The 60,948-nt window shown below is 36.9% G+C and overlaps 2 protein-coding genes across 8 annotated transcripts in view; both read left to right on the forward strand.

The window, feature by feature from the left end:
* MAP4K3 (mitogen-activated protein kinase kinase kinase kinase 3) overlaps positions 1-9,569 on the forward strand; it is a 149,056-nt gene extending 139,487 nt beyond the window's left edge. For all 4 annotated transcript variants that reach the window (XM_081068041.1, XM_081068042.1, XM_081068043.1 and 1 more), the window contains 5 exons: positions 1,789-1,857; positions 1,939-2,031; positions 4,932-5,002; positions 7,310-7,365; positions 8,035-9,569. In XM_081068041.1, coding sequence (XP_080924167.1) covers positions 1,789-1,857; positions 1,939-2,031; positions 4,932-5,002; positions 7,310-7,365; positions 8,035-8,122 — 377 coding nt within the window. In that variant the 3' untranslated portion in view covers positions 8,123-9,569. The remainder of the gene's footprint in view (positions 1-1,788; positions 1,858-1,938; positions 2,032-4,931; positions 5,003-7,309; positions 7,366-8,034) is intronic.
* Positions 9,570-12,713: 3,144 nt separating this feature from the next.
* Positions 12,714-45,684, forward strand: CDKL4 (cyclin dependent kinase like 4). Of its 4 annotated transcripts, none has more exons than XM_081068675.1 (11): positions 12,714-13,079; positions 20,639-20,737; positions 21,084-21,304; positions 24,232-24,353; positions 31,616-31,688; positions 34,806-34,896; positions 35,809-36,006; positions 36,637-36,719; positions 38,118-38,174; positions 41,644-41,778; positions 43,138-43,481. In XM_081068675.1, exons 1-11 carry the CDS (start codon positions 12,773-12,775, stop codon positions 43,324-43,326), a joined length of 1,575 nt encoding a protein of 524 aa, XP_080924801.1. In that variant the 5' UTR covers positions 12,714-12,772; the 3' UTR covers positions 43,327-43,481. The 4 variants fall into 4 exon arrangements, with proteins under 4 accessions (XP_080924801.1, XP_080924802.1, XP_080924804.1 ...); XM_081068677.1 differs by lacking the exon at positions 43,138-43,481 and adding an exon at positions 44,002-45,684 and having other exon boundaries at positions 12,851-13,079; XM_081068676.1 differs by lacking the exon at positions 20,639-20,737 and having other exon boundaries at positions 43,138-43,622.
* Positions 45,685-60,948: the final 15,264 nt, after the last annotated feature.

The following is a 60,948-nucleotide window of genomic DNA, read 5'->3' on the forward strand; positions in this document are numbered from 1 at the left end:
AATTTTTAAAGATATTCCAGTGACCCTTTGTCAGAATCTTTGGCTACTTAGGGAACAGTTAAGGAACCAATTTGACAATAATTATTGATTAGTCAGGAGTTTGTTGGAAGCCTGGTAGAGTGTTCACAAAAAGAAAAAGAAAATAAATTGAGAGACTGAGGTTCTTTGGCATTGAAAAAAAAATGATCACAATCACATTCCCAAAAGCCTAGAGACAATTACGGGTCTTGCTGTAGCCCAGGAAATTTGAAAGAGTTTTCCTTTAAGGACGTATTGTTGAAGGATAAATCCTACATCGCAGGCCCTTGGTAACCTTACCTGGCTTCTCTTTGCCCCCCCCCCCTACACCCCCCCCCCCCGCCCCTCAAATTCTCTGTACTATCTTTTCCCTTAAACATCCATCCTCCCTTTCAGACTTCTGCTTTCTAATCTCTTTCTCCCTATTTCACAGGAAGGGATTGTTGGTTGATTAATATTTTATTGTCAGTGAATTTTAGTTAATGTCTTAATTCTCCTAAGCATTATCATTGTAAATCCTTTTCTAATCGTTGGATGAAGGGCCTCATTTCCTGACAAGAATTTTGTAAGGCTGTGGGTATATCCTTCCAATAACTTTTGATTACATTCTCTGACTGTAATGAAATCCCTTTAAAGAGTGAGAGAGAAAGTATGGTTAGGGTTTTGCATCAGACGAAATGTAAGCCAGTGGTTTTCTAAACTCTGCTGTGCATTAGAATCCACCTGGACAGCTTTTAAAAATCCTGATACCTCAAGTCACACACACACTCAGTTAAATAACATCTGGGGGTGGCAGCTGGGCATTAAAGATCTCTAGATTATTCCAGTACTTGGAAATTAATTGTTAAAAGCAATTGATAAAACCTCGTTTTCCTGGCTTTCTACTTAGTAACCCTAGGCTGCCTTCTTGAACTGCCGTATCTTTGTTCAGATTCTTAATTTTCACCAAGTGTGTAAGAGCTACAAAGATATGATTGGTCTGATTTGCAGGATGCCTGTTCCATATTCTTCCAACCTTGGTTAGCTACAGAAGCACCAGGTCTAGATACATTTGAAAGTCTGAATTACAGCAGTCCTTGGATGTCCTAATATTCTAGATACTATCAGAAGTAGAAGAAAGGCAGGGTAGACAATAGATAAGACCCACTCTTCAGAAAAATACAAGTATAGAAGCAAAGGCCCATAGCTCAGCAATTTCAGTTTTGATGTTCAGACAAAGCTTGGAGTATCCTATCAAGTCATTTGAACATTTTCAGTTTGTAAGAACGTTTATATAGCATTATAATAAAAATAATGCCTCTTTGCATTTTCGTAGGACTTCATACTTCTTACAGTACTTTAATATTTTTAAACTCATTTGTACTCAAAATAATGTTTGACTCACTGATTCATTCATTTGATAAATATTTATTGCATGTGCTAGGCAGCGTCATATAATGATACACAGGGCACAGTCCCTGGCCTCCTCAGCTTAGAGTCAGAAATTAGTCATAACAATACAGAAGATTGGACTTCTAATTGCACATATGAATAAAAATAATGACATCACCAATAGTAATGACTATAGCTAATACTCTGTTAAGCACTCACATAGTTTAGCTTTTACATCAGAGTTTGAACTCAAGCAGCCTGGCTCAACCACTGTATACATATAGCTAAAAACTTGTATCCATTTCAAATTCAGTGATGTTCAGAATTATTGTTTTTTTAATGTCTTGTGCTCTGATACTACCTTTTTCTGTAAGTTTATTGAGTTTGTTTGTGTTACAGATACCCCACAGACAAGTGTTACTCATGTAACCCAGTTGGAGAGAGATACCATTCTTGTGTGCTTGGACTGTAAGTTTTTATTTATGTACATCTTATTTTAATAAGATTTCTTTTATCATAATTTTTAAGTGACTTTTTTTCTCTTTGTAGGTTGTATAAAAATCGTAAATCTCCAAGGAAGATTAAAATCTAGCAGAAAATTATCATCAGAACTCACCTTTGATTTCCAGATTGAATCAATAGGTAAGTCAAAGTTTTGTATGATTTACTTACGAGCTGCTTAAAATAATTTACCTGATAATTATCCAAAATTATAAAAATATAAGGACTCATTTTTAAAAAATATAGTATATAATGAATATAAGATCAATATCAGTCTTCGCTTTTACACAGTATCTAAAATAGCTTAGTAACTGTGATATAATCTAAATAATGTTATCTTCTTTACAGATTTGGCATTTTGAAAAGAAATAATTAAATACTATTTTTTGTAACATATTAAGTTATGAATTTCCATTTCCTCTAGATTCCTGTAGTTTTCCTATAAGTACTTTAAAATTTAGTACTTAGTATACTGTATTGTATTTGTGCTCTTATATTTGCTGATCAGAGGGTTTTAATTAGTATATGGAATTTCCTTCTTGCCATTCTTACATTTGTTTGACGAGTTTTTTCTGAAAAGGGATTTCTTAACAAAAATCATTCTAAAATGATTGTGTTCAGGAAAAATTAAGTAAAATGATCATATATGGGACAGTGCTAGGGAAAATGAATGACAAATTAATTCAGTATTTAACTATACACAATTCTTCTGGGGTCCTTTATAAATAATATAAAGATATTTGCATGTATATGTATATTTATATGTTGGCAGAGGGAAGGGCTAAGGATGGATAGTTCATTTGTCTTAATCCCAGTTTTGTTTTTACTCTTTCCTTCAACTAAAGCATCTCTCTCCCAGCAAACAAATATTGGTGTAATAAGAAGTCAGTTTTGAGGGACATCTGCTCAAGATGTTAAAATGGAATCCATGCTTTAAAACACAGGTCAAAATAGCGAGGGTCAATAAACAACATAAACAGAACAGAACCTCACGTAGTATGTAGGCCTGAAGCCAATAGACCTGTTGGGCTCCTTAGTGATAAAGAAGACTAAAGGCATCCTACAGGAGTTGGGGAACCAGAGCCAGGCCCATTGTGTGAGGTGCCTACTAATCAAGACTCTCCCTACCTAAGGCCTGGTGGTTTTGGAGGCAATTTTTGTCCACCCAAACAAGATTAGTACAGAAAACAAAATTATTCAATTTCATGAAAATAGATTTTTGTAATATCTAAATAAAATACTAGCAAATGAAAATTCATATAATCAAGTATTGGACTTTATCCCAGGAAAACAAGGATGGTTCAGCATCAGAAAGTTTATTTCTGTAATAATACAGCACATTAACGTTAAAAGCAAGAAGTCGTGTGAATCTTTAGTAGATGCACAGAAAACATTCAGTAAAATCCACATAATTCATGAATTAAAAAATAAAAAACTTAGCAAATTGGGAATACAAGTTTGCCTAGCAAAGCCAGGTAGAATATCATGTTTAATGGTCAAACTAATTCCCATTAAAGTAGAAAATGAGGTGCGGATTATTGCTGTCACATTTCAACATTGTCTTACTAGATAAGAAAAGGGAACTATGAGGATTAGAAAGAAAAAAGTAAAAGATCCTTTTTTGCGGATGGTATGGTTATCTACATAGAACATACAACTCTACACAACTCCTAGAACCAAGAAGAGAATTCAGAGTTGCTAGATAGGAGTAATACAATGAATAGCTTTCTGATATGTTAGTGAAATTCTGAATAGGAAAAAAAATCTAATTGACAATGGCAATAAAATATGTAGGAATAAATATAATAAAAACATTTAAGATGATTATCTAGGAAATTCCAAATTATTGTTTAAAAGCATAAAAGAAGATTTAAACTAAAGAACTACACCATGTCCATGGATAGAAAGACTGATTATGAGAAATGTCAATTCCTCACAAATAATCCACAAATTCAGTGCATTTACAATAAAAATCCCCAAAAGGTATTTTGTGCCACTTGATAATCTGACTTAAAATTCATGTGAAAGAGCCAAGGGCCAAGAATAGTAAAATAAATTTGGATAAGTACTTATCCTACTCAATATTGAAACTTACTATAAAGCTAAATAAAGTGATTAAGACAGTGTGGGATTAACACAAGGATAAATAAATAGAAGAGTGGAACAGAAAGGAAGGCTCAGAAATAGAACTACATGTAAATGGAAATTTATGTCATTACATGTCAGTGGGGAAATGATGCATACTATTTAACAAATGATGCTGGTATAATTGGTCATCTAGAGGAAACAAAATTTGATTTCTTGGTCATTGAATACACTCGCAAATATCTATTAAATATGTACATATAAAAAACAAAATTAAAAATTTTTAGAAGATACATCTATTTCTATGTATCTACCCTAGAGAATATTTTGCACATGTATTCAAAAAGAGGTACAAGAGTGTTTGTTACAGCATTCTAATTAGAACCATCATTTGATTCATCATACCAAATATATGGAAGTTGGAAACATTCAATATAAAGTTTACACTGATAATGCAAACTTACGTGGTAATAGTAAGAACATGCATGGGAATGATAAATACTAAATGTGTAGGAATAGTTTTCTTAGGGAGGAAAGAAAGGCTGGAATGGGACCAGAGGATGGGGTATGTAAGGATGCCTGCTGTATTTGTTTTTATTTAAAACAAAAAGCAAATAGGGAAGAATGTTAGGATTTGACAATTGAATGGTGGATACATGTTTTTTTTAATGCTATTCTCATGTTTTCCTATATGTTTGAAATATTTAAAAATATTGTCATTTTATCAGAACATTTCCATAACAAAGAGTTTCAGTGAATTTTATTTTTTCTTGCCAAAAGGATGAATAAGTTCTATATAGTGTTTTTTAAATTTCAAAGGTAAAGATGCCACATAAATAAGGAGTGAGTGACATTAATTGAAATGTTGCTATGCAAGATAGAGAGAGGGATGAAATGATGCTTATCAGTTGAACTTTTGTACTATTAACAGTAACTGAGCTGTTCTTGCCTGCTAGTTTGCTTACAAGACAGTGTGCTAGCTTTCTGGAAACATGGAATGCAAGGTAGAAGTTTTAGATCGAATGAGGTAAGTCATCTAAAAATTATGTCCATTAAATAGTCATAAAACATTATCAAATTTTATATCAAACAATTTTTGACTTTGGAAAATTCCTATTTGATACAAGGACTACTTGATTTGCTAACTTTATTAATATTTACTGTATCAAGTCTAGTGACAAAATTAATAGCACATACTTTATAGCCACCTTTCTCTTTCCATTCACTCAGACAATTTTAGTGCATATTTTATGTGCTTCCAGGTAATCACCCTTATATTCAGAACAGGAACTTGCTAATACTGCTAAAAGTGAACTATGATTTTCTTTCAACTTTCCCAGACCATCTCTGTGTCTTGAGGCACCTTTTCTGCTTTGTATTTCAGAAATAATGACCAATGCAGGCTATAAGTAAAGGGTTCTTCATTTCTCTTGAAGCCACCTTGCTTCCTATTTCTGTTACCTTTATTCACTTGACAATTATAAGATTCTTTTCCCCGTTCCCTTACCTTTTATTAACCTTTAGCATATATTTTCTGAGTCCTTCCTACCTTAATTTAACTCCAGGTCATGTGACATATTCAATTCAGTTCAACATTTACACCAGGAAGTGCTAGGATTATAAACATGAACAAGTCGTGCTACTTGTCCCCTGGAATGTTGTGGGAAAGTAAAATCATCAAAAATTCTTCTAGTTTCCCCAAGCTAGTCTCTATATAGGATAATTTTTACTTGAGCATTGGAGGGAAAGAAGAACTTTAGGTGCCTCTAGCATGAAAATGGCCCATTTATGTCCTAAAGTGTCATTCATTAAGCTGAGAGCGTTTCTTCTCATAAAGTAAACAATATAGTAGGGTGATGGTGAGTGTGACTTCCAGAGTCAAGACACCTGGGTTTAAGTCTCAGCTCTGCTCTTTAGTAACTGTGTGACCTTGGCCTATCACTTCTCTTTGCTTGTATTTTTTCATCTGTGAATTGAAGATAACAAAATAGTACTTACTTCATAGGGTCGTTAAGATTACATGAAAAGAAGCATGTAATGTGCTTGTCATAATGCCTGGCCTATAGTAAATATTCAAGAAAGGTCGCTGCTAATATGTTTCTAGTTGTAATTCCCACAAGAGGATGTCACTTCTCAGGAAGATATTTTAAAATCACCTGAGGGAATCGAGCAGGGAAGTAAGAACAGTCAATAGTTAATAAACACTAGGCTGAGAAAGAAAAGCACCATAGGCAGGATATAAGAGAATGGTTTTAAAAAAGAGAAAAACTTGCCCCCCAAAGTCATTTGAGGAGCTTTTCCAGACTACGAAGGTAGCCCCCTAACTGAATACAATCCCTCCAAAAGTGTTATGTCCTCCTAGTAAGCAAACCGCAAACTACCTTGAAGATCAGGTCTGAGGAGAGCATGTTGTAGCCTTCAGGTGCAAAGTTACCAAAGAAGTTAAGAATTACTGGTGTTTCCAGGAAAACTCATCATAGCAGTACTGACAGAATAAGTTTAGATTCAAAATAAAAAATGTTTCTTCAGCCTACCAAATTTTGGTGAGAAGTTACTGCCATTGTAATTTGAAATGGTTTGCAATCAGTAACCAATAAACAGTGGGTTGCTCTTTCTCCTGTAGACTTACTCTTAACTCCCCGACTGGTAATTGGTCACACTGAGGACTTCTTGGAGGACATGTGCCTTGGGAAAACATCATTTTGGGAGACTGGGGAAGAAATGGGAAAAAGAATGATCTATTTCGCACTTCCTTAGTTAGGCATTATACCCACTAATACTTGTAAGAACACTGCTAGATCCTACTCCAAGGTCAATATTTTTATCCCCTTTTGCAGAAGACAAAACCGTTTCCAACAAATTAACATACCTTGCATGGTGTCATAGCTAGTAAGTGGGAAAACGGGTTCAAACTCAAGTCATAAGTTTGTCTCAAACCACATTGCAGCCTTTTAAGTAAAAGGACCAGATCTAGGTGTCTTACTGAGATGAGGTACTAACCTTGCTATTATTCACATAACTGACAAAAAGTTTCTGATGAGTAAAATGAACTGGGTGCTTTGCTTTTAAATTTTTCCCTTGCTTTCTGTAATTTAACAAGTAAATGGTTTTCCTACATATTTTATGATTTATTTAAAACTAGACACATTTTTCCTAGACTAATAAATTGATGCACCAATATGCTAATTTAACAAAGGGATCTATTTCCCTTAACTCAGGGATCTATTTCAATCTTAGGAATGATCTTCCTTTTCCATAGAGTTATAAAATAAATCCCCATATAAAATGTTATGCCTTTAATTTCAGAAATTAAATGTATATTTTAATTGAACAGGTAACACAGGAAATTTCAGATAGCACAAGAATTTTCAGACTCCTTGGATCTGACAGGTATGGAGGGTGTTGTATTAAGTAAATAGTACTAAACATGGCATTCTATAAATTCAGCATGAAGTTGGTTTCTTTTTCAAGAGAATTGAAATTTATTCAGAAATATATTCAACATTATATTTTTCACACATTAAGAGTTCACGAGTCAGAAAGTTTTAAAGCCTGAGAATGTGCCTAACCTCTCAAGTAATAGGAATATGTAATTCTGTCAGTAATTGTTTTGTATTAAACATATTATCTAAAGTATTTATACCACAAGAAAGAAGAAGTACCATATGCTAATAAACAGGAACTTTTTGATTTTAGTGCCTAATAGGATTTGGGATTATACTCTGTTTTACTTTCTGATTCTTAAAATACAAATTGTTTTTAGAATTTACAGTAAGAATTAAGTTCCCCCAAATTATTCCTAATACAGGTTCTCCTCCCACCCGCATTCCAACTCCCACTCTTAGGACAACCCTGGCTTAGAGGTGGGAGGTGGTGGGCCGCAAAATTACTTCCCAGAGCTGGAACTGGCTCTTTAATCATAGTGATTTGCAAATGATTTCTGTCCACAAATCAAATAAGCAGAAATTGTAGAGGCATATAATGAAGAAGCAGTGGAAAATTTTTCTAACATTAGTTTTCAATAATAACTTTGTGTGTTTTTTTGTTTATTACTTTTAGGGTCGTGGTTTTGGAAAGTAGGCCAACTGATAATCCCACAGCAAATAGCAATTTATACATCCTCGCGGGTCATGAAAACAGTTACTGAGAAATGTGCTTTGACAATTAACTATAGAAAGAAAGAACACTACCGCTGCAACATTAATGGATGCTTGAAGCTGTACAAAAGCTGCAGTAACCTGGCTTCAGTTACTTGTAATTTATTGTGGCATGAGACAAGATGGGGAAAACTTTTGTTTTAAGTGGTATGGGTATATTTAGCATATTGAACCACACAAGTGCTTAATTCATTGTTAATGTAATCTTTGTACATATAGGCAGTATTTTTCTGTGAAACTTCATATTGCTGAAGACATACACTAAGAATTTATGTAGATAATGTACTTTTATGAGATGTAAAAGTGTCTTATCTGTACAGATGTAAATGTTGATGAAAAATGCAACTGGGGTTAATATTTTAAGAATTCTTTAGTATATTCTTGGGTGTGGCTATATTACAAAATGGGATGCTGGCAATGAAACAGTACATTTAACACTATTGTATTTTTATTATATGTAATTTAGTAATATGAATATAAATCTTGTAACTTTTAAAATTGTAATGGAGGCTGTAATCATTTTATAATCTTGTTTTTAATTTTAATGCAAGTACACTGGTGTTTATATTTGCACAAAGTATTGATATGTGATGTATTAAGTCACAAAAGGAAGCTGTGACATTGTCAATATGCATTTGGCTCCACAACATCTTTTTTAAATGTATTTGGATTGTTTTCTATGTGAAACAAGCCAATTAACCACCTGTTGTAGTAACTGGTCTTTTTATATTTAAGCAGAATTCTGTAAGATTGCTTGTCTGTGCTTAAAAACAATACCTTTGAAAAATTTTTAATCACAGAATAGTGGTACCATGATGTAATACTGCAGTTGTCTGAATTACAGTATGCACAAAGAATAAGTAAGCATTCTTAAAGAGTCCACACTAAACATTTCATATAATCACGTTGAAGAGCTATAACATTCCATGAAGTGAAGTGGTTCAAATTTCTGGTGGAATTGTTACTTTTGTTGGCCTTATTTTATGATCATTTTCATATTTCTTTTGATTTAGAGTATTAACACATGGCCAAAATAATTTAGTTACTACCTCATATAAACAATGTAATGGTTACTACACATCACAGGAACTTAGTTTTGGTTAAATTCATTTTTGATTGCTGTTTTTCCAATGGAATATGTGTATATATATACCAAGTTTTGGCAAAATGCACACTTTGGCTCTTTTTTGGTATATGTTCTTTATATTTTAATGTGAGTATATACACTAAGAACAAACTAAGTTGTGATTTATGGTCTTCATTTATGTTAATTGATAATGCTTTAAATATGTTCCTGATTGTACATAGTGTAAAATAAACATGTTTTTTAACATGCTGTTGTATAGTAGCTTCTCATCTGACTTAATTTATATATAGTAAAACTAAAATATATTGAAAAAATATTTTCAGTTCTGCATTAAATCCTTAAGTACCCATTCTGGTCCCTCAGATCATGATTGTTTTTGTTTTGTATTTTTATCTGTCATCTCAGTGTCATAAGACAATAATATCCCCACATTTGAGAAAAGGACATCTTTTATAGTGTTCAACTTCCTGATCAGGAAAATCACTTAAATATTCATAGTGTTTTGGTTCGAGCAGGTGTGAGCAAACTATATTCCTCAGCCTGTTCCTGCTCACCACCTGTTTTTGTAAATAAAGTCTTACTGGAACATACCACATATTCATTTACATGTTGTCTGTGGCTGCTTTGGCACAAAATGGCAGAGTGGAGAGGTTGCAAAAATACTGTATGGCCCATAAAGCCTAAAATATTTACAGTCTGACCCTTTATAGGAAAAGTTTGCCGACTCCTGGGTGAGGGAAAGGAAGGGAGACTTGAGGAATGCGGTTCTGGAGGTTAAAGAAGGGGAAGATTAGGATGGAAGAACTGGTCTGGGGGTAAAGAGGAACCATTTCTACTTGCCTGTTGTGATCTTGGACAATTTACTTAGAACAGTTTCCTTATCTAGAAATGTGACTTCTAAATCATACATATGTTAATAACTATACCAGTTGTATACATTTATCACTTTTGCCAAACAAATACGTTGTGACCAATCTTAGCATTCATGACTGAATAATGAGTGTTTCAGAAACACATCTTTACCAGTATAACATTATCATCAATTTGTTGAACAACAGACTCATGGTAAAGATTTTCAAGAAATTAAGATTCTGTTCTTGGCTTTTATTGACAAGGTTGTTGATCCTTTTTCTGAGCTACTGTTTTTCCTAGTTTCTAAGTCCTATGAGTTATGGAAAGGGTCACATCTCAAAAACAAATTAATCATCACATTTAATTGTCAAGGACTTAGAAATATTTCCAGAAAACAAGGCATACTACTAGTTGCGTGTTAACCATGGGCTTTTTAAAAAATACAGACCCCTGGAATCAATCTTTGGAGGTGAGTTGAGGACCAGTAACCTATATTTTTATAAAGTTGTACGAATACTGATTCCTGTGTGAGAACCACCGGTTGACATTGAATTTAAATCAGTCACACACCTCAGAAAAAATAATCTTTAATGACACTTAAAACTGCAGATTTTGGGGCTGTACTCAGTAAATTTTGATTAATGATTTTTATTAACTCAAAAGGAAGAGAGCTGCTCACATCAATGTTTGAAAATCTATTTTATCTTCATTGAAGTTCAAGCTATCTATCTTGTTAGCTACTTAGACATTGGTGTTGAGAATGATGAGATGAGTTGTTTCTGGGCCTGTTGGTATTATTCAACTTGCAAGTGTGTCACTGATTTCAGTAGAGACCATAAAATAAAGGACAGATAGATACCAGTTTTCGCTATTACTAGAAGAAAGAGTAAAGTGTGTGCTATGTAAAATGATGGGTAAACACTAAGCGTATTGCTTAAGGGAATATAAGTGCCCAAGGCATATATCTGTGTGCCAGGTGCTATTCTACGTGCTTTACTCGATTCTCCCACTGAAGCTCCAGAATAGCCCAATGGGGTAGACATTGTTAATACAGTTTTACAGATGAAGAAACTAAGGCACAGAAAGGTTAAGTAACTTGCCCAAAAATACAGCCATTAGTGGTAGAGCTAGGATTTGGACCTAGGGACTTAACTACTGTGCAAAACTTACACAGTATATATCCACTGCCCTCTAAAATACACTCTAGCATTTTTTCCCCCTGAAGTTACATTTATTTTCTCCAGGAGGGAGTTGGATTTCAAATTCTGCTTTTCACTGTCTTTTTGCAACAGGAGAAATTAACAGCATTTCTTTCTCAATGTTTTTGCTTTACTAGAAATCATTTTCCTTATTCAGAGCATTTTGTATGAGAGTAAAAGGATTTGCATCAAATTAACTTTACAGTTAAATCTTATTAAATAAGTCTGTTAAAATTCATTACAAAGACTTTTTTACGTTTGTGAGATAACTGTTTAACCAGCATATATCGATTATTTATAGTGTATCCAGAAACTTTATTGGCACTGGAGAAAAGATGGAAACGGCATCATTCCCAATATGCAAGGAGCACACTTGGATAAAAAAGTTTAAAAAGAGGTGCAAAAGGCTGTGCCTAATTAATTCTATTTGGGGGAAGGAAAGCCTTTATGTAGAGAGTTATATATAAACCAGGTTATTGATGGGTAAAAGGAGTTTAGCAAGTGCAGCGGGAAATCAGGGTAGGGAGCTGTAGGCTAGGCCAAGGCATAAAACTGCTGCATGTTCAAGGAATAGTGACATTAAATGCAGCTGAGTTTAGGGTGCCTGGAACATAGTAATGGGGCATGAAGCTAGAGAAGAAGGATACGCCCAATTGTGAAGAGCTAGTTCAGGAGAAAAGTAGCTCGAGTAGTCAACATTTTCGGAAACGGCAGAGATCAAATACTACATGAAGATGAAAATAGGCTGTTGGGTTTGTACATAAGGTGATCACTTGTATCCTTACTGAAAATTTTCTATGGCACTATAAGGGCAGAAATGATACAGAAATGTGTAGATGTGAGTTTATGTAGATTTGAGTGTATTGGGAGGATGTTTGGTCTTAGAGGAGGAAGGACATAAAGGTTTCTCATTTTGTTTTCCAAAGATGGGCGGAGATTAGAGCATATTTCTAAGCAAATGAAGGAAATGGAGACTTGAAGATAGATGAGAAAAAGAGTCACCTCTGAGATCAGAAGACAAATACGGACATCCTATATCGGCATGATGAGCATTTCATTGATGCTCATTCTCAACGTACAGGTAGTATTTTTAAGTCATCTTGGGAACAAGAAGGGTAAGCTTTGCCAAAAATTATCTTTTCCAATTTACCCCAACATTATTTGTTTGCTTTGACTCGCCTCCCCGCTGGGTGGCAAACATGTCTCCCATCTAAATCAGCCCAGTCACTAGTACAATGCTTGCTGAATTATGAAAAGGGCAGCAAAATACCACAGCTAGTAGCTGCTTGTCACGAAAAAGCCTACGAAGTTTGCTGAAAAGCTACTTGAGGTGTAGGGCAGGACTGAAGAGGAATGACTAAAAAGAGGATCTGATAAACAGGGTGTGTGCCCAGGCAGGAAACGGACTAATACTCAGGTTGGCAGGGGCTTAATTTTAGTGCTCGAGGCCTTGGAAAAGACCAGGCCAGTATAACCACAGTGTTACTGGGAAAGTAGTTTACATGCCCGAGCGCCGCCTTCAGGGCATTTTAAAGGGTTCTCTGGGGAGAAACTGTTGCTGCGTCCCCAAGGTTACCCACCTAAGGATGAACCCGGGACGCGAGCTTCTCCTGCCCCGGGTGCCGGGGAGACCCGCTCCGGAAGCCGCTCTGCCCTTCCGGGCCGCCGCGTCCGGTTGCCTGGGAGACGCCGCGGCTGGGCGGCTCCGGAGCTGCTGCGCGGGCGGCTGTGTGCGCAGAGCGACCCGCGCCGGGCTTGGAGCTGCTCGCGGCTGCTGGAGGCTGCGTCACGATTGCCCCGGTCCGCGCCGTAAGTGCGGGTGTCCGCGGCGGGCGGCAGGGGTGGGGGTCCGCGCGGGGTGACGGAGAGGGATGTGGAGTCTGGATGAGGGGTCCCCGCTGCCTTCCCCTCGGTGGCCCTCGGAGGGACAGGAAGGGGTGAGGGGGCGAGGGGCTAGAGGTGACCAGTGGCTCCTACCGGCCACACGACCTAGCCGGTGCGGCTCCCTGGCGGCTGGACGCAGGTGCGGCCCTGAAGAGAGGGCGGCGGCGGGGGTGCGGCCGCGGGGACGAGGCTGCGGCGGCGGCAGAGGAGGGAGCGAGGGCGCCTCTGCGCTTTGGGAGACCCCTGTGTGGCGCAGCTGAGCTGCCATTGAAGGAAGGGTCGGGACTAGTTTAGACGCCTGGAAGTAAAACGATATGTGCAAAACTTTCACGCCTGTTGTGTGTCCACAGGAAATGTGATGGTTTTTTTTAACAAAATTCGTGTCTTGAATTACGTAAATTTGTGGTCTTCTGGTTTTCTGGGGATGCTTTTAATGAATCTAGCTGTACTATCACCATGATAAACTTATAAACAGGTGTGTGTCCTTTTGACGTTCTGGACTTCCGTATTTTAAGACAGACGCCCATTACCCGGGTCAATTTTATTAAATATAAATAACGTTTGGTTGTGGTGGAAACAGTAACAACAACGTGGCAAATTGTGACTTTTAGCCTGTAGAACCGACCTGTAACTGGCCTGGCGGGGTCTTGAAAAAGTCTCCTTCCCGCCTCTCCCCGCCCCATTCCTAACGCCGCTGTTTACACGAGTTTCCAAGGAACTTTTAGATTAGGAAGTGAATAGTAATACGTGTGTTTTCATCCTGTTTCCTCTCTCTTAATTTTGTTTTCCTTCTCTCGATGTATTTATTCATTAGCTTGCTTGTGGGGTTTTGTGGTACAGTGCTGGAAAATATCTGACTCCAAGTGTTTTCTCTGTTTCTACGTGCATTCTTTTGCAAATCCTTAAGACTAAGGAAATTAAACAGAAAATTTCCAAAGCATTTAATGATCCACTCAACTATTTATCTCTGTTTATCTTTCTCTATTCACCCACGCGCCTAGGGCTATACCTGTTTCTGCCATTGTACACAGAACTTTATTAACAGTCAAATATTTGGTAAATTCTGAAGTCAGGAGGCCTGATAGCTAAGAGGTATATAGCTTCAGGGTGGAGGTCAATAATGACTATGAAAATATTTTCACCAATTGCGTCTATTCCCTGCCAGTACCTTTATCACTGTTTGATCTTGATTTCCTGCCCAAGTACTGTGTTAACCAAAATCTAATTATTGCCTCTGCTTAAAAAAGAAAATTATACATATTTAGTGGAAATGTTAGAGGATAAAATTATGGCAGGTTGAGCACCTACTGTGTGCCAGGCACTGGGCTAACCCGTGCAAGTCAGATATGATTAAAAAAAAAAAAAAAGGTGAAAAAGTAGTGGGGGAAGTTGTTAATGCAACATGTGTGCAGAGAAGGAGCCTGCCTTTGGGGTTTGGGGAAGGCTACGCAGAAAAGACATTTAAGTTGAACTGCAAAAGTCTGTAGAGGGTTTTGGTGTCAAACCTTCCAAGCAGTAATATAAGCAGAGACTTTGAGACCTGAAAGTGTTTGGGGAAGAATCCGAGAAGCAATGTGGAAAAGGTACATTGGGACCAGGGTGCAAAGGACAGTAAATATCATGTACAATATGAACTTTATTCTGTGGCGTTAGAGGCCCTACGACATTTTTGAGGAAAGACAATATCTGATTATATTGATGTTTGAGAAAAAAAGTTTTTCGTGTAATAGAAGTAGATATGCAGGAAAAAAGGAGTTTAGATACTTTAGTTCCACTATGTATAGTTTCTAAGACTAAGTTGCGGACATTGATCATGTCTCTTTACTCTTAAATAGATCAGTGTATATTTCCTAAGAACTAAGACATTTTCTCACATAACCACAATACAGATTACCAAATTAGGAAACTTTATGTCGATATTCAAGTTTTACCAATCACCCCTGTATTATTCTGTCTAGTTTTCCTCCCCCACTTAAAGGTTCATACACTGCATTGCGTTTTCGCATCTCTTTATGGACGTCCCCTTCAATCTGGAGTGGTACTTGATCTTTGTCTTTCATGGCCTTGACGTGTTTTTTTTTTTTTTCTAAGAACATAGGCTAGTTATTTGTAGAATGCCCCTCAATTTGATTTTGTCAACTTTCCTCATGATTAGATTCAGGTTTTGCATTTTTGGCAAAAACGTCACTGATTCTGTGTTTTTCACAGTGGCTCATTTGCCTTTTTCAGAATTCTCATGTAAATAGAATCATACAATATGTGGGGATTTTGTGTCTGGCTTCTTTCTACACAGCATTATCTTGGGGGGGAGGGGTTGGGTTATTTATTATGTTCATCACAGTGTGGCATGTATCAGTAGTTCCTTTTTGTTGCCGAATAGTATTTCGTTGCATGGATAGTCACTCAGCAATTGATGGGCATTTGGATTGCTTTCTGTTAGAGGCTTTTACGAATAATGGTACTATGAACATTTGTATACATGTCTTTGTGTAGACATTTTTTCCCCCTGAGTAGATACCTAAAGGTGGAATTACTGTTTGTGTTCATGTTTAACTCTTATGTTAAATTTATGTTTAACTTTTAAAACATTGCCAAATTGTTTTCCATCTGGGCCTAGGCCATTTTACATCCCCACCATTGATGTGTGAGAGAGTTCCAGTTTTCACATAACCTTATCAGCTCTTGATATTGTCGGTCTTTTGGATTTTAGCCATTCTAGTGGGTGTGTATTCGTATCTTACGTGGTTTTACATTTCTATAATGACTAAGAGCATTCTTTCATATGCTCATTAGACATTTGTATATTTTCTTTGGTGAAATGTCTGTTCAAATCTTTTGTTCATTAAGTTGGGTTTGACTTTACTCTATATTGTAAGAGTGCTTTATGTACTCTTGATACAAATCCTTTATGAGATATATAATTTGCTAATATTTTTTCTTGGGTCTGTGGCTCATCTTTTTCTTTTTTTTTTTTTAAGATTTTTTATTGGGGAAGGGGAACAGGACTTTATTGGGGAACATTATGTACTTCCAGGCCTGTTTTCCAAGTCAAGTTATTGTCCTTTCAATCTTAGTTGTGGAGGGCTCAGCTCAGCTCCAGGTCCAGTTGCCATTGCTAGTTGCAGGGGGCGCAGCCCACCATCCCTTGTGGGAGTCGAACTGGCAACCCTGTGGTTGAGAGCCCACTGGCCCATGTGGGAATCGAACCGGCAGCCTTCGGAGTTAGGAGCATGGAGCTCCAACCACCTGAGCCACCGGGCTGGTGCCTGTGGCTCATCTTTTAATTTTTCTAATGGAACAATTAGTTTTGAGAAGGAAATCATTTTAATTTTGATGAATTCCATTTTACTAATTTTTTTTCTTTTATGGATTTTGCTTTTGATTCATATCTTAGAAATCTTTGCCTAATTGAAGTTTCAGAGATTTGTTTTCTATGTTTATTTCTAGAAGCTTTATAGTTTTGCTCTTACATTTTGGTTGGTGATCCATTTTTAGTTGATTTTGATATATTGTGTGAGGTAAGCTATCTGAGTTTTTGGGGGGTTTTTGTTTGTTTATTTTTGCTTATGGATACCGAATTGTCCTAGCATTAATTGAAAAGAATATTCTTTCCTCATTGAATTGTCTTGGCTTCTTTGTCAAAATCAATTGACGATAAATAAAAGGGACTCTATTCAGATCCATTGGGGATGTGTGTGTGTGTATGTGTGTGAGTGTGTGTGTGTGTGTGTATGCCAGCACCATACTTTCCTGATTTACTATAACTTTATAGTAAAATTTGAAGTCAGGTAATATAAGTCTTCCAAGTTTCTTCTTACTCCAAATTATGTTGGCTATTCTGGATCCTGTGCATTTCAATGGTGAATCTTAGGGTACTCTTGTCAATTTCTACCCCCAAAAAAGCCTATTTGGATATTTATAGGGATTGAATTTAATCTATAGGTGAATTTAGGAGAATTGACATCCTACTGAGTTTTCCAATTCATGACTATTGCATTTCTCTTTGTATTTAGATCTTCTTTAATTTCTCTCAGCAATGTTTTTAATTTTCTGTACACTTCACTTGTTAAATTCACTCTTAAATATTTCACTCTTTTGATGTTATTGGGAGTGTTATTGGGAGTGGAATTGTGTTCTTAATTTCATTTTCAAATTGGTTGTTACAAGTATATAGAAATACAATTTATTATTGTATATTGATCTTGTGCCCTATTACACTACAAATTTGTTCATTATGTTTAATTGGGTTTTGTTTTTGTTTCTGTTTGGGTTTTTTTTTTTTTTTTGCACATTCATTGGGATTTTCTACATACAGTAAGTCGCATGCCACTTCCAAATAATGAGAGTTTTTCTTTCCATTTCCAATCTCTATGCTTTTAATATTTTTACTTGACTTATTGCACTGGCAAGAACTTCCAGTACAATGTTAAATAGAAGAATTTCCCAATCTCGGGGAAAGTGTTCAGCCTTTAACCATTCAGCATTATGTTAGCTAGGTTTTTCACAGATTCCCTCTAGGAAGTTCCCTTCCATATCTAGTTTGTTGAGATTTTAATCATATATGGGTGCTAGGTTTGTCAAGTGCCTTTTTTCATATAATTTACTGAGATGATCATGTAGTTTTATTTTCTAGTCTATTAATATGTTATTCTGCATTATTGATTTTCAGATATTAAACCAACCTTGCATTCCTCAGATAAATTCCACATAATCATGATGTATAATTCATTTTATATATTTCTGTTAATTATTTTGTTGAGGATTTTTGTGTCCATGTTCATGAGAATAATGATCTGTAGTTTTCTGGGGATTTCTTGTCTGACTTTGTAGCAGGGTGATATTGGCCTTGTAGAATGAGTTGGGAAATGCTTCCTCCTCTTCTGTTTTTTAGAACACTTTATGAAGGATTGGTTTAATTCTTCTTTGAATATTTGGTAGATTTCACCTTTGAAGCTCTCTGAGCCTGGGCTTTTTTTGTGGATAGGCTTTTTTTGTGGATAGAGTTTTTTCAATTTTTTTCATTTGTTTATGGGTGTAACCAGGTTTTCTATTTTTCTATTTATTCTAGAGTTATTTTGTTATTTTGTGTCTGTTTAAGCCAGTTTGTTGTTTTGTGTCTTTTTAAGCATTTGTTCAAATTGTCTGATTTGGTTGCATAAAGTTGTTCATAATATTCTCTTATAATCTTTTTAATTTCTATAGGGCTGTCCTGATTTTGGTAACTTTTATTTCTTTTTTTCATAGTCTAGCTAAAGTTTCGTCCATTTTATTGATCTTTTTAAACAACCAATTTTTTTGTTTTACTGATTATTTTGCTATTGTTTTTCTGATGAGGAGTCATTCATTAAGCATGTTGTTCCCTTTTATGTGAATGGTTCTCTTTCACTGTTTTCAAGATACTCTCTTTGTCTTTGGTTTTTAGCAGTTTGCTTATGATGCATCTAGGTATAGATGCCTTTGTGTTTTCCAACTTGGAATTTATTGAGCTTCTTGAATCTGTGGATTAGTGTTTTCCATTAAATTTGGAAAGTTTTTGGCCAATATTTCTTCACATAGATTTTTTTGCCTTTTTCTCTCAGTCCTCTTTCTGGGAATCCTATTAAATATATGTTGGTATTATTTATTATTTATTTGCTATTATTTATTTTGTCCCACAAGTCTCTAAAGCTCTGTTAATTTTCAGTCTTTTTTCCTCTCTTTTATATTGGTCATTTTCTATGTATCTTCAGATTCATTGATTCTTTCTTCTGCCATCTTAAATCTGCTGTTGAATATATCTAGTGAATTTTTTGTTTCAGTTGTGTGTTTGACTCTAAAATTTCCATTTGGTTCATTTTATTCTTTTCATTTTTCGGTGAAGATTCCCTGTTTTTTGAGTCATTGTCATTATATTTCCCTTTAATTATTTAAATTGTAATTTGCCTTAATTATTTGAACATATTTATAATTGCTGCTTTGAAGTCTTTGTCACTAAGTCCAACATCTGAATCCACTCATAATCCATTTAAATTGAACTTTTTTTCCTGAATATCAGTCACAGTTTCCTTTTTCTTAGCATGTGTTATAATTGTTTTTATTGAAAACTAGGCATTTTAGGTAACATATTGTAGCAATTCTGGATTCCAATTCTCTTTTGTGGATTTTGTTTTTTTAATGGGTTGGTTTTTGTTTTAGCAGCCTGCCTGTATTGCAGAATCTATTTCCTTCTCAGTGTGTGGTTGCTGATGTCTCTGTTCAGTTTTTCATGTTTTTAGTCTGGCTTTCTGGAAGTCACCACTGTCTCCATAGCTTAGTGGTTGATAATTTAGGCACTGGTGGCACACAAACACGCCCAGCCATGTTTCACCCTCTCCCGGGAGATTAGTGTGTGGGTTGGGGAGTGCATTCAAAATTCAGTTAGTCTTCAAATCTACTTCAGCTTTAACTTTCCTTTAGGCCTCCTCAGGTCTTCCTTATGCGTGCCCATGATTAACAGAGTTTTCCAAACATAATCTGTGATGGATTTCCATGTGTTACTTGATTGTGTATTCTTGAGCTTTAATAAGAGAGAGAACAGAATCTATTTTGTAAAATAATATGTTAATAGTCATTTATCCAGGTAAATACTTTTTCCAATTGTATATTTTTATAGCGGCAAATGAGAGTACATGATTTCTTTCTTCATTGAGATAATTGTGGATGGAAAAGGCTAAACATTAGTGAAGTTAAAAAAAAGGGTGTTCATTTGAAACATCAGAAATTTTTAAAGTGGTCAGCTCTTTACATGACATTTTATTAATACCAAGACCTGGAGTCAGTGTTTCTTCAAATTGTGCATTCTTTTGAATTAACTGAGAAGCAGTATAATGTAGTGATTAACATTATGATATGACTTATATGATAATCATATAATGATTATCTAATATGATATTTAGAATGTGACTGCCTATGTTTTAATTCTGTACTAACTTCATTGTGCCTCAGTTTTTTCATTTGTATAGTTGGATGAAAATAACACCTACTTCATGGAATATTGTGTTGATTATATATAATTTGCATAGAACAGTGTTATTTAAGTGCTAGCTATTTTTATTATTAGAGTATATTAACAAGATTCTGCTGAATAAAGTGAGGTGGGATTTTTAAGACCAATTAGAATTTTTATATTTTTAATTCCTATACTGATTTATTTAATCATGCTGACCTTATTTTATTCAATATGTAATCTAGTCATCACAAAATTCACAAATGGGTGATACAAGATAAAAATTAAACACAGTGTTTTCATAGAAATCACTATGGATATGAAAGCATTCGTGAAGATTTAGAGAAATCTGCCTTTTTTATGCTTTATTATTATTTTATTTGGGAGCTAAGAATTAAAGGGTCTGTTCCTTCATACATAGAAAAGCTAGGCACAATAAATAATGCTCTAAAAAGATGTTATTCTTTTTAGTGGCTGCTTTGTTCAACAGCCCACGTTTTCTCTTTCTTCTCTCCACCAGGTGGAAGTATAGCACTTTGTACCCTGTCTTGTTCTCAACTCTTCTCGTCTGCAGTATTCGAATGGGTTAAGAGGGAAAAGATAACCTCCATGTTCAAGAGTACGAAATACTCCTTCAGCTGGATTTTATAGCATCATATTTTAATCATTTACTTGAGGATAATGAAAACAATAGATTCAATAAAGTCCCTTTCCACAAATACTTTTAACTCAACTGAAACCAACCAGACCCATTATGAGAAATGGCATATGAAATTTTTGCAGTAGCTGGAAGAACTGCATCGGACTGAACTAAACTAATGAAATAATATCCAAATATTTTTAAGTGTATTTGAAAATAATTGATGGAAATAAACCTTTGGCATCCTGGGCTAATTGGTTTTATATAATAATCTGTGGGAACACTGTCCTTGATAACTTGATTAAGCAGTCATCTCATTTTCCAGGTGCAACATTGTACTGCAAGTCAATCAATACAGCAATTGAAGTCACTTCTGTAATGGAAAAGTATGAAAAATTAGCTAAGATTGGAGAAGGGTCTTACGGGGTTGTTTTCAAATGCAGAAACAAAACCTCTGGACAAGTGGTAGCTATTAAAAAATTTGTGGAATCTGAAGATGATCCTGTTGTTAAGAAAATAGCACTAAGAGAAATACGAATGTTGAAGGTAGGTTAACTCTGTATATCTCTAATATGGTGTTGGGTGAAATATGTATGCCAAGATTACAGAGAATTTTAAAGTCATATTTTTTCCCCAAATACAAATTCCTTTGTATCAGCAACTTTGGGAAATAAATTGATCGTGACTTTGGACTTTGACCACTCTGATGTTTAGCAGCTGACATTAAGACTGCAGCTGTAGATTGTTAAAATATTGAAGTATGCCCCTTCTGGTTGGTAAATATCCACTGTCCTAAGTCCTCTCATTTCCCTCAGCCCTGGTCTTCTTCTGCCCGCTCCCCAAAGCCTCCTCCCAGCAACTAAAAGAGCGTCTCTTGGCCCAAAAGGGCCCATAGGACTGCGCCCGCCCCAAGGCGTAGATACGGACTGGTCCTGCCTGCTCTTCACTGGTTCCTAGACATACTGAATACCACTCCCAGCTATGTATACACATTTTACACATGGTTTTGGTATGGTTGTTTCTACTCTGATAGGATTTGACATGTAGAATTCATAAGTTTTCAATGTAAATGTTTTCCTACTTTAAAAAAATCTTAGTTTTAGAACCGTGAGAGACCTTAGAGATGCTGCTCATGCAGTAGCCTTATTTTATCAGAGAGGAAATGGGGGCATAGGGCAGCACTTCTCAAACGTTAATGTTCATCAGAATCCCCTGTGGATGTTGTTGAAATGTGCAGTCTGTGTGTGGAAAGGCCTGGGGTAGGCCTGAAGTTCTGCATTTCTAACAAACTCCCTCATGGCATAGAAGCTGCTGGTTCATGGACCACACTTTGAGTAACAAAACTCCTGTGGTTTCCTTAAGAATACACAGCCAACCTTTACTTCTGACGTGTCATCTGTTTTTAGGAAATCCCCCAAAATCCAGTTTTTAAAGGGAGATAACAGTTATATTTTCTATACTTTTGAAATATTATCTGTAGCAAGTTACCTCAACTAATAAATTCTAGTGTTTTGTTTAAAATAGAATTTGATATACAGGGAGTTTTCAAGAGTGTATCCATCATGATGGAAAACAGTTCACTGTTACCTTGTAGCCCACAGTAGGCTCCAGTCAGAGAGCCAGCTCCATCACAGAGCTAAGCTAGAAGGTGCGTCTGAACTGGGCAATGGTGGTTTTCTAAAGAAACTAAGTCTTTTTATCCACCACCACTCCCAACGTCTTCAGCTGAAGTTAATGCTCAGCTCGTACCTCCTGGGTTACTGGTATCCCAATTGGAGAATGAACTTGAAGGTAAAAAGTAGGCAGATTCCAACTCAGCTTTGTCTCTGGTGATGATGATTCCCAGAAGGTACATCATTCCTGCTTTTGGTAGTTACACCCCTGTATGCCCTGAGCAGATTCCTTCCAGGAGAAATCTACCTTACCTTCCTCCTATACTCCTATTATTTACTTTTGATTGATTTTTCTCCCACCTGACTACTTATTTTACTTCAGACAAGTCACTGTGTGGGCTAAGTTAATTTCATTTGCAAAGGCTGGTCTATCCAAACACAGATTTGACCAGGTTGAACCTTGGCATTGCTTCCAGCTGCAGCATGTAGAGAGAGACACCTTTGTGCTTCCATTGTACAATTTTTACTGCAGCACAAAGCAGCTGACTTACCCGTGTGACCTGTTTCCTCCACTATTTGCCTTTCTGCCTTTTAGGCAGTGAAGCATGTAGGGGAAAAAATGATTTGGTGTTCTGGGAATATTTTTAATGTATAATGGATTCCCTTTTCCCAAACTGTTGAGCAGCCGGCACATAGTCACAGGGTGATATTTTTTGGTCAAGCCATGCTTACAGGTAAGATAGTGAGGTAGAGGATGCGATGTCATACTGAAGACTCTCTACTGGGCCTGCAAAGTATTCATTGAACTTTACTATATACAAAATACTGTGTTCTATTTCTTTATATATCTTTCTGAGTAAATAGTATAGGGTTTAGAAATGTGATTTGTCTCCTATACTGGGAAAACAACAGGGAAGATGAGTTACAAGTAGGAGTAAGCAGATGTCCTGGTCCATAGCTTCTTCCCAGAGTTGGCTTGGTTAGTATCCTCTTTCAAAGGTGTCCTGGTTTATAAGCTGAATTATACAGTCACCCTAGCTATATGGAGGGCGACCATATATGCCGGTTTGCCTGGGACAGACCTGGCTTATACTCATTACCCTGACTGGATGATACATAGTTGCTCTAGTGATGGATTATCTTAATCAGGATTTCTCCTTTGGTACAACATCAAACAGAAGCTGCCTTGTAAAATGCTTCAGTTTGGGAGTAGAATTTAACACATAAAACATTTAAGCATAAGAGAGAGCACCAAACTCAAAGAACAACACAGCTGAAAAATGACAAATTAAAAACAGACTAACTGTAGGGACTCCTAGAATAGGCGGTTTAATCAGATTTGAAGGTTGGGATCTAGTATTTCTGAGAGTCAACCCTAAAATCCAGACTGGGTTTAAATCCAGCTGACATTTGCGTTAAATCCATGGCAATATGTAAGCTAAATGGGTACTGATGATTTTTATAGTTTTTTACTCAATAATTCCATTTCCTCAGTTTTTTATTCAGGTTGTTTTATGACTTGTATATTTTAAATTTCCACAAAGTGCATGAAGTATTTTTGGTTTTAGTGCTTATATTTTAAGTTGTGTATTTTATTTGGAATCTCCAGAGAGATTCAAGCGGTTTAGTTACCATCTATCATGGGTACATTAGAAAAATTCTTAAATTTTTCTTCCAACATAAGATTCCATGATTCTTACTAAGAGTAGTTTCTCTTGTAAGTAACTGTAATAAAATGTTCTACAAGATATGCATAGAGAATGATAAACAAGGCCTTCTGCTCTTAAAATTGTAAGGGATCTAGGGAGAAACTCTTACAAGAAACAAGTCACCAAACTTTGTATCTCATTTTCTTTGCAGCAATTAAAACACCCAAATCTTGTGAACCTCATTGAGGTGTTCAGGAGAAAAAGGAAAATGCATTTAGTTTTTGAATACTGTGATCATACACTTTTAAATGAACTGGAAAGAAATCCAAATGGGTAAGTAATCTAGAAACTGAAGATCTCTGTATGGCCAGGTCCCAATTTTGTTATATGTGGGATTAACTGTGGCAAATTTCAAATCTGAGCCACAGTTCTCCTTTCTATCGAGATACACCTACTGGCTACCCTTCTCCAGTTTCAGGATGGGCTCACAGGGCAAATGAATATTAACCTAGAGTAAAAATAATTAGGAAGACAAACTTACTGCAGATAAAAATCACAATGCATTTTGAGGCTACATTATATATCGGATTATCTAAATTCAAGGAATTAATACTGTTCAATATTAGGAAATCTATTAATGTAATTCACTAAGTTAAAGGAGGAAAAAAATACATATGGTTGCTAAAACTTGAAAAGGCAGTTGATAAATTCAGCATCCTTTCCAGATTATTCAAAGAACAAAAACAAAAACCTTTAGCAAACTAGGATTAAAATACTTTCTTAGTGCGCGTGCACACACACATACACACACACACACACAAATCCTCTTCAAATAAACAGCTAATTTTATACTCAACACTAAAGGAACCACTATTAAAATACGAAACAAGACAAGGACATCAGTTGTCACCACTATAATGTAACATCGTTCTGAGAGCTCTAGCCAGTGGAATGTAAAAACAAAAACAAATAGAATATATAACTTTCGGAAACAAGATAAAATTGTCATTATTTGCATCATATTATTCTATAAAAATTTAAGAGAATTGCCTAAAGAGTTATTAAAACTAATGGAATTCAGTATAATGACACCAAATTCCACACACAAAAATTAACAGCTTTTGTACCAATCAGCACTTTAGAAAATCTAGGGAAGAAGGATCCCATTAAAATACCAATAACAATAACAAAGTTTAGGAATAAAAAGAATTGTTAGACTCTACATAAAGACAACTATAAAACAACATAAAAAATTTTATTTTATGAACATATATTTCTGGATGGAAATATAAACATACTGCCTCCTGATTTATTTATTGATTGCAAAAAACTTTAATCAGAATGCCCATGGGATTTTTTAACTTGAAAAAGACTAAATAAACAAAAATTTTTTAAAAAAGAAAGGGACTTTCATCTGCCAAATATTAAATCATTAGTTTCAGAGATTCTCTTTGACAAAAAATACCATAAACAAAACTAAAACGGAAATGGCAGATTGGGTAAATTATTTGCCATATTGTGAATCTGTTTAATTTCATATCTACATATGCAGATTTTGCAAATCAATTTTTAAAAAAGAATAGCACCCACTTAGAAAATCATTCAAAAAAAAGTTAGTGAACTCTTACTGTTGTGCCAGGCTAGGTGCTAAGGATACAACAGAGAACAGACATACAAAAAAAGTTGCCTAACCTTGTGGAACTTATATCCAGTGGATATGAAAAAAGCAAACCATAAAAAGGGGGAAAAAGCAACCAATACATCTATGAAAACATGTTTATCCTCCCTATTAATCAAATAAATTCAAAATTTTTAAATAAGGTATCATTTCTTACCTAGAAATTAAATAGGCAAAGGTTTTTCAAAAATCAATGTACTCTGTATTATTAAAGTCAGGAAATAAGGCATTGTCATTCACAGCTGGAGAGAGTGTATGTACGAGATAGGACAATTAAGTTTGCGAACTCATCCTTTCAAGTGCTACTTACCTCGTTGCTGAATATCACTATGGTCATTTTCGTAGTGCTCCCCTTGGGAAGCTATGCACTGACACCAGTGCCTAGTCCACCCTTCAAAGCAATTTTGGAACTCTTTCTCTGGAATGGCCATCAAAGCTGTCTTCATATTACTGTTGACGTCCTGAATGTCATCAAAATGTCTTCCTTTCAATATTTCCTTTATCTTCAGGTAAAGAGAGAAGTCATTAGGGGCCAGATCAGGTGAGTAGGGAGGGTGTTCCAATACTGTTGTTTACTGACTAAAAACTCCCTCACAGACAGTGTCATGTGAGCTGGTGCATTGTCGTGATGCAAGAGCCATGAATTGTTGGCGAAAAGTTCAGGTCGTTTGTGTCTAACTTTTTTACGCAGCCTTTTCAGCACCTCCAAATACTAAACTTGGTTAAGCTGGTACAAATAATAGTAAACTTGGTACAAATTCATAATGAATAATCCCTCGGATAGCAAAAAAATGTTAGCAACATCGTTGCAACAAGTTTGCGAACATAATTGTCAGACCTCGTATAAATAGGAGGGTAATTTGGCACTATGTATGAAAATCTTTTAAACTGTTTTCATCCTTTGACTAAGAAATTCCATTTAGAGAAATTTCTATTAAGAAAAGAATCAGGTAGGTGCAAAAAATTATAAGAATGTTCAATATGCCGTTATTTACAACAAAAAACATTGGGACTGACCAAATTTTCCAACAGTAAAGATTGGATTAAATGAACTTTGGTATATCCATGCAATGAAACAGTAAACATCCAGCCCATAAAAGCAAGCTGTAGGAGAATAGTTAATATTCCTGGAGAAATATTCATGAAATGGTATGTGAAAAAATGACTTTACATACTAGAACATTCAGTATAATTGAGGTGTGGTAGGAGAGGAGCCTTGAGAAGAATTGACATTTCCATGCAATGCAACTACTTCATGTGAGATCTGTGCGAGGGGGCGGGAGGGTCCTCAACAAGGCAAAAACAGCCGCATTACACAAGCTTGGGGGCTACTTCTCATAAGAAGGAATGTTTGGTCGGTGTTCTTAGTTATATGAACAGTCCCAAGTGTCACATTTCAACTTTTGAAGGATATCTCTTGCTCAGTTAAGTAACTGAGAAATGAATTAACCCCACATAAATTCAGTCTATGCTATCATTTAGCATCCTGCAGGATTATTCTGTGTCTGATGTTTCAGTCATCTCATGGTAGTCCCAGTGGGTCCATGGAGTAAGTCCTACAGATACAAGAAGTAAGGGGTTCTTTTAGAGCAGCCATTGGAACTAATTTCCTAACTGCCTTGAACCAAGACATTAAGGCCCTAAGCCTGTCCCTTTTTTCTTTAATTTTTCCAATGAGGTGAGAAACGGCCAGCTCACCCCCACTTTTCTTTTATTCCTTTCCCATATTGTTCAATCCCATTCAGTCCAGCAAAGCCTTGCCTTGAATAGGCACTTCATTCCAGGTGACCACAGGTGAGTATTTAAAATGATTGTTCCATCACAGGGTGCCCATTTACTAGTGTTCCAGCCACTAATGGTAATTTGATTCTCCTGCCTTCAAACCTACCTAAGTCAGAGAGCCAATCCTAGATTCCCAAGGCCTGAATTTGTTTCCCATGTCCACTTCTGGTATCATATTCTGAACTGGTCAGGATTCAACGACAGAAGGCACTCTAGCTAGTGTAAGCAAAAAGGGATTTATTACAGGGTGTTCATTATAAAATTTCTGAGAATTCCAGAGAAACAAGCTTAGTTGACACCTATTAGGTACCAGATACTGGTCTAAACCCCAGAACTACAATAATGGACAAGATTAGGTCCTTGCAGAGTTACAAGTCTTTGAAGAAAAATAAAGCACACTGAGGGATTAAAGAATGCCCAGGGAGGGGAGTAGGGGGAACAATAAATACAACAATTTGGAGGTGTCAGCAGTGTGGCATGTTCAGGGAGTAGCTGAAACTAATGGGGCTGGGGTGGAGTAGATGTGGAAATGTGGTAGGAGAGAAAGGTGATGAGGTTAATAGAAGTGAAATCATTATTTGGCTGGTAGGCCATAGTAATGGTTGGATTTTGCTCTAGGATAGCAAGGGTTTACTGAGAAGGACTCAATGCGTCTTGAGTACTGATAATGAAATCAAGTTTTCCATATTAAGTTACATAACAAACTAAATGATAATGAGCTCTGATGTCAGCATGAGAATTCCCCGGAGTAGCTATGAGCCATCTCAGCAATCTAGTCTGAATTCTCTGGTGATGTTACTCTTATTAACCCTTTCAGTCTTGACCTAGGATGTCTAGTTTTTGCTTTCATGCCTTCATTACTTTCTGTATTTGTCTTTCTTTGCACTCACCAAAGCATAGTATTTAAACATTGTCAGTTGATTTCTACAGAAGGTTTTATTTCACTCCAAAATGCTTTCAAAAATGCTGCCTGTGGCTAAATACTGTTCCAATGCTCTACTTTATGCAACGAGCATTGTGTGAATCTGTATTTTCTTTGATAACTATCTTAAATTTGTAAGATCAGTGGCATTTGTTTCTATTACGTTGGGGTTTAAAAGGTTTAAAATTATTGTAAAAACCACAATTACTTTTGCACCAACCTAATAGTTATTACTTGGTATATATGTTGTTTTGCCTAAGATGGAATCTGCCTTCTTGGAATCTGAGCTAAAGATTCTGTTTTGAACAGAGCCGTGCCACCTCATGTGAGATCCAGTTAAACACCCCTCTTCCACAACAATAGCTCAGGACTTTCTTATGACATTTTTCATGCCTAATTCCATGTTATTCACACTAGTAACCAGGGTTCTGCCAGTTTCTGAACCCTCGCCTTGACCTGGTTTCCCAATTCCAGTACTTGCTCCTCTGTACTTGGCGTCCTTAGATCCCACCCAGCATTCCATTTCTGCATGACTAGGGCATGTGTTGCTTTGGCCAGTCCCTCCCAAGGATTGAAATCCATTTCCCTTCCCTCTACCACAACCACCCTGTTATTCTAAATCACCAAATCTCACCTGGGTTATTAAATTAGCCTCCTAATTAACCTCTCTGTATCCACTTTACCTCCAGAAATTTATTCTCCATATTATGTTGCTTGCCTTCTAGAATCCTTTCAATGACTTCCCTTTAAACTTAGAATAAAATCCAAATTCCTTACTAAGATGTATTAGGCCCTCGTGTTGTGGCCATGGCCAGCCTCACCAGTTCACTCATGTTCTAGCCACACTGGCCTCCTTTTTGTTTTTCTCACCCTCCAATTCGTTCTCACATCAGGGACCCTTACTATTTGCAGGGGTGGGGGAGGAAGGGGAAAATATGGGGGGGTCTCTTTGGCTCTTGTTGTCTTTGTACAGGGTCTCAGTCCATCTCCTGTCCTCATCTGATCTCAGACCCTCATCTTATGAACTTACATAGATGTTAAAACCCGAACTCCTAGGGGATAGACTTCTTGATAAACTTATGGGGTATTGTTCCATTTTTACACAAAATTTAAACAATATTGTCTTGAGTTTGGCTCTAGGCAAAAGGAGGAGAGGGATAAAGTTATATCAGAATTCAGTGTAGGAAATAGAAACCTCTCCAGAAATTTCAAATGGAAAGGGATTTGATCCTGCGAATTTGGTACTTTCACAATATTAATAATGAAAAGTACTAGAGTCAAAGGGCTGTCACCAGACCACTGATGTCAAGGGCATGTTACCACAATTGTGATCTGAGATCTGGAAACTGCTCCGAGAAAAAGTCCTCCATGTACTTGTTGCTGTCTCAGCTTATATGCCAACCTCACACAGTGATGTCTTGTTGCTAATATCATAACTGAGTCATTATATATAGGCCATCTCACTGTTCTGGAAGGCCAGCTATCATCTACATGATGAGTTCAGTTTTTCAAAAGTGATTTAAACATACGATTTAAATATCCAAATATGTATTGGCAATGTTAAATAATTTTACATTTTTCAATTAAATTTACAGTAGACATTTAGTAAAAGGAATCTTGTTTCAGATTTTTGAAATATGCAAACAACAATCCCATCTCATGAGCAGAATTGAAAAACAACACACTGAGAAAAATATTTGTAGCACATTTGCAGACTCTGATATACCCTGAATCTACATACATCAATTTAAAAAGGAATAAACAGACCAATCAAAAAAGCAATCAAGGCTATGAACAGGAAGTACACACAAAAAGAAATGTAATGGTCAATAATCATGTGAAAATTAAATTCACTAATAATTAATGGAATGCAAATGAAAACCAAAATAAGATCTTTTTATTTTAACCACAGATTGGCATCACTGGCAAAGCCAAATCATGAGATAGGGACTTTAATGCACAGACGTTTGGTGGGAGTAGAAATGGATATAACCTTCCTTAGAGAGGGTGGCTTGGCGGTACGTAACTGTGCAGGTGTCATTCATGAGACAGTGATGGGAGCGTTGGAGAGATACCAACAGAAAAGTTAAAGGTCGTGTAACTGCTATAATTTATAGAGATAGTTACACAAAGTAACTACTACTAGCCAAAATACAAGTTGCCCAGATCTCCAGTTCCCCAGTGGGAAATACACCTGTCTGTGTTGCTTTCCAATATGTTCCACACAGAGTAAGGATTCTGCAGGGACACAAGCGCCCAGGCTCCCATTCTCATGGGCCTCCCCTGGTTATGTATTAGGTATAAGTCACTGTTAGAAAACAACTCCAGCACTAGCTCGAGTGTTTACCACCAACATGAACTGGGTAAATTGAAGATCAGTCTTCAAGCATGCCTTTTTTCCTGCAAAACCGGATCTCGGGTCTACCTGAAGTTTATCTCTGCAGGATCAAAATGTAATGTGTGTGCCTAATGTTAGTCCCAGAAGTCCCACTTCTACAACTTAGAAAGATAATCGCACAACTGCAATAAGATGGATGATTCCATATATTCATTGAAACATTGTTTCTAGAAATAAAAATTGGGTCAACCTAATTGCTCATCAGTGGGGACTAAATAAATTATGATGTACATCCATATAATGAGATCCTTTACAGTTGCTAAAATACCTGTATACATAGCATTTGTATCTCTATGCATAAATGTTTCTGAAAGGCGAGGGAAGTGGCAGGCGATGAACTGGGTGGCTAGGCAGGTATGAGAGAATTCTTCATGGACATGCTTTTATACTTTTAAAATTTTGAACATTATGAATGTACTTATTTAAAATTAAAGTAGAAAAGTAAATGCAGAGAGGGGAGAAAAACAGAGATGCTTAATGGGACGGCCACCATATGTTACAGCAATTGTTTGGGGATAGCAAGATTTGAGCCAACACTTTTTAATTCCTTTACTTTTCTATATTGTTTGAATTTTCACGATAAGCGTGTATCATTTTTACAGGTGTAAAAATTTCAGATTTCAAAAGGAAATTATATAATGAAAAAGTAGTAAAGAAATTTTCATTAAAACATTTTTAAAAAAACCACTTCCAAGACACCGTTTGCACTGTGTCCCTTGTCCATGACAAGCCCCATCTATTCCATTTCTGTTCCCAGTTCTGCTCCGTAACTCCATTCTAGGAGTTTTCATTTCCTTTGTTGTTTTTTTCCCCAGAGTTGCTGATGGCATGATCAAAAGTGTATTATGGCAAACACTTCAAGCTCTTAATTTCTGTCATAAACATAACGTAAGTAACACTTTCTAATGTATTTGTTAATTCTTCATGATGACTTTTTTCTTCTAACCACCTCAGGGGTGTCTTTGAAAAGCTACAAAAGAAAGAAAGAAAAAAGGAGAGAAAGTAAGAACCAGAAGAGCAAAACAAAAGAAATTTTCGGAATGTGAGGCAAAGCAATGCATTATTCATGGTCTTTTCCCAATTTCTGTAAGAATCAAATTACTACCATGTTTCCCCGAAAATAAGACCTAGCTGGACAATCAGCTCTAATACGTCTTTTGGAGCAAAAATTAACATAAGACCCAGTCTTATTTTACTACAAGACCGGGTCTTATGTAATATAGTATAATATAATATAATACTGGGTCTTATATTAATTTCTGCTCCAAAAGATGCATTAGAGCTGATTGTCCGGCTAGGTCTTATTTTCGGGGAAACAGGGTAATTCCTAATGAATTAAAAGTTTGTGTAAACAGTGTTTAATGGTACACTGTGTAAACAGTGTTTAATGGTAAACAGTGTTTCCTTTTGCCTAAATACTAATGATTGCTGTGATTATTTTTATATTGGGTTAAAAGAAGTTTTCAGGACATCAGTAGTGTAACCCACCATAGCAGTTGGTTTTGTTTTGTTTTTATGTGTTTTAAGTCTTTTATTCTATAACAATCCTCCTTCCCCTATCTTTTTAAAAAATTTCCCATCATTAATTTTTTAGAGCCATAGTTCTCAAACTTGAGTGTGCATCAAAATCCCTTGGTCTTGTTAAGACATAGTTTTCTGGGCCCGCCCCCAGAGTTTCTGATGACATAAGTTTGGGGTAGGAACTAAGAATTTGCATTTCTAACATTTTCCCAGTTGATGCTGAAGCTGCTGGTCCAACAGCACACTGTGAATACTGCTGTGGTACAGGGATCATTTTGGCTGATTGCTTCCTGTGTGTAATTGAACTTGTTCTTTCACCGTATTTCCTGTAAATTGGTATTTATATGTAGAAGCATGATCATTTTCGGGTTCAGTTCTTAGACAAGAATACTTCATATATAGTGCTGTATACTTATTGTATCAACATCCTGAGGCATCTAATATCTGGTTGTCCCACTTTTGATAATCTTAAAATAGACTGGTGGGTTCAGGAGGTATTCATTTGATCCCCTCCATTATCAACATCACTGTCAACCTTTTACTTGATGGTTTTAGCATCCATAGATGATTATTGCTTATATCCCGTATTTCATTAGGGTTAAAATGTGGTGATTTTCTAATTCTGTTATTCCTTCTGCATTTATTAATTGGTATTCTATGGAGAACAACTTACCCTCATGGACTCTGGCTACTGTAAAACACAGTAAGATATATAGGTGATTATTTCCTTTACTTGTCAATACTAAGAGTGATGAGTTGGTGTCTTAGCAACTTCCAAGAGTGAACAATGCAGGGATTTTTATGGGGTGTAGGGAATCATTATAAATAGACAGATTTTGTATATTTGATGTGTTTCAATCCTTTGCAATCATTGTTCTCTCTGATGTTCAGATTGTCCCATCTTAGGTCAGTGAGAGTTTCTTTAAGTTGGCTCCTGGGTACTTTTGCTATAATGATAGTTTAAAAGAAAACAACAAAAAAACTCTCGACCCTTTGAGTTGGTGCCCACACAGTGGCAGCACTGAGGCAAGGATGCAGACTTCCATGTGGTCAGTTGTGATGCCAGCAGAATGTCTCTCATAGTCGTCTAGGATTGCCAAAGAAGAGTACAGAATCGTGGAACTAAATTTCAGTACTTAAGAGAAACTTCCTGTAGTATTAAGACAGTCAGTGAAGTTTTTGTTAGAATAAATCAGAAGCTTTTGTTTTTTATTAAAAAGTATAGAGGGATATTTTTCACAAAATACGTAAATCTGTTTTTCATAATGCAAATTGTGCTTTCAAATACTTACTGAAGATGATGCTGAGTTGAATCCCCATCTCTGTTGCTTTCCAGCATGATATGGGAGGTATTAAAGTTCACCTAAGACTGCTAAAGGAGCTTTATGTGTAGTTAAAATGATTTTTTAATTCACGTGAAGGTGCTTTGAAAAGCACAGAGCTCTGTATGAGGGCTGAGTTGTAGAAGAAGAGCAACATCACTTTTATCTCTTTGCCCGTTTGGAGGGAGGAAAAACTGGAAAGCTAAAGTTCTGAAGAATAGGGCTTGAGTTGTTTTCTCCCAGGGCCTCCACAACACGGACTCGCCACTTCTGGAATCATGGTGGGTGAGGCTCACTCGGCCTGCCTTCATCCATGCCCCCTGCATCACCCTCATGTCCAGCAAGGAGCGTCTGCTTCATTCAGGGTCATTACAAAGGTGCAGCAAACGACAGGTGTGTGCATGTAGACGACTAACGGAGGCTTCTCTGAGGTGAGAATGCCTCCCGGCGGCGTCCGGCTCACCCAGGAGGCGCCTAACCGCATCGTGTGGTCTTCTCTCTGGGGGCTGCTGATCGGTCGGTCCAGGTTAGCTCGCTGTTGAGGATGTAGATATGATATTCATCCCCTGAGGCCAAATGCTTTGGTATCTCAACCAAAGTAGGGGACTGTCCATCGCAGCTCACCCGACACTTGTGGTTTGTGCTTGTTGTCCTGGCATATAATAGAGCTTCTTTTCACACATCCTGATTTCAGTGATAATACGGGCATTCTGATTATAAATGAGCTTTGTTTGTTCTCATTCAAGTGTTTTTCCAATTCCACAAATCTGCAGTATACACCCTGACTTGTGATCGTGGGTGGCAGCAGTTCTTACTGGAGGACATTAGGTCTAATCTCATCTAAGGTTTTACCTCTTACAGTTTAAATAGGACCTGGTAAAAAATGGAAGAAATAATCATATGATACTCACTTCCTCCTGCCCCCCCCAAAAATATCCCACATTTCTTCACTTATATGGTAACATTTTGATTTTTCTCTTTTGATATGATAAGATTTACAAGTGAAAAATTGCCAATTTTAAGTTTTTTAGTAAAATGAAGGAAAACCATATTTGTTTTTATCTCACAAGCTATGCTTATATGTCATTGAAACTAATAGTTATTGTTTATTATGCTTTGTCATTTTGATGGCTCAGATAAATAATCAAATGTTATCTTACAGTGCATTCACAGAGATGTAAAACCTGAAAATATTCTGATAACTAAGCAAGGAATAATCAAGATCTGTGACTTTGGATTTGCACGAATTCTGAGTAAGTAGCAACTCTTTACTAATTTATCCAATTTAGATGATGATTATGAATTAATATAAGTTCTTACTTTAGGTATCGAATGCATGCTAAGTGTTATATTGTTATTATTCAAAAAGGAAAATCTCACTTTAACCTTTTGTCGCTGCATTAGTTTGCACTTCAACTCCACTCCGTTCAGCTAGAATTTATTGGATGTCACATTTGTATGCTTTGCCGTATAGGAGAGGAAAAGAATTGTATGATGCATTTCTGCTCTCCATGCACTTATAATCTGAAGTAAAAGAAACAAAAGACTAATGCAAGATGATTGGCGATAAAGTACTAAAGTGAAGGTGCAGATGGTTCCCTGGAGGGAGATACTAATGTTGGCTAGAGTGGTTGACAAAAACTTCATGAAGCTGGTGAGACTAGAGAGTAACAAAGAGAGGATTCAGAGACAGTGCTAAGAAAACGGAAGTCATTCCAGGCAGGAAGGAACCAAAGAGAAAGGGGGACAAATCAGTATTTCTCCCCAAATCTAGAGCTGTGCAGCGGGCAAAAACATGTATTAGCAGCATACACATTGGAAGGTGGTTATGCACATAATCAGTATCTTGATAAGGCCCAGATATGGGTAACTTGGCAATGCATTTGGAAGTTGGTTTAGACTTGAAGTCATACTACTGAAATTCTCAATCCCCCTGCCCTCTGTTTGGGATTATATAGATATTCACTAGCTAAGGTGCCTTTGGAAGTTGAATTTACTATCTGAGTACACAGTGTAACTGTTGACTCAGTTCCTCACTGCATTAACTGTTAGGAGTACAAGGCCTCTGAGAGTTTTTGAAGCTTACCTGAATGCCTGACCTGCTCTTGGGAATGGTTTGCATGTTGGGAGAATGTGACCACCTCATTTGATTGATGCATTTGCAGTTCCAGGAGATGCCTACACTGATTATGTCGCTACAAGATGGTACCGAGCTCCAGAACTTCTTGTCGGGGATACTCAGTATGGTTCTTCAGTCGATATATGGGCTACTGGTTGCGTTTTTGCAGAGCTCCTGACAGGCCAGCCACTCTGGCCCGGAAAATCAGATGTGGATCAGCTTTATCTAATAATCAGAACACTCGGTAGGAGTTACATTTTATGGCTGACAGAGTTACTAAATTGTTACAGTAATAGCATGTCATTGTAATGAACAGCAGGAGCTTTCTTGCCTTTCCAGCATGCAACTCAGGATGGTTGTTCTGGGTTGTAGCCAAAGTCCAACCCTTTATCTCAATATGCAGAGCCATTACGTCTCCCACTGAGGAGTTTCTAGATTCCTTTCTAAGGCAAGCCACTTGGCCATGGAATAAACTCTACATTTACTTTCCATATTGGGCTAAGTATATGGGTCAGCTGCATAGACCTCACTCTGAAGAGAAGATATGATCAAATGCAATTTCTGTCCACTGTAAAAGAGGATTTTGACTGTTATGAGATTAAATGAGATCATGTGTATAAAGCCCTCCTCACCATTTTCTTACCTCTTTTTCTGATGGAGGCTATGTATGATAAGCTATGTATGACAAAGAGAGTTGTGTGTGAGAATTGACCTGACCTGAGAAGGTGTGTTTTTGCAGTGACGTATTCCTCCCAAGTCTGGAGGTTAACAGCCAGGCTGAGTATTTCTTTCACATCTGGACCTCAGAAGTTAACCGTTTAAACACTATATTATTTTTACTAAACTTCTGAATTATACGGTTTGTATTTTACAGGAAAACTAATCCCAAGACATCAATCTATCTTTAAAAGTAACCAGTTTTTCCATGGCATCAGTATTCCTGAACCAGAAGACATGGTAACTACTCGATTTTGGATGTTTTAGTATTTGTGTTGCTCCTTTCTTTAAAGGGGTAATTGTTTTGTTTACCATGAGTGCTTTGGGCTCCTGTTTTCCTTATGACACACTAACACAGATGCAAGAAACTATATGAAAGCTATATAAAATGAATCAGGAGAATGCTTATAAAGTTTACTTGTCCTAGCCAAAGATTAATTTAATGTTAAATTTGAAGTGAGTATATTTCCTTCCTTACATAAATATCTTGATCATTTTAGTCAAAACACTCAGGTACCTTTTCCTGAAATAATTATTTTCACATAAACAGTACTTACTATAGTTTTCTTTATTTTGGAAAAAAAAATACATTCTCTGCTTTTCAGCATGTGAAACAGAGCTCAAATCAATAAAGACCATTTCTTCACAATGTATATTTTTCACATAGGAAGGTCATTCTACAAGATGATCCTCATTGTATCCCAATCAAAACTCCACACTCTTTCTGTGGGTTTGCCTTTCTATGGGAATATATCGATGACTATGCCGCCCTCTTACTCTCTGTAGACATTGATTTCCTGTCTGTATTACCTAAGTTTGGGCTATGATCTTTAAAACTCCGTACGGTCTAGGTTCTGCCTACAGAATGAAAGGGTGGTCAGGAGAGGCATGTGTCCACACACAAGCAGTGTTGGCTCCAGAGTGGTGCAAGGATGGGGAAAATCTGTAAAGACAGATCATGATTTATGGCACATGTGAACCATCTGGGGTCCAAGTGGTGCCAACTGCTTCTAGACACCCTCTTCGTTTTAAATTTATTTCCTATAATTCCTTGATTTATATCTTTGATTTCTTCTATTTGTTAAAGTTTTTAATAAATAAAAGGTTAAAAGTTGAATTGCAAGGCTAGAGGTTGAATTACAAAAGAATATGTAATTTAACGAATAAAATACAACAAGTCCACATGTACCTGCTACCTAGTTAAAGAAGAATATTACCATTATTGTGAAACTCCCCCCATACTCCTCCTCAATCTTGTTCTCTTCCCTCCTTACTATTCTGAATTGTGCGTTCATCATTCTCTTGCTTTTTGTAGTGCTCTTACACATGTAGTTGAATCTATTTCCTAAGTGCTCAAAGCATCCCTATAAGTAGGTCAACACAGATATTATAGTATTGTTGAAGGATTTCAGAAGGGGACATTTGGAACCCATATTTACCAATCATCCATTGCAAGACATTGTGAAATTAAGAAAATAACTCCATTTTTTGTCTTTCAAATCTTTGCATAGTGTAAAATTATACAAAAATACGATTTAAAAAAATTAAAATGATCTAACTTACATGTTCTTATTACTAATATAGTCAAAATATACATTACTTTGTTGTTATGTAACATTGAAATTCTGTATTTTCTAGGAGACTCTTGAAGAAAAGATCTCAGATGCTCATCCCGTGGCTTTGAATTTCATGAAGGTACTTAAGAATCAATTATAACCATTATGGACTGCAAATTGTAGTGATTGAAGCTGGGAACTCCAGGAGGGGTGGACAGTAAGGCAAATATAATGGTAAGGTAGGATGTCATCGCTGATGCAGTCATCTTTCTAGCATATCCATAAACATTAGTAGAAGATGAAAGAGTATAATTAGGGTTTGCTGTGATGAACACCAATACTTCGTTTGAATTCATGAGGAAATTTGATGAAGTATATTCAGACTATGGAAATTGTGAAGATGGCTATACTCCTTACGTTTGAAGGTCTACAACTGTACTGTCCAATGCGGTAGCCACTACATGTTATTATTGAACACATGAAATATGGCTAATTTGAATCCACATGACTGGATTTCTATGCAAAACACTATAAAAAGAGTATAGAATATTCCGTTAATTAAAACATTAATGTTGAACTGATAACATTTTAGATATATTGAATTACATAAAATTTTTAATTATTTTTAAAAATGAGTAGAACTGCAGAGCCAAATAGACACTGTACATAGTCCATGCACGAGGCCCAAAAAAGATAGTCAAACAAAAGACAAATTATAATAAAAAGTAGAAGAAACTCACCTATGACCAGTCTGTCATTTATGCCTGACCAACTAAGGCCATACTATGTGTGATTCATCCATCCACAGTGAATACTAAAAGCCCTTAGGGAGATAAGACTGGAGATACCAGTAAGGGTATCTATCTTTAACAATCAATTAAATTCTATTTATAGCAGCAGTTTCCATACTACTCATGGGAGTATGACCTGGGCGCTTTTTAAAAACACACATTCCAGTATCTAACCTCAGGTTAGAACAGAATCTCTATAAATAGGACCTGGGGATTTGTATCATTAAACATCCCCCTAGGTGATTATGATAAGTAGCCCCATTTGAAACTCATCTGATCTAGAAGGGGGAGCCATCTGGATGACCTAGACTTCACTTTGTGCTAGTGCTGGTCGCTGCCAAGGTGCTCTCCAGGGTGCTGGATGCCTTCAGTCTGGGTCCTCCTGAGATTCCCAGCCTGACACCTCTGCGCTCCCAGACTGCCCTTACCACTACTCCACTGGACCTCAGCTGCCTTCTGCCTGCCTCACTGCTCTTACCTACCTTCACCCAGCAATCTACGGGTCCTATCCTGGAAGCCCAATGTCCTGACCTTGTTCTGGACAGGTTGTTCTGACCCACCTACAATTTAACAAAACCCAGACGTGGGGAGCTTCAGGTACTGCTGCAAGCCCATTCTCAAGTGGAGGCCAAGCCTTCCTCTGGTTCTCCTTCAACTGACCAGAGAGAAAACTTCCTAGAAGGCAACTCCAGGGTAGGAAAACTCCAAGGTATAGAACGAACTCCCTGTCCTCATCTCCAAAGGTGACGTGCGCTGTTGGCCGGCCCAGGATTCTGGGTGAAGCTAGTTTTGTCACTCAACTATTTGATTTAGACCCACAGTGTTTGACCTATTCTGTGGTCCACACCCTATGTCCTAGACTCCTGCCCCATGTTAAATGGAAGCAAGTTTTCTTTCATTAATTGCAAATGAGACATCTTGAACAGCAAATGATTAGCAGCTACCATACAGGCAATTAGTTATCCTTTGGGACTAGGTCCTGACCTATATAGGGAACTGCTCTAGTGAGTCAAGTGCCAGCCAATGACAGTGGTGGCATGCAGTGGCCTGTATGTGGCAGACCTTTTGTGTTCTCTTCATTAGGTTTAGAATAAGACAATGGGTACAGTACTGATTTTTTTATTACTCATTGGTTTTTATAGTCATAACCATCCTAACACTATATCAGTTTTACCTGGTCCTCAAGGAGACTAGACTGTTGGAAATTTTGTTCAAGGGCTTTCTGTGCAACTTGACCTTTCAAGAAAAGGAGCCTGACTTGCACTTTGCAGTTCCAGTTTATCATCCCTCGTTATTAAAACCTTTCCCAGGTTAGGAGCACTTTGATTAGGGAGCACCCCTGAGAATTCATCAGCCTCTCGGTGTACCGGAAGTTATCAGGTAGGCAGTCAGATCTCAGAAGCCTCAGCTCCATCCAGTGCTTCTCAATGCACCTAAAACAAATCAAGCAGGACGTTGTTCCAGCCCCAGCCCGATGGCGGAGCTCAGCTTTAACAGTCTTTTCTTAAAATCTAAAAATGCTCTTAAAAAAAGAAACCCATAGGTATTTAGTGATAGACTAGATTTCAATAGACTGAAAAGCCACACAAGAAAGTAAATTTTCTCTTTTTTTCTTTTTTCTTTTTCAAGGAAGTAAATTGAAGATATAAATGGAAACAAAACTGATAGAACTTGATGATGATTTAGATCTGGGGAGTGAAGTAGAGGAGGGTGGCAAAGAGGGGGTGCCTGTATTTGTTTCCTAGGACAGTCGTAGCAAAGTACTGGAAACTGGGTGGCTAAAAACAACAGAAATTCTTTCTTACAATTGTGGAGACGAGAAGTATAAAATTAAGGTGTTGGCAGGGCCATACTGTCTCCAAAGCTTCTAGGGGAGGATCCTTCCTGGCCTCTCCTAGCTTCTGGAGTCCCAGGCATTCTTGGGCTTGTGGCAGCAGAACTCCAGTCTCTTCCTGTATTCACATAGTGTATGCCCTGTGGGTCTGGCTTTGCACTGTTTTCCCTCTTACAAGGACACCAATCATATTAGAGTGGGTCCCACCACAGTCCAGTATGCGGTCATGTTAACTACATCTGCAAAGACCCTACTTCCAAATAAGGTCACATTATGAGGTACGGGGAGTTAGGACTTCAACAGTTATTTGGCGGGGGTGGGGGGCACAGTTCAACCTATAGCAGTGACCTTGAGACAAAGCAGAGAGATAGGAAATAGGCCATTGCATATGTGGGTCTGGAGTTCAAAAGAGAGGTCTGGACCAGAAATATACATGTGGAAGTCTCTGGTAAACATTGACCATTGAAGCCATTTGAGCGTCAGTAAGATTTGCTAGAAATTTAGAACAGATGAAAGGAAAGGGGAACCTAGGATTGAGCCTTGAAGAATTTCATGCAACCATTGTGGAGAAGGTAAACTAGGAAAGGTTAGTTTGAAAAGGAGCGACCAGGAAGCAGGAATGAAAATGAGGCATCAGAGAAGCCAAAGGGAGAGTTTCAAGGAGGAGGGTGTGGTCAGTAGTATCTAACACAACTGAGATGAGAATGCAAAATATGGAAGTAGATTTAAAGATATGAAAGTAGAGGTCATAGGTGTGAACAACAAGAGCCACTTAAGTGGAATTATGGAGCCCGAAGCCAGAATGAAGTTATAAAGAAATAAGAGATTACCACAATTAACAAGTTGTAAGTACTGGGTAATATACGAGTACAAACTTGAAGAATTTCTAAACTCATATTTGCTCTATCAAGTTAGTATTCAGTTTAGGGCCACAGTAACAAAAGAGGCCCTTCTTTTAATATCTTATTTGCTTTTCTTCCAAGGAGTGTCTGAAAATGAATCCAGATGACAGATTAACCTGTGCCCAGCTCCTGGAGAGCCCCTACTTTGATTCTTTCCGAGAGGACCAAATTAAAAGAAAAGCACGTAATGAAGGAAGAAATAGAAGACGTCAGCAGGTACCTCCGTTCAAAGTTAAAGTGCTATAAAAATTCTTGATTTTCCTTTTTCTACCTTTCACAGTGAGACTAGGTGAACACCACGACCTTATCTTTGCACTGGTTTAGTTGTATTTGTTTACCTAATAAATACTGGTGATTGACATGATAAAATCATAAAACTAGGAAAAGATCCAAACAGTTACAAAATCCAAATATACTTAAATCAAATGATTGCACAATCTTTGGTTACACTGATTGGATACCCCACCCGCCAGATCATGTACAACAGCTTCATAAAACTCTGATGACAGCGGGACTGAGTGTAATTGGCGTTGCAGAGGAATCCAGTACCTTTCTGTAGCCTTCAGATGCACAAATAAAAGAAACGACTCATACATGGTCTTTTCACCCGGGCAGGCACCTAAGTCTGCCTTTCTAAGATTTTTTTTCTCAAAGCCAAGGATAACTCTGACCAGATACAAAGAGATGAAATTCAGACACCTGGGAACCAAATCTTATCCTCAGATGTGCCAGTATTATAGAAAAATACGGTGAATATGATGACAGGTGTTGATTCTGCAGTTTGTTAGGCTACTGCTCTTTACTTGCTTTCAGAAAACTTTGAAGTTTAAACATAAACTCCAGGGACTTAAGTTTGTTTGGGGTTTTTTTCCCCCTCATACAAGCACCTAAAACAATACGTGTCACATAGAAGGTTCTTAATAAATATGATCCAAATAAATAGATGAGCACTGCTTATTAGTAAGTCAAGATGGTAATTTTTAATTTATCAGAGACTGACAATTGTTTCATTTGCATTTGCTTAATCTTCCACCTTTGATCTACTTTTTGCTCATTTATTTTCTCATTAGCATGTCACCATAAAGGAAGAAAGCAGTCTTTTTCTTTTTTTTCCAACCGTTTGATAGTTAAAATAGAAGTTTGTTGGGAGAGAAAGATTAAACTAATCAATAGGAAGAAATGTTAAGATGATTTCTGTGTATCCAAAATCTCTGGGTATCCAAATTTTTATTACATAGACCATTTTATCTTTTACTGTTAGTTATGTGTTTTGCACATTAAGCCCAATACAGTTTACGTAAATAACCAAAAGATTCAGGTTTGTTTAAATAAGTCTGAGGCAGCAATGTGAAATACAGTGTGAATTGTGTGTAAAAACAATATTCCCTTAAAAACGTCTCACCAGATTCCTCACCTTTGGCTTGGGAGGATGGGACAGCCTCACTGCTCCGTCCTGCCTTTGTCCCCGTGGTTCAACCATGGTCTACCACGTTCGCCTCGAAGGCGATGTGGATACTGCTTTCCCTTTAAGCCTCGAGCTCACAGCTGTGCTCCCCATTCCTTAATCCCCTATAGCCCACTGATAAAGATCAGGGACTTCACAGTAGACCTTCCCGAAGACCCAGGACAACAGAAGGAAAAGAAACACGAAGAGCAGCATGCACCTGGATAATCTCATTTGCAAAGATTATGTCATTTTCTGTCCTTGGTCAACAACTTTCTGTCCACCTCTGCGTGGTAGCCCCACTAGAGCACCCACCATGAGACAATGCCTGAACATCTGTCTCCACCGGGGGAAGTTTCTAGAGAGCAAGGCCAAGAGAAAGACAAGGGTGTCTTTCAAGTTCTGGTTTTCTTTCTGAGTGTGCACCTCTTCTCTAGACATTTTACCCTATCAGAAAATAAACTAAAAATTGAGAAAGATCTTTTCGGTGTGGTTTCATTTTGTGAATTCAAATTTCTGCCTAGATGCCAATTTCTAAGTCTCTGAATGGATGACCAACAAATTCCTTAAGATTAAATGTTGTTTCAAGTTGATAATAAAGAGGTTTTTAAATCTTTGCTTTCCTGCCAATATCTTAAAATTAATATTCAAAAATTAAAAATTTGAGCTGGGTCGAATGTAGACTCTTGGAATTATCGTTTAATAGCTGGTGGGCATTTATCTTTTAAACACTGACTAGATAACAGAAATTTGTATATTCATATAAATAATAGTACCCCCATGAGAGTCCCAGAATAAGTCATGGAACCTAATTTTCAAGTGTTAGAATGTCACAATTTTTGGAAAGGTAACCCTGCTTAATTTTAACATTGATGTCTGTTGACATCTTTGTACCATTTGTATCCTTCTTTTTTTTTTACCACCTTTAAATCACATTGTACAAATAGGAATTGTTTTCAATTTACTTTCTTATTTTTGTCTTATTCTGCTATTAGAATCAACTGTTGCCTCTCATACCAGGAAGCCACATCTCCCCCATACCTGATGGAAGAAAACAAGTCCTCCAGTTAAAATTTGATCATCTTCCAAACATTTAGGAAAATGTTCTTTCAAGTGGAAAGTAATTTAATATGTACACATTTTTGTACAAGAGAGATAGGAATTCTCAGTGTTTCAATTGCAAATGAGCCATATGAAAATTAAGATGCCTTTCTAGAATTGTTTTGCTCTGATCATTACCAATTCCTCTGCCCGTGCTTTTTACATGCCAATTTTATCTTTTAGAACATTTTCTTTAAATGTTATAAAGTCTGAAACTGCACATATGGAGGAGACATTTCAATTTCATCAGAGCAGCCCCTCTTGAGGCAATTTATATTGAGAATTTGTGGGTTTACTGTACTTCGATTTGTGAAAAAAATTTACATATATCATCTGGCTTCAGCTGACCACATAACGTCTTAATAACAGATAGCTTTCTTGGCTGTTGTTTATGTAAGGAATGACATTATGTTTCTGCATTTTAACTCATTCTTATTGTAGCCAGGTCTGTGGCGTAATGCTGGTACTTAAAACTGTGTTTTTATATTGGTGTAGGAAGGGAACCTTGAAATGGTTCCCTAGGCTTATTCCTTGATTCCAGGGCAGACTCTAGTTTCTCTGTCTCACGAGACATTGGCAATTCTATTTTTAAAGCTAGCTAGAGAACAGTCCATACATTTACATAGCCAATAGTGGATGAACTACCAGGAATTACCATCCTCATAACATGCTAGAATAATTGACTGCTGACTCTAATGCTGTCCTTTGGTACATCAGGGTTTCTTATTCTTTTCTCCTCTTGGCTAAAGCATCTCAGTACCTAAACCTATCCTCCTGCTGTATTTTCTAAAAGCTCTCTTATCAACAATCTCTTCCAAACATTTACGTCCGTAGCCTTTTATGAACTCGTGCAGCCCTAAACTTGTACATCATAATCAGGTCAGGCTTATAAACGTTTCTGACAGCAGGAAGCTTTCTTTCAGCGAGCCCACTTTACACTGGGATATTTCCCTAAGTAAACTTACCTAGTATATCTACCTACCTACGTGTGTGTGTGTGTGTGTGTGTGTACACATATATTTGTAATTATAAATTTTGAAGCACCATAGTAGACGCCTTTTATCCTGGACATCTAAGAGTGTTACAGAATGTTTAAAGTATTTTTTGTTTGCTAATGAAGGAACTCATTTAAAATAATAGCATGGGGCTGTCCATCACTGTTTGGCATAAAGACACAAAATAGTGATATTCCTATCCATAAATATTAAGATTATTTCATTAACTCTTTTCTGCTCTTGGGTTTGATGTGCTCACCTGAGTGTTGTCAAATTTTGCAAACACACATAATTCTAAAAATTCCCTGTATCTGGCACCAGACAGCAAGCATAAATTGTTAACACTTTATGTTCATCTCTAGAAGTTTATTGCACTTGCAAACCTGGCTATGTAAATTTCCAGAGAATCTCATTCAATTATTAGGGAGTATCTCTTCATTAAGGAATTATGGCATCTAAGGAATAGTTCCTTGATCACTGGAAAGACATTCTAAGGGGGCTTATTTGGCCATTTAACATTCTAAGTATGACATAAGCTGCTAGGGACTTATTTTCATCTTACTATCAAGTATATGCCTCTCCAAAAAATCAAAAAGAAAAAAAAAAGGATATGCCTCTTCAGATTTGTATGTTTCTTGCATTTTTAATAAGATGGTACCACAGGTGCAAGGAAAATGAGAAATAAAAGATAAAAGGGAACTTTGCTGAGAGATTTCTTTTTAGCTTTCATTGTGTTTTTATCACGTAAGCCTTCTTATTGCCAAACCACTAATGCTACTCCAGCTCTCCTAAGTATGTATAATACATATATAATACACACACACACATACACACACAAAAATTAAGAAGACAGCACAAGAGCCCATTACTCATTTTGCTTAATTATCATTGTGCCTCACACAACAATGGGTTTTGGAGCAGGGGTTAGTTGGGTGACTGTCTTCCCTTATTTTTGCCTACGTTTAAGAATTAATTCAAGCTAGCATTTTGCAGTTGTTTTTCTTTAGATCTATCATTTAGGTATCACTGGAGAGGAGAAAGCATCTAATGCTTAGAAAAATGTTCTGATGCAAGCATATCCCCACGAAGAAAAATACGATGACATTTGCATACTTGGCTTTCCCTGGGAGACCCAGGCCACATAGCTCTGCTGCTGCGTGAATCACCCAGGCGCACAGATCTCAGACTGCAACTCTTTCCTGTTTCCAGTGCATATTTCAAACCACTGTACTACACAGAATCCTTTGCATTCCTCAGCCACATGGAAGACAGTTGCACTTCAGTGTCTAGTACCCAAATTAAGTAATGACTTTTGTAAAACTTACCTTCAGCAAAATAGCCTTGCCCCAGGCTCTTCACAGGAGCCCACACAATTCTGTAACCATTCGTTTCCTTCACAGTCTTGCGTAGTGTGTGGCTTACCTGGGAATTGTGCCACCCGTGCCAGCTTTCTAGCTTTTTCATTTATTTACATAAATGAATATTTTGGTGTGGTCCAAATACTGCGCTATCAGGGTGAGTGGCGCCACCTGAATACTCCCTTTTCTCCACCTCTTTACTCCCTGGTTTCCTCCAATTTTCCACACATGGACCTGAGAGTCTCCAAGCAGTTTTGTTTGTTTGTTTGTTTGTTTGTTTCACTTTACAGGGAATTAAAAATGCAGACACACCACAGGAAAGGACATTTAATTAGAACTGTATCAGCCCCATAAGCCTGTTTGCTTGGATTCTGTCTTTGGTCCCCATTTCAGTCCTGCTGATATTTGAATGTAGTCATTGTTACAACTTGCCCCAACCACAAAACCCTTTTAGAGGGTCACTTTTTGAAGATGATTTTAACTAGACTGAAGCACTGAAAAGTTGTGTTCAAGAGGCTTTTGAATACTTTTGATTAGGGAGATGATTGAGTAGAGGGTAAAAACAAAGCTCTCAGGCAGGGATTGAAGAGCTAAGCGGGGAGTAGATGTTCCCTCTTCTAAATTAACTGTGTCACTGCTCTTCACTGCTCCTGCAGATCCCTCAAACTATACGATCTAAGAAAAGTAATAAGTATATTTTGAAAAAAAAATAGCAATTCTGAAAATGTTTTGTGGTTCTTTAGCTTACTTGCCAGATAATTGCAATTTTTTCAAAAAGATGGCAATTTCTTAGTTATGTGTCACTCCTAATTATGTCCAATCATGGGTTTAGAAATGACACAGAGTTCTCCCCCCACCAAAATTTTAAAACATACTATCAGAAGAGGAATCATCCTAAAATTCCACAAAACAATAAAATCTTCAAAAAATTGAGGTGTCAGTGTAAGATATTAGCTGAATCGCAAATATATAGACCTTTTTTTAATGTTATCACACATAGTTAAGACATAAAAATAAAATGTCACTCAAAAGTTAAAGTAATGTTGTTGGTATGTATGGATGTGTTTCTCTTTGATTAAAATCATTAACTCAACAACTTCATTTTTGTTTTAGTAGATGACGAAAAGTCTTTAAGATTGGTAGTTTAGAGAATAATAGAAATACTATTTGGTCTGGAAGTTAGGACACCGGGTTTTAGGCCTGGCTTGCAACTCTGTAGTCTTGTCATGACGTGTAACTTTTCTGTGCCTTCATTTTCTCATTGTTAAATAAGAGAGTAACTTGCTTCCCCAAAAATAAGACCGGGTCTTATATTAAGGTTTGCTCCAAAAGACGCATTAGGGCTTATGTTCAGGGGATGTCATCCTGAAAAATCATGCTAGGGCTTATTTTCCAGTTAGGTCTTATTTTCGGGGAAACATGGTAGATAAGCTAGATGGTCTAAGGCTCCCCTTCAGCTCTAAAGTTCTGTGATTCTCTGTTGCACAGAGTGTTTGTGTCTTGGACATATCTCCCACTAGAAGAGGCATTCTAGAGATTGTTTTCTATTAATAATACCAAGGTAAATTTTGGTGTTTGTGATATATCCAGGAGCTAGGAGATGTCTGTCTGTCTGTCTGTCTGTCTGTCTCTCTCTCTCTCTCTCTCTTCTCTCTTGCTTGATTGCTTTCACATACACATAAACACATAACTACTAGTTCTATCAAGTAAATAGTAGTTTGCAGGCAACCATGTAACAGAGGTTCAATTTTATAAATTAAAATTGATTTCAAAGCTAATTATCACCAGATTTTTAATGTAAGTAAAATAAGTGTGCTTTTAAAATGCAGAATAATATGTAATCATTCTTTGATGTTTTAATCTTATTAGTTTGGAAATGACAGATATGCTGTGAAATATTAATTTAAGATAACCATAAAGACAACATTTAATACATGTCTAACTTCAGTAAAACTTTTAGTAGTTTCAGTAAATGATAACTTAATGGAACTCTGCAAATATATCTAGTTATACCCATTTTATATTTTGGCAGTAGGGACTCAGGTTCAGTCAACCTTATATTTAAGCTGTAATGTACTCAAGCTGAGAATTTGGTTATCCTACTTAACAGGCATATAAATGACTTGTATTTATAAAGCTAAAAAAATTTTTTTTCTGTTGTGAACACTAGTCACTGACCATATCTCTCTCAGTATTGTTACGTTGAAGATGTTGTGTGTCTACTTACTATTTTAGAACATATAATGTAGAAGCAGGTCTATTTTAAATCACATGAATTTATAGCTATATGTTAATTAGCATTTGATAATTAGCACAATAGCAATTTATGCTACTAGAAACAATTCACTACAAAGCCTTTTTCGTTGTATTATGTTAACTATATAAATAAATATGTTTTAAATTTAGCTTAAGATATTTAGAAAACCTTAGTATGGGATTGAATACTTCAGTGACTTTATATTTGTATATATAACTTAACCTGAATATGTTCTTTAGCTTATTTTAATAAAAGTTAGAAATATTTCTGTCTCCTTGTTTCTGTTTAACTCAGCTATTCGTCCATTGTCTAATACTTTATATTTGAGTAAGAAAACTGTCATCTTCATATATAAATTCCAGAACTTGTTATTTAATTCCCCATCAGTTAGAATATCTGCATAGCTGACATGGCAACTATTCCTTTTTGTGCCTTGGATTGTCAAGTTTTACAAATAGAAAAATTAACAAAATCTTTTCCAGTCTGACCAACTAGATGCTTATTCCTAAAAACATCTGTACAACTGTACTTTGAGGCTATAAGATTCTTTTTCTTTCAGTTCATCAAAATATGTCCCTGACTCTTTATAATACTTAAACTACAAGATAGGAAATTTTCTTATAACTTCAATTCCAAGTTATCACAATAGTTTCTGTTGTAAGTTTAAAAAAGCGAAGACTCAGGACCAAACTTAAACTAATGCTCAAAAGAGGGAGAAACAATTAGTAAAGTAATGAATGAGGTCATTATTTGAATATGTTTTAATTCTTTATTTTCTTTGGATTATACAGTAGATTATCTAAAGTAGATATTTCCACTGATGTACAGTAGATTATTTCCACTGATGACTACAACAATTTCTCCCATCCCTTGTGCCTTTTGCAATGATACTTTGCCTCTCCTTATATTAAACGGTGAAGTCACCCTCCGTCTTCCCCTCCTGCTGACCTGTAACTTCCTTAGAAAAATAGAATGCATCAGAGGTGTCCTTGTGCCATTCCTGGATCTAGGTCTTGAAAGGCCTGGCAACTTCTGCTTTCTCTCTCTGCGGGAGCCAGCCACTGAGCTGTAAAGAAGCTTAGGCCGGACTTCCAGATGATAAGATACCACGTAGAAAGAAAATGGCCACTGGAGGGACACCAAAGGGCCAGTCATATGACAAAGCCTTCTTGGATCTTCCTACTCAGTGTATCCACCAGCTAAATGTAGTCAAGTGAGGGTCCCCAGCCAGCACCAAGTAGAACAGGATAACTGCTCAGCTGAGCCCAGTCAACCTACAAAATTAGAAGAAATAGTAAATCATTATTGTTTTAAGCCACTATGTTTTGGAATGATTTGTTATGTAGCAATAGATAACTGAAATAGAGTACGTTTTTAAGTGGCTTACCTTATATTACAGTTCAAAAGCAAGTTCTCAAATAATATTCACACATAAAGGCATAGGGTCTGCTGTAATTTAACCTAGAACTACAAATACAGTCTAGGGAATCTGAAAAGCATTCTTTTCTGCTACCCACTCGTCTCTATCAGTGAATTTTATTTAGTTAAGGCTGCTGTACTTCCAAGGAAGACATTGTCTTCTCTGAAGACATGTGTAACCACCCTATGCAAGAAATCCAAAGCATTGTAACAAAGTGATAACCCCCCTGAAATCATATATAGCTGTTACAATTCCATTGACTCTGTTCCCTATGCTGTACTCCACATCCTGTGACTATATATAGTGGGGGTGCCAAAAAAATGTAACACATGACTTGTATTCATCTTTTGTTATGGGTATATGTGGAGTATTTCAATTTTAATACATTTTTTTCCTTTCCTAAAATGTATATACATTTTTTGGCACCCTCTGTATATATGTTTAATTATAGTTGACATACAGTATTATTCAACTTCAGCTTCAGGTGTACAGTGCGGTGGTCAGGCATCTACACCATCCATGAAGTGGTCTCCCTGATAAGTCCAGTGTCCATCTGGCACCCTACATAATCTTTACAACATTATTGATTATATTCCCCATACTGTCCTGGAACATTACATCTTTTTGCAAGAAAAATATTCATGTCTGTGTTAGATAACTGGATAGATGCCAGGTTTAGTTTCTACCTCCCCCAAAACAGTCAGTTTGCATCCTGATTGGTGTTTTTATCCAGTGCTCATCACTCATCCTCCCATTCAGCAGACTGCAGCTAATGATGGGTCTTAGGTGCTTTTAGGGGAAAGTCTTACCTAGTTTCTCATAAGAAGGGTCTCTAGCACCTTTGAGTATTCAGGATGACTGGTGTCATTGTCTTTCCTCACTTTCCCTCTTTCTGTATCAACTAGAAAGAGATCCTACCAGAGGTTAGACTTTGGCTTTGCCACTTACAAGTCATGACCTTTGATCATTAGCGTCTTCAACTCTAAAATGAAAATAACACTGATCTAAAACAAGAATTCTAACACCAGAAGGCGCAAACTAAGACCTCACCAGAAAACTTAAAGAAAACATACCAGCATCATGAAATCACCTGACCGTGACTCCAAGAGATTTTCTGAGGAGTTGGAATCATCAGAGATAGAAGAGTTGGCTGGAGGAGTACAACTAAATTTTGAAGAAAAAGCATTTTATGTCTGGGAATACACAAAACAAATTTAATACTGTGTTTGTTTAAACACGGTCATTAGCTGTAGGAAACTCAAGTAGAGAAAAAGCAAGAGTTCCAGGCTAGAGATGCAAGTCTTAATCTAATCTGTATATTCCAGCAACTGAAATCATATGAACAATTTATATTCTTGAAGCAGTGAGGAAATGACTGGGTGAGATCAGCCCACATCTTTAAGGAACGCTTTCAGTAAGAGAAGAAAGGAAAGGAGAAGAACTGTCAGAAGTGCTAGCTGGAGGACTAATGGTATTTGTCACTTGCCTGCAACAGTCTCCATTTCAGCATCTCCTTTTCACATTCCCCCCGTGTTCATAATTATTCTCCTTTCTAGCCACACATCTACTTTTCTTGGATTTGAATTCCTGTCCTATTGTCATCAATTTCTTCCTGCACCAAATACCATCAATTCTCTCTGCTCTGACATGCATTTGTTTTTATTTTCCAATTTCCTTTCTCCTGGATTTGGTAATCTCCTTTTACTAATTGCAATTTTCAGGTTAGAGAAAAATCATCCTGTATTTAATCTTGTGTAATATCAGAGTCCCTCCCCCCCATAAAATACCAGTACTATCTTATATAAACTAAATTTGAAAATAATCTTGGATGGAATTCAAACAAATCCCTAAAATACAATTTTTTGGAGATTGACGTCTCTTTGGATGCCGTACACTCTGTTATTCCTAAAATATAATCCCATTTAGGAAAGATAAAATCCCTCACCAAAATGGACTCTGTCAAATATATTGCCTCTAAATCATGGGTTCTTAGCCATGAGTTGGCTTCAAGGATTTCAGTAGAAGTCCCCTCTTCCATTTCCAAATCCAGATTCCAAATGTTACTATCCCAAACTTTAGAGAGCTCTGCTGGGTTAATGTCTGGACAGCTCACAGTGCTTGGAACCTGGGAAAGAGGATCTCTTGGTGCTTGCCCTGGTACTCATCAGTTTGCCTTTCCCTGCGTCCTGAACCCTTTATGACTTGAAATAGAGCGAGACCATGACTAATTGTGCCCCAAAGGTGAACTGGCCTACAAGAGATAAAAATCCCTTCCTCATTCTGCCTTAAATATTTAACATTTAGAAATTCATCTGGGTTCCAAAGTAATCCTACCGAGACGATTAGGAAGATAATGTACCAGTTAGAATTTTTATGTGAGTTTGTTTAAAGGATTCTCCCAAGAGCTGTTTGTCATCAGTATGCTGAGGAAATGGAACCCTGGGCTGGGGTGGGTGGGCTGTTGAATGGCTGGAGGGCACCCTGAAGGCATTCTTCAGGGACTGGGAGGGCAGGGCACCACCAGGGGTGAGAAATGGAGGTGGAAATGTACCTACCGCCCTGGCCACCTTACAAAGAACATGCCTCAAAGCAGTGTGGGGAAGTGGAAATGCGTTGCCTGGGTTTTAGAGCCAGTTCTCCTACCAAATGCCCTGTGTTGAGCGTGTTCCATTCTCTCTCTGACCCCTCAATCTGTAATGAGTACAGTCTTTTTAAGGAGTTTCAAGGATCCTTCCAGTTACGATATTTTGTGAAATAACATAAGCAAACAGCTGTCATCTATCGCTTTCCTGTTCCTGTGTCTTCTTCCACCTGTCTTTTCTCAGGTCTGTCACAGAATGATGGGAGAGATGAGGACAGAGACAGGGCCTAGCTAAACGTTGCTCTGTCTGCTTGGCAGGAAGGAACTAGTCTTGTGTCTTCCCACCTTCCTGATCCACTCTGCCGTCTTTCTCCATCCTGTCTACTACAGAGAGCTCCCTCCACAGTGACAATTGCAAACTCCTGGGGGTGCAGGTGCTTTGCAGAAGCCCAGCTTCCATTTTTTAAGCAGACCAAAGATATGTAAGAAGAATTAGGTGGTTTATGTTATTCAACACTGGGCTCGGTTTTTGTTTTGTTATCACTGTTGTTTTGTTTTGTCTTAGTAAGCACTTGAATCTGCCTGTTGCCACAGATGATGGCACAGCATAAATAGATGAGCTGGACGCCACTCTGCAGAGGAAGAATACCATTCTTGCCCAGTAAGTGCACAGCATGCCCTTTGATCAATAACATCAACACAGAAGAATACACATGGCTGAAGGAAGGGCTGTTAAGTACAAGTGAAATTGAAACTTCAGTTTTCAAATTGTGCAATTCCTAAGGATTAAAGTAAATCTTTGGCGAGGATCCCAGGAAGACTCCATCTAGCAACATTGCCAGTAGATTTTCCGGTACTCTCAGTATGCAAAAATCCCAGAACATTATTTACAGTATTTTTATTTTATCTCAACTTGCTAACCACAAGTTACCTTATCTTGCACAAATTTACAGTATTTTTTGTTGTTGGGTGTTTTTTTTTTGGGGGGGGAGGGTTGCAGAATTTCTAAACCCATCAGGGAGCACTAATGACCAATACAATTGAATATTTTTGGAAATTTGACAGGATCAAAGCTAGACAGAAGCATTAAATAACAATAGAAATCACAAGACTTATGTGGTAAAAGGATAAAAAATATTTTAAATCAATATTCTAAATATAAAGCAGCTATTATATGTTGAAATACAAATTATTGATGCATGATGGACGCAAATTATGGCTTTTTCAAGTCATCCAATTTCACCAATTTATGCATATATTATGTATTTGCATGCACATATTATTACCTCTTTTCTGATGGCTTTTATGTTCGTAGTATATTAACAGGTCCAAGGGAGCTAAATTACATTAAGCCTTTATCAGCTATCAGGCATTGTACTGGATATTTTGTATATATTCCCTCATATACTCTTCCAAACATCGTAGGAAGTAGTTTTTTGTTTTTTGGTTTTTTTCTTAACAAGAAATCTCCGGTTCAGAGAGGTAGCCAGGAAGTGGCAGAGCTGACTTTAAAAATTTCAAAAAACTTCTCCCAAACTTTTTACCTATTTTTTTCATTTAAAGGTGGTAAGAATTAATTGTCTGAAACCAAGTCCCTTTCTTTGGGGCATTTTCAATTTTCACTGAATCCTTACATCCTGAATGGAATTTCTCTACGGCCAACCTTAGTTAAAATAACTATGTGAAAACAGTGTTCTTAGCTAAATGGGCAGCGCCAAACTATATCATGGCGTTTGGTCTCTTTTTGAGTGGATCTCAGCACATTTGTAAGTGAAGGCATGTCCATATTTCTCTTCTGTAGATGCAAGGCCTGGCTCTAACCAAAGTGACGATACAGAGATCATCATGAAATGTGAACATTCATGTGAATGCTGCATAAATTTCAATCAGAGAATCCTTTGTGAGATCACACCAAACTTCTGATTTTACAGATAAACAAACAAGGCCTTGGAAAGTTAAAGGACCCAAAGAAATGTTAAACACAAATTAAAGAGGTAGTCGAAACTATATTTGTTGATTTAACACCTTGTGTCTCTTCATTGCCTTATTTGATAATGGATGTGAGGCTGCTTCTATGTATAATAATTATAAAGTGGGAAAATAATTCCCAAAAGCAAGAATGATGAGAATGTTTATTTACTTTTATTATTTATAGTCTCTCTTCTCGATTCCATATTAGAATATCACCAGTGAATTGAGCCTCATTAGTTTAGCTTAATCAATCAAGAACACGCATCTATTTCCTCCATTTCTCTGTTGTAATATATTAGGCCAGGTTCTGAAGTTTTTGTTGGGGTTGAGAAATTTGTTTTCAGATAAGACTGGAATATATTTCCAAAGAGAGTACAGTTTTTCCCATGAAAAATTCTCTGAGTAAATTAGAAGCCATAAACTAAGGGGTCTTGTTGATTTCTATTAAAAAGTTAAATCTTGTTGCTCTTTATATACAGGCATACATTTCAAACAAAAATCTCTTAAGAGTAAGCCACACGAATTGATCTAGGAATTTCTCTTCAAAGTTATCATAGACTATAATGACCTCAGAAAAAGGCTTGAAATCAAAAATATTCATCCTAGCATTATCATTATTTATAGTAGTAAAAAAGTGGAAACAAATCTAAATGTCCATCAACAGGAGAATTTTGAAGTACAGTAGGTTATTGTACAGGCTTTTTAAAATGGGGTTTTTATTTACTTTAAAATCTATATAATTTTTCTGAATACAGAGATAATAACAATATACACATTATTTAAAAAATTTAAACCTCCAAACATTTCCCCATAATTCCTCTTAAGAGATAACCAGAAAATGAAGTGTTTGGTGAACATTTTACATGATCATCCTATAATATTGCTTTGCAACTTGCTTTGTTCACTTTGTAATGAATCTTTACACATCATTTCCTAAACATCTGCCCTCTAGTTTGTGTTTGTTTCTTAATGTTTTTAAACGTATTCAAGACTTAGGGATATGTTCATGATATAATGTTAAGTGAAAAAAAGCAGAATACAAATCATTGCATATGGTATTGTTCTAAATTAGGTAGGAGAGGAGTATGGCAAAGATTATTTACAAATTCATATAAAAGACTGAAAGAAATAAAACCAATTGTTAGTAATGGTTAGTCCTAAGTGGTAAAATTGTGAGAATCTTAGTTTCTTTCTATATAATATTTTATATTTTCCAAATCCTCCATGATGACCCCATCAAAAATAGCATTGGCAAAAAAAAAAAAAAAAAAATAGCATTGGCTTTTACGACATCCAAAAATAATTTAGGTTTCTTGTAAGCAATCTGAAAAATACAGATAAACCCAAATTAGAAAATAGGAAGTCACTTATGATCCAATTAACCAGAGATAATACTGTTGCATTTAGATACATTTTTCAACATTTTTCTGTGTGTGTGTGTGTGTGTGTGTGTGTGTGTACGTGCCTTTTACAAAAATAGAATTGTACTGGCTATAATTTTTGTTACTGCCCTTTGTCACATAAATGTGTTATGAACATTTAAAGAATTTCATTAAACACTCGTCTACAAAAAGATCTTTTGACTACACAGGACCGTCATTCACATAAAGGATTCAGTTATTAACCAGTTTTTGCTTTTATAATTGATGTACTGGGCATTTGTATGGATAAACCTTTGTGCATACATACTGTACAATATTTTCATCTGGATAAAAAGCTAGAAATGGAATTGCTTAGTCAGATGGTCTGCAAAATTTTAATGCTTCTGATACTTATTGCCAAGACATTCTTCAGAAAAGATTTAGCAAGTTTTCTTCACAGCAGTGGTATGAGAAAGTGGTTATTTTCCACACTTTTAGCAGTGCCAGGTATTATTAATCTGGAAAATAACTTTTACTACTTTTTCCTTACTAGGAAAATAAGTGTTTATTATAGAAAACTTAGAATGTTCAAATACACAGAGAATAAAAATTACTAAGGATATAATCAACCACTGATTCTGTGTGTGTGTGTGTAGTCATATTCATATGTACATATATATTTCTTAATTTAATAAAATTAAATCATGTAATAAATAACAGCTAATATTTATTAAGCATTAACTATTTTTATACCCTATGCTATGTGTTTAAATGATCTATTTGAATCTTTACGCCTCTATAAAATAGTATTTTTAGTATTTAATATGTCCATTTTAAAGAAAGGGAAACTGAGGGGAGAGATTAAGAAACTTGTCCTAGGTAATATAGCTAAGATGTGGCAAAGCTGAGATGAAACTATCATTTTTTTAAAGTCCTTGTTCATATGCCCATTAGGAGGAAAGCCTTTCCTAAGCATTACTACTGACCCAACCCCTTTACTTAAACAAGAGTATTTATTGTTTTAATTAAAAGGATGCTTGTATATAAATAAGTGATTGAATAAATACACAGATAAGGGAGGGAGGGACAAATCTCCCTTACAGAAGAAGTGCAAATAATATGTGTAGATACTGTTCCCTCCCAGAGGTGGAGCTCTGTTCCCCTCCCCTTGAGTGTGGGTTGGACTTAGTAACTGTGGTCCAAAGAATAAAGTATGGAAAGTGAAAAAATTGTGACTTTAGAGTGGAGAGACCTGGCAGAACCCCCACCCATGTGAATGAACCAAGTTAACAGGACCAGTGATCAGTCATGTTGATGTCATGTACCCTCTAATCCTGTGTGAAGAGAAAGGTACTTCACCTCGGGTATTCTTCCCACAACCCGTAACCCGAGTGTAATCATGAGAAAGCAACATCAGACAAACCCAAACTGAGGGACAGTCTACAAAATACCTGTCCAAACCCCTCAGGACTGCGAAGGTCCTGGAAGACAAGAAAGACTAAGAAACTGTGAAAGAGCAGAGGAGACGAAGGAGATGTGACAACAAAACGCTGTGTGGGACCCCAGCTTGGATCCTGGAACAGAAAAGGGGCATTTGTGGAAAAGCTAGTAAAACCCCCCCAAAAATCTGGAATTTAGTTAAAAGTAATGTACCAATGTTGGTTTCTGAGTTATTACAAATGTACCATTTGTAATGATTTGTAATGTAAGATTAGGGGAAACTAGGTGAGGGCATACAGGAACTGTTAGTAGTATCTTTGCAACTTTTCTGTAAATCTAGAATTATTGCAAAATAAAGTTGTTTTTTGTTTTTAAAGGATGCTTGTTTCAAATACGAACACTACTTGCGCATAGCAGAGATAAGGTTCCAGCTATGGCTGGCTTTTCAAACTATCAGTGTCTGAACTAGTCTCCTCTCTTCTTGTCAGTGCTTCCCAGGGAGGGCCCAGCATCCAGCCAGAGTGAGGCCAAAAGGGAAAACCGGGATGGGGCAGGCAGACTGATTTCTAGGGCCCGATCCCAGGAACTCCAACTGGTTTTCTTATTAGGGTTGGTTTTATAGTTTCTGCAGGACACAAAGGCCTCTGGTCCCTCTTATTGATTGGTCCATTCCTCTGACATATTTCTAACTCAGTTATTAGCAAGCAAAGGAGGAGGTAGTGAAGCCCCCTCGTGGCTTGACTTCAAGCAACAGGGACGTCTGGGGTTGGATGCTCCTGGTGTGGTGCTGGCTGGCATCACAATGGGCATGGAAAAGAGCATGTGAAGATCACCAAGCCTTTCCAACTTGGGACGGGCAGAATGGCTCCCACATAGAAAGGTGGAGAGAAGAAGGGTCGGTCAGCCATCAACGAGGTAATGAGCAGACAACACACCATCAACACTCACAAGTACACCAACGAGTGAGCTTCAGGAAGCGAGCCCCTCAGGCATTCAGAGATCTGGAAATTTGCCTTGAAAGAGGTGGGAAGGCCAGGTGTGCACCCTGACACCAGGCTCAGCAAAGCTATCTGGGCCAAAGGAGTAAGAAATGTCCCACACGGTATGCACTGCGGTCGTCCAGAAAACATAATGAGGATGAAGATTCACCAAACAAGCTCTACAAATTGGTTATCTGTGGACCTGTCATCGCTTTCAAAAACCTGCAGTGTGGCTGAGAACCAACTGCTGATTTTGTCAGTCATAAAACCACACACACACGAAGTGAGGGAAAGAGTACCGAGTACCCAGAGAACACTATAATGCTGTTCGTTATCTTTAGCTGGACTCTCTCTCCAATATTTCTTTAGATCACGAACCAGGGCTGTTTCCCTGGTTACAAAAGCCATCTCACTAGGACAAAGGGCACAGTGGATGTCACATTCCAGGAATTTGTAATGAAAAATGCCAAGCTTTCATGTGAATATGTGTATATGTGCCCTCAGCATTTGGAATAGACTATTTGTAGGCTTTATAGACCTCCAGCTCTCAACCAATTTGTAATCTGTTTATTTTTTTTCACTTAAAAAATCATGAACATCTATGCATGTTATTAAATGTTCTACAAATCTTCCACAAATGTAATCATCTCCAAATGGCTATGTAACTTAAGGGACATGCATCAAAGGAATACTCTGTGGTTGTTTAAAAGAGTGAGGTAGCTCTCCATGTGCTCATACTGAACAATCTCTAAGAAGGATGAAGTGTAAAAAACCAAGGGCAGAGCAGTGTGGGTAGTATGCTACCATAAAAGAAAACACACACACACACACACACACACACACACACACACACACACACGAGGAAGAATGACTCTGGAAGGATCGAAAGGAAAACTGGTATCAGTTGCCTTCACGGAGGAAACTCAGTGGCTGAAGGATAGGGATACAAAAAGTTTTATTTTTTACTGAATAACCTGTGTATCTTTTTTTAAATTTTGTAACAACCTCGTGAATTACTCACTTTAAAGAAATAATTTTAAAATATTATATCATAGCTAATGCCTGCCTAGTATGTACATTAGGCTGTTTCCAATTATTACTTTTACATATAACATTTCATACCACATCTCAGTAGCTAAATCCTTGCCTAAACGCTAATTTCCTTCAAATAAATTACTGCACATGAAATTGTTGGATCAAAAGCTGGGAACATTTTTAGGATTCTTGATATGCTTTGCTAAATTCTCCAGAAAGTAATGAACTTACAAATTTTCAGTACCTTCACTTATTTCCCTATCCCCTCACTGATAGGAAAGAGGTGTTTTGTTTTGTTTTCCTCTTTTTACTTTGGTAGGATAAAAATGGAATACACACGCACACATATATATATACCAGGGGTGCCACAAAAATGTATACAAGTGGACACTTTAGTCAGTGTTGCTCAAGCAGTAGTTTGCCGTAATCAGAAGTGTCTGGACGCTGATGGTAACCACTTTGAGCACCTCTTGTCTTTGCAGAAGTCAAACGTGACTTGTATTCATCTTTTTTTATTGGTATATATTGAGTATTACAATTTTAATACAGCTTTCCTTTCTAAAAATGTGTATACTTTTTTTGGCACTGTGTGTGTGTGTGTGTGTGTGTGTGTGTGTGTGTATAGTTATATAGTTATAGTTTGTTTCATGAGGAGCACATGTACAATAGGCCTTCCATATCCTTGCATATATGAGTATGTCTTCATAGTCTTATCAGTTACAGATTTTAGACTCAGTAATAATTTTCTCTCACATCTTGGAAGACAGGGCTCCATGACCTTCTAAAACCTGGCATTGCTGATCTTGTGTCTGACATTCACTTGGACTTTTTGCGAGTTACCGGACTTCTTTCTTCCCTCTGGAAACTTTTATAGTTTGGGCTTCATATTAATTGGCTTTCATTGGATTATACTGCGTAACAACCTCAAAATCTTAGTAGCTTACAACAGCAAGTGTTTCTTTCCTGCTCTGTTACAGGTCATTGGCTGTGGTTGGGCTGCTGCAGCTCTATGCAGGCTGTGCTTTGAGAACAGGTTCATGTGTCTTCTCATTTAGGGACCAAGACTAAAGGAGCAGCTCCTATAGGAGATATGCCCTTCTTGAGGAAGAGGGCACAGAAACAAAAGGCCTGGTGAAAACTTGCAATGGCTCTAGAATCTTCTGTTCAGGAGTGGTGCACGTCACATCTGCTCACAGTCTGATGTTTGAGGCAACTCACTAGGCCAAGGCCAAATAAAGTCCACCTATGTGAAAGGAAGCCCTCTCCTTGGAGTTCTGAATTTTTCCCTGGGAAGTGTCCAGCCATTAATTCAGCTCCTTCATTTTTATAAAAATTCTACTCATATAAAGCAACTTGTGGGTCACAGTCTTTACTGAGGATTGGAAGAAAATAAGACAGAGGTGGGGCATTTATAGCAGCAGCACCAAAAAATCTTCAAATTTT

This window comes from Rhinolophus hipposideros (genome assembly GCF_964194185.1).
Source record: "Rhinolophus hipposideros genome assembly, chromosome: 12".
NCBI classification, from domain to species: domain Eukaryota; kingdom Metazoa; phylum Chordata; class Mammalia; order Chiroptera; family Rhinolophidae; genus Rhinolophus; species Rhinolophus hipposideros.

Coding starts and splice junctions, on each gene's coding strand:
- CDKL4 (XM_081068675.1), top strand. CDS start 12,773: ATGCCCGAGCGCCGCCTTCAGGGCATTTTAAAGGGTTCTCTGGGGAGA. Junction 13,080..20,638: donor CGATTGCCCCGGTCCGCGCC/GTAAGTGCGGGT, acceptor TCTCTCCACCAG/GTGGAAGTATAGCACTTTGT. Junction 34,897..35,808: donor TGGATTTGCACGAATTCTGA/GTAAGTAGCAAC, acceptor ATGCATTTGCAG/TTCCAGGAGATGCCTACACT.